The 70,917-nt window shown below is 40.9% G+C and overlaps 4 protein-coding genes across 8 annotated transcripts; 1 reads left to right on the top strand and 3 right to left on the bottom strand.

The window, feature by feature from the left end:
* Positions 1-357: 357 nt before the first annotated feature.
* LOC115778836 (bromodomain-containing protein 4B) lies at positions 358-16,007 on the top strand. Of its 2 annotated transcripts, XM_030727189.1 has the most exons (3): positions 358-1,987; positions 6,088-7,198; positions 15,403-16,007. In XM_030727189.1, exons 1-2 carry the CDS (start codon positions 866-868, stop codon positions 7,048-7,050), a joined length of 2,085 nt encoding a protein of 694 aa, XP_030583049.1. In that variant the 5' UTR covers positions 358-865; the 3' UTR covers positions 7,051-7,198; positions 15,403-16,007. The 2 variants fall into 2 exon arrangements, 1 of the variants encoding a protein (XP_030583049.1); XR_004019868.1 differs by lacking the exons at positions 358-1,987; positions 6,088-7,198 and adding an exon at positions 15,002-15,274.
* On the bottom strand, positions 11,624-21,051 carry mydgf (myeloid-derived growth factor). 2 transcript variants are annotated; one of them, XM_030727191.1, is made up of 7 exons: positions 21,032-21,051; positions 20,638-20,886; positions 18,895-18,945; positions 18,738-18,799; positions 18,179-18,260; positions 15,031-15,103; positions 11,624-13,307 (listed from the first exon to the last, which is right to left on the bottom strand). In XM_030727191.1, the coding sequence occupies exons 1-7, from the start codon at positions 21,035-21,037 to the stop codon at positions 13,228-13,230; spliced, it is 603 nt and encodes a 200-aa protein (XP_030583051.1). In that variant the 5' UTR covers positions 21,038-21,051; the 3' UTR covers positions 11,624-13,227. The 2 variants fall into 2 exon arrangements, with proteins under 2 accessions (XP_030583051.1, XP_030583050.1); XM_030727190.1 differs by lacking the exon at positions 21,032-21,051 and having other exon boundaries at positions 20,638-20,931.
* A 9,665-nt stretch (positions 21,052-30,716) lies between these two features.
* Positions 30,717-34,723, bottom strand: loxl5a (lysyl oxidase-like 5a). Its single transcript, XM_030727752.1, has 7 exons — positions 33,679-34,723; positions 32,948-33,056; positions 32,246-32,383; positions 31,662-31,818; positions 31,437-31,532; positions 31,237-31,352; positions 30,717-31,144 (listed from the first exon to the last, which is right to left on the bottom strand). Exons 1-7 carry the CDS (start codon positions 34,673-34,675, stop codon positions 31,138-31,140), a joined length of 1,620 nt encoding a protein of 539 aa, XP_030583612.1. The 5' UTR covers positions 34,676-34,723; the 3' UTR covers positions 30,717-31,137.
* Positions 34,724-40,230: 5,507 nt separating this feature from the next.
* On the bottom strand, positions 40,231-51,782 carry mibp (muscle-specific beta 1 integrin binding protein). 3 transcript variants are annotated; one of them, XM_030727324.1, is made up of 8 exons: positions 51,608-51,782; positions 42,887-42,977; positions 42,262-42,310; positions 41,814-41,994; positions 41,253-41,324; positions 41,047-41,153; positions 40,834-40,919; positions 40,231-40,533 (listed from the first exon to the last, which is right to left on the bottom strand). In XM_030727324.1, the coding sequence occupies exons 1-7, from the start codon at positions 51,631-51,633 to the stop codon at positions 40,834-40,836; spliced, it is 612 nt and encodes a 203-aa protein (XP_030583184.1). In that variant the 5' UTR covers positions 51,634-51,782; the 3' UTR covers positions 40,231-40,533. The 3 variants fall into 3 exon arrangements, with proteins under 3 accessions (XP_030583184.1, XP_030583183.1, XP_030583185.1); XM_030727323.1 differs by having other exon boundaries at positions 40,231-40,536; XM_030727325.1 differs by lacking the exon at positions 42,262-42,310 and having other exon boundaries at positions 40,231-40,536; positions 51,608-51,659.
* Positions 51,783-70,917: the final 19,135 nt, after the last annotated feature.

Genomic DNA, 70,917 nt, shown 5'->3' on the forward strand with positions numbered 1-70,917 from the left:
GTGAAGAGCTGAGCCAAGGAAGGAGTAATCAGATGAGAACAGAGGCAGGGGGAATCACGTGGGTATACATTTGCTAAAGGGGGATTAATAAGACTGGCGTCTTGATTGAACTTCAGCTGCTCTCCCTGGCAAATTGGAGGTGGGGCAAGGGGAGAAAAATAGTGACATAGAGAGGTGGGAAAGAGACGAGAGTTGTAAAGAGCAAGGATGATAGGAGGTTCTCAGATGAGTGCAGAGACTAACAGGGAGAGGAGACACAGATGAGGAGCGAAGAGGGAACTAGAGAAAGGGAGTTAGAGCAGTGAGAGGGAGTGGGAGGAAGAAAGAGCGAGGAGAGGAGGCAGTGCAGCGCAGTGCGGGGGGGAGAGAGACAGGAAGGGAGAGAGAGAGAGAGCGAGAGAGATGTAGAGACAGGAAGCCTCCGCTGCTACTGAGCCAGTGAGATGCAGGCAGGCAGAGAGAGAAGACAGAGAGAGGGGCCCTCGGCATCTCCGCGGCTGGCCCAATGAGGGGGTGAGGGGCTCAAGAGCACTACAACGAAGAGAATAGTGGGAGGGGAAGCTGAAACTGAGGGAAAAGAAGAAGGGCGATAAAATCAGAAACAGGCTTCAGCAGGAAAAGGGGAGTGGGTGAGTGGGACTAGAGCTGAGGAGGGAAAAACAGATAAAAGTTTTGGAGACAGAGTAAAAGAGGGAGAAGGAAGGGTAAAAGAGACTGAACATCAGAGCGGATAAAGCCTGTTAATGGCAAAGGTAGGAGGAGATTCATGGAAGAAGAGGAGGAAGCTCTCGGTGTCTCAGGAGTCCTCCTGTTCCCCTTTTACTTCGTCTTCATTCTGTGAGGCTGCTGGACATCATCCATCACCATGTTCTCTGACAGCGGGGCTCCAGCGTCTGGGGAGCAGAAAGGCTTCAAGTCCCACACCCCTCACTTCATCCCGTGGCTGCGCAGTAGCTTGAAGGCTCACCACAGCAGTGACCTGGGGCTCAACGGACCGTACAAATCCAACTCAGAGACCCAAAACAACCTGACCCCACTGGAGAGAGCCAAAGGCATTGGCTTTTTCTCCATCCAGAGGAAAGACCGGGCAAAAAAGGGGGAACTTCGGTGCAATGGGGTGGGGAAGGCCAGGATGCTGCCAGTTGTGCTGAGGGGTCACCACATCCTGCCAGGGAGTCTGGGGAAGCAGAGGGAGGACAGTCCTGCCAGGTGGAACCGGACTAAAGAGCTTGGCACAGACCCTAACTCACAGATCAGCCCAGGGGAGGGGCCACAGGGCCTGGCCAACAGCTCCTCCACTGCTCAGGACAACCATACCTTTGTTAGGAGCCCCAGCAGCCACCTGAGCCTGCATCAATCACAGAGTGACAGGAGTAGCAACTCAGTCAAGAAATATGGGCCACTAGTTGGACCTCCTCCTGTTCCTGCTGCTGCATTGCTCTCTGAGGAGCCAAACTTTAATGTGCCTGTTGTTATGTGTATGGAGGGTAAAGGGGGTAAGGTGTGGGACTACGCCAGCCATGCTACCTACCGTCAGAGAGACCTCCATTCATCCAGCTGGCTGAACTATGACACTCAGGGACTAATAGCGAGGCAACATGGATTCAGCTCCAACTTCAGCTACATCAATAAACACAGCAAGAGCTCCCAGAGCCAAAGAGACCTGACAGCACTGAGGGAGCCACCTGTGGAGGATATGAGCAGGCCCCTGAATGGAGTTATCTTCTCCACTGAGATTCCTCACAGAGGCCTGAGCTGTACCACAACTCTACGAGGCCCCAAGAAACCCAGACCAAGCTCAGAGCGCATCGCATTTCTGGATAAGAACCAGACGTGGGCGCAGCACAGACCAAAGAGTGAAGGGGAGGCACAGAGGAAAGAGGCAAGCTGCAAAAGGAAGGTGGTTCGAAACCAAATTAAACGAGTGGTGGACAACCTGGAGCAGGTTCTCAAAGCCCTGAGGGATGTTCATCAGGAAATGAAAGAGGTAACATGAGATGTTTTTCATGATTATGAGAAAGAATGAGATGGAAGCTTTTTCAGTGTCTCAAATCCATCCATTTCTAAACTATCGCATTTCTTTCCAGGACTGAAGAGTAAAAAAATAAAAACAAACAGTTCAATATGAGGACAGAGAAGTTACTGCGTCCTTTCACGTTAATTTAGACATTCTGGAAATGTTCATGCTTCTGCTAAAAAACCTTGAGGGCTTGTGCACTCAGGAATAACAAGCCAGTCTCCAAATGCACGTCCTCAGCAAGAATTTACCATGCATTAAAAAGTCAGCAGCAGGGTTGCATGAATGCAGCACAAAATTTCCCAACAGTTTCTCCAGATTTCCTCTGTCATCTGTCTCCACACATACGCAGCACTTGTGCTCAAGTCATGTGCACATTTTCATAAAGGTGAATGAGACACTAGTCATGCCCCATTTGTCTGCAGGATGCAGAGGTTGTTGAGATGGAGCATCCTTTCCTCCACTCTCTCTCTTCTTACGGACAGATGCTGCTCCAGGCACAGCTGGATTAAGTCTGACATGCTTTTATTTTATTTATTTTTTTTATAAACATTTATGTCTGAGTGTCTCTGCCTCATCCAGGAAAAGTGACACATAAATCTCGCCTCTTAACATTTGATCTGCCTGTGTGGGGTCACAGCTAAACCCGAGGTAGTAACCTCATCATCCTGGCTGTGAGGTTTAGCGTGACAGTATTAATAAAACCCCCATGATTGCACACAAGCAGACGCCATAATAGAAAAATCCTAAATTTTCACAACAGAGACAACAGATCAAAAGGGAGATCAGGCACCAGAGAAGACTTTGGTCACATATTTATTTCAAAGCCCTGTTTTTTATTCTGTTGCATGAGCAGCAAACCTCAGCTTTGTTTAATATTCATCACTGTTACAAAAAGAAATTAGAGGAAGCCTTTAAAGCACTTCAGTCTAAAGCTAAACAAATACTCCAGCAACACTGAAGCTCTCTCTCACACACAGGAGGAGGAAAAGATATCACAAAAGCGGGCTCACACTTGAATATGATAGCAATCCTCTGCTGAGGCGTTCTGACAGATCAAAAACTGAACTATGACTCAGAACTTCAAGCAAAACAACAGAATTGAACTTAAAGAGCTAAATGAAACTTATATAACTGAGCTTTACAACAAATGTCTCTCAGCACTCATCAGGACTGTATGCGAAGACCTGGAGGGTCAAAAAAACACTGTTTCTAATAAACACCCTTGGGAGGAGCGCATGAAAACCGGGGTCCTCTGTGCTTTTATCTCATCTGATGTGTGACATTAACAAGCAGCACCTGCCCAGAGTCACTGGATGTGCATATACACGCTGCACTTCAAAGTAATATGAAATGCCTCGCTCAAACGGCTCCAGCATTAAAAAAAAAAAAAGAGAAAGACAAATCAGGTCATCCACTGACATCAGCAAAGATATTGAACACAGTGAACAAAACAATACTTGATCCAGCACGGACTGAGGATTTATCTGTGCACATTGAGCAGGTGGCGTGATGGGTCAAACATTTTCCCCAGTGTAATTTTCTCCATCTCTCCAGCTTTCATCCTGGTTTTGGCTGTGTATATATAACAAGACTGTGTCTTTGTGCTAAACAGTCTTGTCATAAGGGTTTTGTGCGTGTATATGCGTGTGAATGCTCTGGATTCACTTGATTAAATTCATCTGAACATGTGTGATAGATATTGTGTATTATATGGTGTGATTTTTTTTTTTTTTTTAACTGAACTGGTAGGTTTCATATTTAGGCCAAATCTGATTTCTTTTACCATGCTGAGCTGCACTACTTACACTTAATTCCTTATACTATCAAACATTTTGTTAGCAGTGACTCCATTTAGAAGAAAACTTCTGTGTATTCCTGTGAAGAACTAAGTGCACCTCATGATTCAGTGGCTGTTAGAACCACCTTTAGCATCAATAACTTGAAGTAATCTTTTTCTGTATGACTTTATGAGTCTCTCACATCGCTGCAGGGGAATTTTGAACCATTCTTTTTCACAGTGTTGATTCAGTTAATTGAAATTTACAGATATTTGTTTGTGCATAAATCTCTTAAGGTCCCGCCACAACATTTCAATCAAGTTGAGGTCTGGACTTTGACGGCATTATTGCAGCTCCTTCATTCCTTTCTTTTTCAGCCATTCTGCTGTAGATTTGCTGCTGTGCTTGGGATCATCATCCTGTTGCATGACCCAATTTGGTCAAGCCTTAGCTGTCGGACAGATGTTTTCATATTTGACTCTAAAATATTTTGGTATACAAACGAGTTCATGGTTGACTCAGTGACTGCAAAGTGTCCAGGTCCCGCAGATCTTCCCTCCACCACCATGCTGACAATTGGTATGAGGTGTTTGTGCTGATATTCTGTGTTTGGTTTTCTCCAAGCCCGGTGCTGTGCATTAAGGCCAGACATGTCCACTTTGGTCTTGTATGTCCAGAGGACAGAAGTCTTGTGGTTTGTTCAGATGCAAATTTGGAAAACCTAAGCTGTGCTGGTATGTTCTTTTTAGAGAGAAGAGGCCTTCTCCAGGCAACCAAACAAGCCACACTTGTTCAGTCTTTTTCTAAATCTACTGTCACGAACTTTAACATTTAACATGCCAACTGAGGGCACTAGAATCTGAGATGTAGCTCTTGAGTTTTTTATAGTTTCTTTGAGTATTGCGAAGGCAGACCTTGGGTGAATTTTCTAATCCATTCTCGGGAAGATTGTGGTATTGTGTTAGCGCACACCTGAATGCTCAAGATCAGCAAACTGCCAAAATGTTTGCATTTTTAGAGGTGATCACACTTGCTGATGATCAGTTAACAAATAATGCATATGATTAGCGCCTGACTGCTGCTCATCCCCTTAATTCATATGGAAGCAGAAATGGTGTGCTTAGTTTTTCACATGACAGCATATCCTGGGGGATTACGGGATTAAGCTGATAACTATTTAAACACAGTTTTCCCAGTTGAAAATTGGCTGCAGATCATTGTGGAATTATGAATCTTTCCCCTCCTTCCTCCGCTTCTGTATTGCTGTCTTCTGTCCAGGCAAAAAGAATGTTTCCACTTGTCAGCTAACTGAGGAGATGATCAAGTTTAAGCCAATAGTTGTTAAATGTAATTTGTTAAATTATAGATCATAAATAATGCCAAATATTAGCTGTTTCCAGCTCCTCAATTATAAAAATTTGTGCTGCTATCTAGAGATTTGCTCTAAGGTTCTGACTCTTGGTAGTCAATTAAACAGAATCTTTGGGGGAAAAAAGAAGCAATTTGCAGATGCAAGTGTTATTTTTCTAGTGCTTTATTATCCCTGTAATATATTATATATTGCAGCACTTTTATAAAATGAGGGAGTCACGGGAATGGTGTTAAACACAGAATGGTGTTATCCTGACAGAGTTTAAGTGAAAATGCAATTCATGATTTTTTTCCATTAAACCACTCCGCCCGGTAACTGAGACTTTCTGAAAAAAGCTCAAAAAAATCTTTGAGTTCAGGCTAAGATTACTCTGATGACATCACCATGACATCATCTGTTTTCACAGGCCAAGTATTACTCAGAGTTGAACTGATCTGTATAAAAAAAACAATGGAGGGCTCTGTTCTCAATCCATCACCTCTCTTTTCATTCAGCACACACAGCTGGAACACCAACCAGGCAAAGTGGGCAACTCCCAAAAAGCTCCATGTTTTACTTTAGTCCATTTGTGTCTGGAACATTTGATTAATCTGCTAAACATTTGTTTCCCTAAACGGGATTTCACCATCAGGTCCTGCACCCTCTATCTTGAGGCGGTGGCCCTGTAGAAGTATGCTGTCTGCAAATCTAATTTTAAGACATGAATCTTTTTAGTTTACACTCCAGTCATTTGTTGTAAACGTGAATTTTATGAAACTTTAGAACTTTTTTTCAGCGTGAAGTAATTCAGACTCAGAAAATAAAAACAAACTAACAAAAAACATTGTTTAAGTTTCTCAATCACAAAAACTGGAAGACTGAGGTTACTTCATGAGAGTACTGACTGTATCTGTATCTAATAATTATGTGTTTTCTAGGTGGTGCAGCAGATCGACCATCTAACTGCATCCATTGATCTGAATGAGGAGGAGGAGGAGCAGGAAACTGGAAGAGACAGCACCAAACCTCCCAGTAACAGCAGCTACAGTTCAGGCTCGAGCTCAAGTGAGGCAACAGTAGGCATCACACATCAGAGGCTGTCAGAGCCTGAAAACCAGCCAGAAACTGTGGATTCATCTGGCACCCTGAGGGGAGATCATCATAGCAGGAGCCACTCTCCACCCAATGTGCAGCTGCCCCTGATAACCTCTGGATTTTTATCCGAGAGGAGTCGGACTCTTCACCTCACCGGTAGTCTGGGGGCCTCACCCAAACGCGCTGGGAAGCTGCCATACCCCAGTAACATTCCTTCATCCAATTCAGCCCAACTTCAAAACCTCTCCTCCCGTGACCATGCTCACTCCCCCCAAAGAAGCCTCCCTGTTCGGCCTCCGACTCCTGGTCTTTCCCCTTTAACAGTAAACTTCCATCTCCCCAGTAGCTCTGGGTCTCAGCCTCATTCCCCTGGGGCTACCTCCTCCATCAGGATCAACCCCGTCACACCTCCCTCTCCCCTGTCTTCAAAGGCTAACCCACCCCCTGCTCTTAGCCCGTCTGTCATCATACAGACCAAAGTGGGGTCTTATCAGACCACACAAAGTGATCTCCCATCTGCTGGTCCACCTTCTCCATCATCCAACCTGCCTCCGTCTGCTAGCTGCCCACCCACCAACTCAGAGACTGAAACTGTGTCCGTCGCTAACACGGAGCGGCGAGCATGCTCAGCAGGACCATCACACATACGCACCACAGCAAAACCACCCACAGCACAAGGCCACAGAGGTCGCAAGCCTCCACCTTACTCACATCACAGACTCTCTGAAAACAGAAAGAAGGTGAAGGAGCCCCGCAAAGCTCCTCCGTACCCTGAGAAAAGAAGGCTGCTCTCAACCACAGTGTGAGACAATGCAGCAGGAGAGGGGGGCTGATCGAACAGAGCCATATTCACAGCACCAGCCACAAGTCTGCGAGAGTGGAGAGTGATTTAAGGCTTGCCAAGCTGAGCTGAGACCAAGTTTCCAAGGTGACAAGGCAAAGACGCAACTTGGGGTGAGTATGTCAGAAGGAACAGCTTGGTTCTGCTAATGTCCTTTTACTCTCTCCTTCTATACAAACCTCTTGGGTATATACACTGAACATAAACAGGGCATCATAGCATCTGTCTGGGTAACTGCTCTGGTAACAAGAGCCTCTATACAGATGTTCACTTTGCACTCCAGATCTCAGACTCCCACAGATTGCACAGTTAAAGGGCAAGAGACCGAAAAGGCCTAATTAGAGAGAAATTGCAATTATTGCAAAATGACAAGGCAAAGTAAGAAATGATTACCTTAGTGCACTTCAGCCCATGCTGCCAAAGAGGTCCACTCACATGTATCAGCATCGTCTGAGGTGGATAATTGCTATCAGGAGTCATGATGGTATAACGAGAGCTCACTGTAGCTCAGGCTACTTTGGCTTGTGGTGTTAAAAACACATGTGGGGGAAGTGAGGTCAGAGATCTGTGATAGATTTAGAGACAAAAAAAAAGTCTCAGAATATGAAAAACTTAGCAAGGCCAGGTAAGAAGTGCCCAGACTCAGCGTCCCTGCACTGACTGGGTCACCAGCCTAGCGCTCGGGTGAGCGTCATGGGAGACAGGGGGCAGCTGGCCATTCATTGTACCCTTCATCGGGCCCCTGGTGTTACAAAAATCCCATCTCCTTTGCTGCCTCTGGCTTGACCGACCCAGCCACAATCTCCATCTGTTCCCCTCCAAATGTCAGGAGATGCAGAGAGAGAGAAATAGGGGGCAGGTGTGAGGGAGCAAAGAGAGAAAAACAGACACAGGAATGCCAGCCGGATTAACTACATAAACACAGCACAGCAAATCGATGGCTCGTTCATTTAGGTCAGCTTATGCTGTCCTCTCTGAAACGTTGCTTTGGGTTATTTCAACTGGCTCTTTTTTATTCCCTTTTTTTTTTTTTTTTTTTGAAAGAATAAAGCTGGGGTTATTTTATATTCTCTCTTATGACCAACAAGCCCAATAAAAAGACCAAAAGCAACAGTGTGTTAGTCTGTGTCTCAGTACTTTGACCTACTGGTTACCTGTCTGTGGCACTCAGCACCAAGGTACAAATCTTTAAAAGACATCTAGTTTTAGTCTTTGTGAAAATGCTTAGCTATTTACCCCAAACAGGTAGGCACTGCAGGTTTTTCTAATCATTTCTTAAACAGGAGTGCACAATGTTTTGTAAGGGACTATTTTCAGCTAGGGATTAATACACATTTGGTGATCCAGTGAGTGTTTCCAGCACCAGGATGGCATATGTGGGATTTACTCAGATAAATTATGCTCATAATGAATATCACACAGTGCAACTCTGTGACTCATACAATCATTTTTAGGCAAATTTTGAAATAGTTTTATTAGTAATTAGTCATTTCTATGGAGAAAATACTTGTCGATGGGATTAATTCTTTGTTAGTTTAGGAAGAAAATGTGAAATATCACCAGATCCATCCCTCAGAGGTATGTACAATGCTTACATGTTTACAATGCTTACAAGTTGCAGTGCTAACATGATGCTCAGAAAGAATCACCTCCTCACTGTACAAAGTACAGCTGAGGTCAGTGGATATCTTGTTAGTGTTACAGGTAAATGAGCGGTCCACAGGGAAAAAGCAGAAAAAAATGGCATACTTTAGTCATGTGAAAAAATATATTTTCAAGGACTCTATGTAGTCATGTGGAAAATTAAGTACACTTTTACTGCTTCCATATGAATTAAGAGGATAAGTAGCAACCAAGTGCTTCTAATCATTTGCATTTGATCAACCGATCATCAGCAGATGTTTTGGCAGTTTGCAGGTCTGGAGCATTCAGGTGTGTGTTAGCACAATGCCAAGGAGGAAATACATCAGCAATTATATTAAAAAAGCAATTCTTGCTGCCCATCAATCTGTGAAGGGTTATAAGGCCGTTTCCAAACAATCTGAAGTCCGTCACTCTACAGTGGGAAAGATTATTCACAAGTGGAAAACATTCAAGACAGCTGTCAGTCATACCAGGAATGAAAGCCCCAGCAAATCTACCCCAATGTCAGACTGTGCAATGGTCAGAGAAACTGCAGCAAACCCAAGAGCTACATTTCAGACTACAAGCCTCAGTTAGCATGTTCAAGTTCCTGACAGTACAATTAGAGAAAGACAGAACAAGTATGGCTTGTTTGGAAGAGCCTCTTCTCTCTATAAAGAGCATAGCAGCTCAGCTCAGTTTTACAAAGTTACATCTGACCAAACCACAAGACTTCTGGAACAATGTCCTTTGGAGAGACAAGACTAAAGTGGAGATGTTTGGCCATAATGTACAGCACCACATTTGGAGACAACCAAACAGCATATCATCACAAACACTGCATAGCAACTGTCATGCCAGGTGGTGGAGGGTTGATGATTTGGGCTTGTTTTACAGCCACAGGACCTGGGCACCTTGCAGTCATTGAGTCAATCATGAACTCCTCTGTATAGCAATTTATTTTAGAAGTCCAATGTGAGGCCATCTGTCCGACAGCTAAAGCTTGGCTAAAATTGGATCATGCAACAGGACAATGACCCCAAGCACAGCAGCAAATCTGTAACAGAAAGGCTGAAAAAGAAAAGAATGAAGGTGCTGCAATGTCTCAGTCAGAGTCCAGACCTCAACCTGACTAAAATGCTGTGGCGAGACTTTGTTGCTGTGCATAAACCAATGCCCGCAAACCTCAAAGAAATGAGTCAACACTGTAAAGAAGAGTGGGACAAGTTTTCTCCACAATGGTGTGGGAGACTGATAAAGTCATGCAGAAAACAATTACTTCAAGTCGCTGCTGCTAAGGGTTGTTCTCCAAGCTACTGAATCATGATGTGTACTCAGTTTTTCACAGGATTGATTAGCTTTTGGTTAAACATGTGTTTAAGCATTTTTTTCCCCTTCTTCTTAAAACAAAAGGCAAGCCATCCTCCAGAAGCCAAAAAATTCCCTTCCCTCAACCCACAACTTTTTGTCAAATAGTAATTAAAAAGGGGATTAAAGTTGAATGATAGTCATCAATATAGCATCAGAAAATTCATGCTCATGTTCATTTTCTTCTTTTTTTATTAACTACAATCACATGAATTTAGTTTTGCTCCATATTTTTCTCCTTTGAGTCTGCACAGCCTCTTGCAGTGGCTTTATGGCCCACAGTTTGAGAACCATTACAAGAACATTAAGGGAATCACCACTGATGTCTGCGCCACATTTAAATAGTCAGAGGGAGAACAGTTAGAGGAATTTCAGTCTGGACAGCAGTGAGGGGGAAAAAAAAGTTTCTGATCAAAGCTCTTTAATTGACGTCATCATAAGCTAGGCCAATTCTTTGCAGGAGAGTGTATTAATATTTTCTGATGGTTGTACTGTAAAGGGAGAAGTTGAAAGTAAACATCTCTCTGCTGCCAGATGGTAAACAGTAGTGATATGTGTTCAGGGTTTGCATGACAGCATCGAGGCAGCTCCAAGTCCCATAGACAGAGCGAAATGATGATAATCAAAGAGCTACTGTGCAACAGAGACCTATTACTCGATGGAACAACCAACTCGAGAACAAAGCGACTCATTTCCCCCCCCCACACACACACACACACCCGCAAGGCCACAAAACTAGAAATGGGAGTCTGAAAACGTCGCAGCTTTGCCATAAGATGCTTTAATTACAAATAAGAGCCTCTGTGGGAGCTTCATCGCACAGCTTGTTGTGATCTTAGTTCTGCCACACTTGAGATTTTCAGATGTTTCATAGTCATGGCTGTAAAGCACCACTAAATGTGGTGGTTTCGGCTCTGACACGATCCTTCAAACAAACTTACGCCAATATGCCGACAATCTAGATTACCGATTTTTCTCTTTGGCTTAACATAAAATGAATAAATCCCCACTGATTCTCTATCTCTATAAACCCACAAAGATCAGAGTTCTATACATTCCCATATGTGCCTCTGGATTTAGAAGATCCTCCCTGCAAAGCTTTTCTCCCCAGAAATTAAGAAGAAACAATGGAAGCTCTTTATCTCACGGAAACATTTATCCGAAGACAATATGTGTTAATTGACTGCGCTAACAGAATATATTTTAAAACAAATTTTCTTATAATGCTTATTTTAATTTAAAGTTTTGCTTGAGGATTCAGATGTCCTGTATTCTAAAGAAAAAAAAAAACTATTTATGCTGCTTATAAACTAAATTAGGAACGCATTAGTGCTGGTACTAACATTTCTGTTATTTTGGATGGGATACAATGGGGGCATAAAAATGCTTTCCACCATATTTACTGTTGCCCAGCTTTGACAGTGCGCAGAATATTTATTGCCTCTATGCTGGCACTCAAATCTTTCCTCTTTTTATGTTTACCCTTTAACAAGCTGTGGGAGCTTCAATGAGATCATGACTGACATTAACAAGACACAAACATTGAGTTATCTCCAGAAAATGTCTTTATTGAGACGCCCATCACATTTCACTGTGAATCAGAACAATCGACAAGTAGAAAAAGAAAACATGTACAAAATAAGTAACATCGTGTTTGTTTGCTCCCCCCCCCCAATTTGTCGTGTCAGGATCTGGATGTGATTATTTCCAGACGGAGCATCGACATCAGTGGTGACAAAAGAGGAAAGGGGGAAATGCTCCTGCTAAGCATTTCCTCAATTCCTCAGGATCACCTCCAGAAAGATGAGAGAAACTGAACCCAGGCCAAACAAGGCAGAGATATAACAGGTAACACAACCACAGAATCAAATCGGCAAAATCCTCAAATCTGAAATCAATCTGCAGAAGTCATCCTCTAGAGACTTGTGTGGATCTGAGAGGGCTGGATCGATGACGGGCAGATAAAGGTTCTCGCAACATAAGAGAGCAGGGAGAGTCGAGGAGGGGAGAACCTGTAATAATGAAGCCCTTCTGAAACCTGCACATTATCCTCTCTGATCCACACATGTGGCACTGAAAGATGAAAGTAAAGGGTTCAAGAAGGACTCAGATACCTGCTGGCATCTCTTTGCCTGGCATCTTATCATCCAAATGTCTGTGCATGCCCTACATTTCAGTATTCTGCAGTTAACAATGTAACTCAAAAGTTGTTGAAAAACTAAAAGTAGATAATTGTAAAAAGAAAAAAGAAATTAGAGCGTTAAAGATTTGTATCTTTTACTGCAGAATGATCAAGATTTGAAGAACTTTATAGAGATATTGTTTTAGATTTCAGATCTAAAAAGCAAGAATACACCCCAGCCTCTGATGTATCCTCTTAACGCATTTAAAATCCACTATCTGCTGCATTATGACTGTAGCTTCTGGCAAAAAAGAAAACAAACAAAAACAAAACACAAAAAGATTTAGCACAAAAAGAACTGATTGGTGATTGCTGTGGATCAAATGTGGTGCTTACATTTATCTGGAACAGATAAACAGAGAGAGAGATGAAGACAAAGTGAGGCGCTCCTCTCAGCAGCGGCTCAGAGCAGAACAAGACTGGTGAAATTGTTTATGTGCGCACAGTGACGATACTGGGGAATACTCACTTTTCTCTCGGGATTACATAAGATGGATAAATCCCTAGTCTAAATATGTTATCTATACTCAACAAAGCCCCCAGACATCCTCTATACAATCACATTCATCCCTCAGTGTATCAGAACAGAATTCTCTGTAAATCTTAGAGCATAAGAAAAATCACATCTATGGAAGCACTTTATCTCAGGGCAGAGATTTTTTTTTTGTTTTTTTTTCTAGAACAACAAAAATTTGGACGCTCAACTGATCCCTTTCTGTTTCCCCCCCCCCCTTTTGTCCCATGTAGTATAAATCCACTATGGCAAGAAAATTCCATGTAATTATTGTACCGACAGAATGTACTATCACAGCAATATCCGTTTCATCCTTCTTCAGTTTTTGGTCTTAACTCAGGAAGAAATACATCCTTCATTGATGACTGAGGGAAAAGCAGAGGCTGGAGTCAGAGCTCACTGGGATGCTCTGATTGGTCAAAGCATGACCAACGCAGAGTCTGATTTCTGACCAGTTACAGCTCGTCGTGTCGCGTCCGTCCAATGACGGTCAGTTTGGAGAGTTGAGCACTGAACTTTCCATCCTTGTGGGTGACTAGAGGTCAGAAAGGAGAACAAATGCATTAATTGCTGCCATAGCAAAAACAATCATCATTCAACTGCAAACCTGCAGATCCAGCTCAAGGATCAGATCTGTAGATTTGATGAGCTCCATCTACAGGCGAGTGGAGTAAGAATTGCTGCAAATGAGATATTTCTGCTACCTGCAGGCAATAAAGCCAGCAGCAGTGTTGCTGATCTTGTTAAAATATGCTGTTTGTGTTTAAGGATTTTATCTTTTATGTGTTCAACCTGAAAATTTTGATATTTCAGCATGTTTCAGAGATGCACTGAAAAATGCTTATCTGCTGTTTCCAAGAGTGGAAAGAAAACAAATTACATTAACTACATTAATTTTGTGTCTGTGCATTGTGAACAGAGCCACAGTGTGGCTAGTCTAGCTTACCGTTAATACACTTTATTAAATTAGAAATTGTATTTGCCTTTATTACACTAGGGAAACCATTTATAAAAGGACTTAACATATTTTCATCTAAAATGATGTCCTGGCAAATGCAGAGGGGAAGCAGCTCCAGTAAAGCAGAGGTGGGCAATTAATTTTCCCAAGGGTCCACATGAGAAACTGGGACTGTTGTGGAGAGCTGCACCTATAAGCTTATAAACAAGTAAAGTCATGTGGCTCCTTGGGAAAATTAATTGCCCACCCTTGCTCTAAAGCTTAATTATCATCAGTTATTATGCAATTTGATGAAACCATACATAAAAAGACGCGTTAAAGAACAATTTTTGGATTTAGAGGTTAAATGATTTAGCTATGTTGTAGCTTTTAGCTTATAAAAGATTGTAAAGAAAAATGACTAATTTATAGACTTCAAACAATTCAGTGTTTTCCAGCCCAAATTTCAGTTGTTATGAATCCCATCCCAACTGAGTGCCTAACCATAACCTAACCCAAATGTAGCCATAACACTAAAACACACATCTTAACCTAAAGAAAACAAACAAAAAAGGGGAGAGGGTGAAAAAATGGATGGTCCTCACATTTCCAAAATGTCCTCATTCCAGTGAGTTCAAAGTCACACTAGTCCTCAGTAAGACAGCTAGGCAAGTACACACACACACACACACAGAGCAGCTGTAATAAATCTTCAGTCGTAACACTCACTGCCTCCATGGCACAAATGTAAACAAACAAAAAAAAAAAGCAACTATCTTTCTTTGCCTGTACGTGGACATATTAACATGTCTTTATCTGCAGGTTTTATCTGCAGTTAAAGGCTACTTGTAAACACTTAGGTTTCAGGAATAATGTAATTGATGCGCTCTGCAAAGTAATGCACATACTCTGCCACTGTTAAGCAGTCTATCAAAACAAATTCCGACTGCAAGTGTTTTCCAGTGTCTGCAAGTGGCTGTAACTGTAGTGTTTAATCTGCTGGAAAAGACACAGGAAATTGCTGGTCGGCTTGACTCGTCAAATCCTACTAATCACAGTCTGGAACTGAAGCCACAGTTTGTGCAGAAACAGAATAACAAGAAATAATGCTAAAGGGACAAATGACAACCCACTCACAGCTGGAGCATATGCTTTAGAGGGAAATCAGCAGGGTACTTGCAGCGCGATGGAGAGGAAAGGAGGGAGGGAGGGAGGGAGGGATGGATGGAGGGAGGAAGGCAGACGCAGAGAAAGAGCATGGGATTGATGTGACAAGCAGAGGGAGTTGATTGAACACTTGGAAACACAATAAATTTCTCACCTGTTGATTCTCCGATGGTGAATTCTTCTGGCTTCAAAGGCACATCACTCTGTCCTCCTGCTGCTGCCTGCGACTGGAAATGCAAACAGCAGCCACGATGAAGAAGATGAGGAGGAGGAGACCATGGGAAGAGGGACAAAAAGAAACAATGAAACAGAGAGAAAACAGGATGAGAGGCGGCACAGATGACAACAGTTTTGTTTGCAACAGACGGGCCGGGACAGTAGGAGGACGTGACGGCAAGGTCAAGGAAATGTTGTGCGGGGGTGGCAGGTGTGTTTGTTTGTGTATGCAAAGTTATTTCAGTCCCATCATTTGGTGAAGTTTTTTTTTTTTTTTTTTTCCTCCCGTGTGTTCGTCTTTGGCTTGCAGGGCACGGAGCCAGAGCAGGAGGAGGAAACATGTGCTCGCACTAATGACAGAGTGTGTCAGGACTGTCCTTGCTGTGGGAAGGAGGCGTGTCAAGGTGCGCTCCACTTCACAGACGACCACATCAGACACGGCAGACCTCCGTAAAGTGGCTGAGCTCAGACCGAGCGCGGACATTAACCTTCCATGAAACATTAAGTGCACAGACTCGATTCGGAGTGTGACGTCAAGAACAAATAAAGTTTTCATGCAACTTTGACTTGCTCGGTTCATGTTAGTTTGTCAAGGGCACATTAAGGGTTTATATAGAACTGGAGGGAAGACGCTGTCAAGCAATAGCTAAGTCCAAAATACATTTATTTCAGTTCTAGTCAGGACTGTATGGTTTGGTATATTCTGCTACCGAGGTGACGAGATGGAGTGTTGTTTAATCTAAATCCTTAAGTTACGAAAATGCAGCAGCAACTTTATCGACTATGTGTCTGGTGGCACGCCTCATGGAGCGGACTCCTTTGGTTGGCTTATTGTTGCAGTAAAGCAACAGATTATGCATTCGTTTTTCATTGATTTTTAAGAAGTAGAACGGCCCAGTGCCGCCCCTTTTTGCAGAAGGCATGGTGTGCCAAAATTTTAACTTGAAGCAGTTAATCAAACATATTTGATAGGTGATAAATCACTGAACACTGCAAAACATTATCTGCTTCCAGCTTTTCAAATGTGAGAACTGGCAGCTTTTCTGTATTTTATAATCACTGAAAAATTAACCGTGAAATGCTTTAGACAGCCATTCAATCACAGCAAGAAACTTTAAGGAGTGCACTTGGGCTAAGATGGAAGTTTTTTTTAAAACACTTTTCAGATACCACGAACTAAATTAATAATAAAAATGTAAGCTGCAAGTCTTGTTAAATTTCTCTTTGAGTTTGATTAGACTAAAGTCTGAAGGCAGCTCATCTTGCTCATGAATCATTAAATGTCAGACTTACAATAAGCCTCGTTCATACGGAAACGTGACATTTACATATCCAGTCATTATCAAACTGTTTAATTAAATGCAGCCCTGATATTTTTCTCTGTTTGTCACTAGAGACAAGATAAAAGTGCAGAAGGTGACAGCTGTTACTGTCTTACCGTCCCTATGCGCTCAAGAAAAAACCTACAAGAAGCTGCAGCCTCAAATTTTATCCCAAAGGCTGATAAATGTGTTGCTGGTATAAAGGTGGATATTTTTTTTTTATTATTATTTGCAGGCTATGCAGAAATGCTCATCAACAGAGTATCGCCTTGTTTTTCTGACAACTGTGCTGATGAAGCTTTAATCTCTGCACTGAGGGGCGCCTGGAACAGAGGAAATAAAAAGCAGAAACTCTGAGTTTGTTTTTGTTTGGCCTGTCAGACTAACCACAGAACAGCGGAAAAGCCAAAGGGGTAAAGCCTGTAAGAGGACTTGATGTGTTGCACCAGCAGCATTTTAACTACACTTTACTACCAACAGTCATGCTTTCAGCGCTCCCTTAGTAAGAAAGACTGGCATTGAACCACTGGTTTTAAGTGTGAGTCATCGTTTCTTTGACTTTCTCGAATTAGAAAGAGAAGTAAGATCCAAGTAGTCCATATTATCAAACCGTGTCGAATGAGCTTACGGGGCATTCATGTGATGTAAGCAAAAATCTAAAAAAATTCGTCCCAGACTGGGAAAAAAATAAATAAATAAAATCCCCCGCCACAAGTGTCAGAAACCTTTGGCCCTATAATCAGAAACACAGTGAACATGACAGTAAAAAACTTAAATTAATGGAGCAATTCATCTTTGACAGGAGGACTGGTGCAGCGTCTGCATTAATGAGGATTGGGATGGTGTCTGGGCTCAGCCTTAGAGATAGGGTGAGGAGCTTGGTCCTTTTGGAGGCGCTCAGAATAGAGCTGCCACTCCTCCACATCAAAATGAGCCAGCTGAGGTGGCTTGGGCATGTGATCAGGATGCCTCCTAGGTAAGGTGCTTTGGGCACGTCCAACTGGGAGGAGGCTCTAGGGCAGACCCAGGACATGCTGGACCTATTATGTCTCTCGACTGGCTTGGGAACATCTCAGCGTTCCATCAGAGAAGCTAGAGGAGGCGGCGTCTGGGCGTCTCGATTTAGATCGCTGCTGGCGTAACCAGGACCTGGCAGAAAACTGGTGGATGGATGGATGGATGGATGGATGGATTTATTTTGTAATACTTTATATTAGTTGCCAAATATGTAGGGTGGCCTAGATTAGTAAGAGAGGTTATTTATTAGTTGTAACCCTGATTAAAAAAAAAAAAAAAAAAGAAAAAGCCAGCTAAACTATTTAGTTATTATACACTGGAAACAGTTAACAAGGTGTTGTTGAAAGGCACTCTGCAGTAAAATATAATGCATCTTCTTTGTCACACTCTGGGATGAATGTGAGACTCCTTCTGGACGTCCGCATGCGCTCCAATAGTTTATAACTTCAACAACTAGTCTATAAAACTCTACCCCACTGTGAACCAACTACACATGTGCCCTCGAGGTGGACTCCAAACAGATTTTTTTAAAAATGATATGGACCTTATCCACATTGTCCACAGCAAGTATAATCCTGGTCCACTGCCTTCAATATATTAAACTCAGCAGCAGAAAGAAAAATAATCCAACAATCACAAAGTTTTCAGCTTCTGGCTTGTAAGCTGACCATGCTGAGAACCAGGATAAGTCAGCAACTTAAACATATTAATGCAAACAGGGTAAAGTAACTGTTTCTTTATACTTACATATGCGTTGGCATACTCAATTTTGGTTCCCTTCAGTTCAGCTTTGAACTGAGTGAAAAACAGGTACGACTTCCCCTGAGGCCTGACGGAAATGAAAAAGAAATGTTTGCTGTCAACTTTAAGCCATTTGCATGAACTCATTTAAATTATGAGGTTAGAAGTTTGCTGTGCTGTTTCCCCTCCTCGTCCCTTCTCTGACTGCCACGATTAAGTAAAATCAATAAGGTGACTCAGCAGATACACGCAGATGGGACACATCAGCAGCGAGGGCGCTCTTAACATCGGGGGTCACCGAGCTGAAGAAGAAGAGTACCTCCGCAGGCTGCTCATTGGCCTGTGAGTGTTGTCCAGGTATTACTGCTGTTATGGGGGCCTAACTCTGGTTACACAATCACAACATGGGGGCCTGACTTCCTTATGGGGACATTTTAGGGTGAAGACATGCTTTAAGGTTAAGGTAAAGTAAGCAGAAGATATGCTGTCTCCATTAAATGAATGCAAGCTGATGCAGTGTCCTGTAAAGTCTGACTTTGCGTGTGTGTCTCTCTCTCTCTCTCACCTCCACACGGAGCAGGAAAACATTTTATTGTCATCACTCAGGCCCACACTCATCAGCCATTGCTGTTTTACAGAAAAAGGGAAGAATATTTTACCATAAAACCTGCAGTAATCAGTAATGTGAGGCTGGAGACACGCAGTGGAAGAGAGACACTCACCTCATTGGTTCCTCCTTGTGAGGCGTAAGTGAATGAGCATTCATACTCCCCCTGCAGAAAGAGAATGAAACAAGATGTTAGTGCAACATTTTATATTAACCTACTCACTTTTCCTGTAAAACAAGAAGCATTTCTTTTCACTCATATCATTCAGGTTTATACAGAAATGAAGATGATATAGATGCAATATAAGTGGACTGACTGCCAGTTAAGGAGCGTGACACCACAATAATACATTAGCTGCATATATATATTATATATATATTCACATCCTTTTCAATAATACCCAGTACACTAAGATTTAACACTTTCAAGCCAGATTTGAAAGGCTATAAGAAATGACCTTGTCTTTTTGACTTTGGAGGTTTCTTTACCCCATTGATCCAAATTCAAGGGGCACCATTTAAAGTCTGGTCTATGTGGCCTCTTACAGTTGTTCAGAATAAGCTGGGGTACTACTATGAAACCCATTTCTCTCAGTCCAAACCCTAGTGTAGCAGACATGCCTGTGGTTATGTTCTGGTGAAGCCACCCTTAAAGGTTTTTTTTTGTACCCCCTTGCAAAAAGGTATTAGAATAGTATAGTCTCATAGATGAAGAAGCCCAGTGCCTTCAGAGATGTGTCAGGAAAGGTATCCAGTGTTTTTTGGTTTGTTTTTTGTTTTTGCTGTGTTTTTAAAAAAATGTATGTGTAGCACTACCTGCTGTGGCAACCCGAAAGTATCTTTTGATTAATAAGATTAAATTGGTCCTGAAATGACATACATGAGGTAAACAGGTCTTCCTGACCTAAAATGCCAGTATCAGCTGCATGCGTTTCAGTTTTGACTTGTTTTTTTAAAAATAACTTTCAGCCTTTAACCAAGCAAATATACAAAAACAGTTTCAGAGGATTTGTATTATTGCTGCCCGTGTCACAGCTCTGTCATTGTGAGTGAGAAAATACTAAGTCAAGCTACAGCTATACAAGTCAGTTTTTCCCCGTTTAAAATAAAAACATGAAGATAATATCAGTCTATCAGTTTTAATGGTCCAAAGAATTGATTTCATTTGACTTCATTTAGAAACCTAAAAATCGGTTATTTCGCATAATAAGTTCACTCTCCTGTTTTGTGACACTTAGCATATCAGACTATCAGAAACACGTAATGATCTTCTTTGTTAGAGTCACCACTGAAGATCAGGGACACCTGCGCTTTTCCCCCTGTGACCAATAACAAGTCAAACTATCCCAGTCCTGTCTGCTCCGGATAAACATCTTTCCCTTTGCTAAATTATGAATCAAAATTGTTACAATTAATGAATTAAATCATTACTTTAATGCTCGGACACCAGTTAAAACTCTCATCCAATCAAAGGAGCCATTGTGGCTCTCTGGTAGCGACGTGTCAGCATCTCACAGGTTGAGTCGTCATCAGACAGCGACCAAGGCTGACCAACGGATTGTAGTTTTTCACTTTTGTTGCTATAACATAAAATATGACACACTGTAATTGAAGAACCAGTCCTCAGATCTCCAATAACATCTGGATAATGTTTAATTTTGTTATCACTGTGTTAACTACTGACTCCTAACTCACTCTAGAGCGGATTTCAATGGGCTGCGCGGTGAATTCGCTTTAATTCAAAATTACTGAGGTACTTTTACGCGTTTAAGATTTATTTGCAGCTTTGCGTCTCCATGGCGCGAGGGGTCGTTTTACAAACTGAGTACTAAAGGCACCCCTCGGCGCAGTCACTTACGATGCCCTCGGAGAAGGTGTGCACGACTCCTCCGGGTTTGACGTTGAACTCCACCGTCTTCGCCTGCTCGTCGGAGGCCTCCGCCGGCACACACGGTGAAGTCAGCACGAACACGAGCAGAAACGCCAAACCACCGGCGCAGGTGTTACTTTGACGGGCCATGTCTTCCTCCTCTGACGGGCAGCTGGTGAGAGCGGCGGCTCCGGTGTCCCGTCCACTGTGAATGTCGTCAAACTCGACGTCATGTACCTGCAAAATAATGCGCAACATAAACAAACGGGCTGCGAGTAACATCACCGCGCATGCCCAACAGAACATAATAATAGTAATTAAAAAATTACAATAACTGTGTTTTATAAATGGAATTGTTTAAATATTAACTGAATAAAGTTACTTTCATCGTGAAAGTGACATCGTGACAGTGCTGGCCACACGGTGGCGCCCTCTTTTAACCTATTTTATACAGTACTTTCTGTTTAAAGGGTCAAGTAGGTAAGAAATAAGAATAAAAATCATAAAGGCAATAAAATGATCGCTAAATATGAATGTATTTGATTTATATTTAACTAGGTTTCATTTAATGTGAAGGTGTAAAAATGTTTACCTATAATCCATGATACTTGTAGGAGCTACTTATAAGAATAAAAAGAAGAAGAAATATTTTATTAGAAGTAGCAGCAGCAGTAGTAATAGTAGTAGTAGTAGTATAAAACTAGTTCAAATATATATTTCTAAATCAGTGATGCAAGACAGAATTTTAAATGGTAATAAAAAATAAATAAATTAAAGAGCAGACAAATGTGCTACACTGCATGCCCCATATCAGAGTCTGTGTGTTGTTCTGATATCAGGAAAATTCGTGTTTAAACAGCGTATTGCTGTCGTTGCTGCTCCAGTGAAGCTACTTTGAACTACTTTATATACAGTAATATAAATATGTGGAGGCCAACTAAATCCGAGGGGTCTAGAGATTATTACTACTGTAGGAAGGAAAGATTATGAAAGGTTTGATACGTAGACCTGTTTTCAGTTTTCAGACTTGTTGTCTAATCCTTAAATATTACTGATATTGGATTACAATAAACTAAAGCCATATGAGAAGTTTAGGGGGAAAATCACTATTTTGTGGAGATTTTAACAACTCATCTGATGTGAAATGTGACTGTGAATACACAGGGTTTTTTTTGTTTGTTTGTTTTAGTTTGAGTTGAAGCAGAAATTAAAAGAAAATGGAAATACTAAAGTCTAGTACAAGCATCTCAAAAGGGCACTTAAATAAATATTCCTGTTTACTTTCCACCACTGTGACAGGAGGCCATGTTGGAGGTGGCAGAGTTGAAGATGGAGTGACCAAGATGGGCAAGATTAGAGATGACTATATCAGAGGGACAGCTCAGGTTCAGCAGTTTGGAGACAAAGAGGAATGAGTTTAGAGGAGGGATAGTGGATATATTGGACAAAGGATGTTAAATATGGCCAGGCAGGAGGAAAAGAGGAGGTTCTTGTTTGTTCCGAAGGAAGACATGAAGAGGGTTAGTTGACAGTGGAGGATTCCAGGGATAAGGTGAGATGGAGGACGATGATCCACTGGGGGATGGCCACTTAAGGGTGCAGCTGATAAAAGAAAACTTTAGTTCTGAATGTTTGGCCAAAGAAGTCATATTCAGGTGCAAAGAAGTGAGGGCAGAGGGCACATTTTGTCTGTCCAAACTCATGCAGCAATGAGGAGTATTAAACTGCCATCTCATTATAAACTTCCCTCTCATTCTTTCACACCTCGTTGCACAGATACTGGATGTGATAACGTCCTTCATTAAGATGAAAGCTGATAAAAGAAAACATTTCCTATAAAGCAGACTGCAGTTGCTTCCTCAGTGTGTTCAGATTTTCCACACACTTAGCAGTCTGTTTATATTACCAGTCTGGGACTTCTTTTCCTGCATGTTCTCATAATTTAAATATGTAACACAAAATGTCAACCATTTTAAAACCATCTGTAGTGTGCAAGTTATAGAGTTACAAATTTGATATAGGGCAGTACAAAGATATAATCACATCTATGAATATATTTACACACAATGACAATAATGACAAACCTGCATAATGATGACATATATGTCAGTATATGCATGTTTGGTACTCAGGGGCTCAACATGGGCTATGAAAATATCCCCCACACATTACACCACCAGCAGCAGCCTGAACAGCTGATACAAGGCAGGATGGATCCATGCATTCCAAAAAAATTGCAGTCCAATTTTGGTGAGCCTGTGTGAATTGTAGCCTCAGTATCCTGTTCTAAGCTGACAGGAGTGGCACCCAGTGTGGTCTTCTACTGCTGCAGCCCATCTGCCTTCAGAGATGCCCCTCTGCATACCTTGGTTGTAATGGGTGGTTATTTGAGTTACTTTTGCCTTCTTATCAGCTCAAAGCAGTCTCACCATTCTCCTCTGATCTCTGGCATTGACAAGGCATTTTCACCCAGAGAACTGCCGCTCATGTGGGATTTTTGTCTTTTTTGGCTCATTCTCTGTAAACCCTAGAGATGGCTGTGTGGGGAAAATCCCAGCAGATCAGCAGTTTTTGAAATATTAAGACGAGCCCGTCTGGTACCAACAACCATGCCACACTCAAAGCCACTTAAGTCACCTTTCTTCTCCATTCTGATGCTTGATTTGAACTTCAGCGGGTCATGTTGGCCATGTCTACATCCCTAAATACATTGAGTTGCCACATGATTGACTGGTTAGATATTTGTGTTAACAAGTAGCTGAATAGCGGGACCTAATGAAGTGGCCATGTAGTGTACCTTATGGTACAGCAGAAGTAAGACTAAGTACTTAAGTACACTTTCAGGTGCCTCTACAGTTAAGCCTAGAAACTTTTGCAAAGTGACACAACTATGCTTCTGCACACCACCACAAAAGATTTTAAATGAATTAAATGAGTTGCAAAATGCAAATGTTAAGATGCAAAATGAAGTGCAGAATCTCAGCTTTAATTTGAGGCGTTGACCAAAGATACCGCATCAACACTTGAGGAACTGCTGCTATTTTTTCAGGGCTCAAATGTAATTGGACAAATTAACACACAATAACAAATTAACTGTTCATTTTCAAAAAGCTGTCACGAACACAGTAAGATTATTATTATATTTTATTTTATAATGCGCACATATTAATTCCAAAATACAACAATTTGGGCAAAGATGTGTAAAGTGAATTTCAGTGGCATTGCTTTTGAGGTACTCAAGATTTCTTGAAGCACTATTTGAGACACTGTCAGAACAGCATGCTCTTATTTATGACGTGACCCTGTGATTACGCTTGACCGGCTCCAGAAACAAATGTAAACTTTGTACAGGGGCAAACCTCTTACACAGGAAACACACACACACACACACACACACACACACACACACACACACACACACACACACACACACACACACACACACACACACACACAAAACCACTGACATGCTGAAGGGTTGTTTTGCTCCTACTGTTTGTGTGTGCAAAGTCTGGAATATGAGCTTCCATCATGAGTGAAATTATCTGATGTCAACTTAATGTTCTGTTCCTCCATCCGTGGTCTGTATTTACTTGTGAGTGAATTGTTTGTCTAAAGCAAAGAGTCGAAGCTATTTGTGTGAGCTGGGGGTGAAATGACTGAATAATTTTCTCAGCTCTCCTGCTGGTATTACACAGCCGAGCGTCTGATGTCCCGAAAGAGGAAACAATGTTTACCTGGGCAGGACAAGGACTCTCTAAACCTGACCATTTACACATCATTATAGATTCAACAGCTTCCCCTGTTTGAAATAGAAGAATACTGTGTGTGATTTTCCTCCTGAAGCTGCTATGTAAATATCAAAACACTCAACAGGCTGCCTGTGTAAATGCATGCTGTTATTTATCCTGTTATTGTATTATTTTTGGGCTGGGAAGTGGGATTGAGCCGGGAGGTGGTCTGAATGAGTAGGATGAGGAGGTGGAGGGTAGAGAAGGGGGAACGAGAAGGAGGTCATGCAGCTGAAGCCTTCCATTTATTTTAGCTCTTAATGCTCATATTGTTTTATGGTTTTTACACTTGTACGTCAGACGATGTTAGCGTGTCTCCTGTTGTGTTCGCCATTTGTTCACGCGTCACCACGAGGACGCATGTTGGCTCCAGAGACATATAAAACACAAACATGCGGACATGGAGGAGCAGACATGAGACTGCTGCTGTCTCATGTAAAAGAAAATGTTATTGCACTGTGAAAAAGAGAGGCGTCAACATGTATGATATTTGCTATTGAAATATGGTTTTAGTATGCCTGTGTGTGTGTGTGTGTGTGTGTGTGTGTGTGTGTGTGCGTATGTTTATAATACCTTGTGGGGACAATTTTCCTGACATATACTACGTTGTGGGGACCAATTGCTCCTTGTGGGGACTGGAACCTTGTCCCCACAAGGGGAAACCCTGTTTTTGGGTCAGGGGTCAGAGTTAGGGCTAAGGTATGAATTGAGTTTAGGTTAGGGTTAGGGTTAGGTATGTGATGGTTAGGGTTAGGAAAAGGGTAAAGGTAAGGTTTAGGCTGTAGAAATGAATGGAAGTCAATGGAAATTCCCCACAAAGATAGCAAAACACACTTGCGTGTGTGTGTGTGAGTGTGTGTGTGTGTGTGTGTGTGTGTGTGTGTGTGTGTGTGTGTGTGTGTGTGTTAGAGAGAGAGTGGCTCTATACTGATCAGGGTTAATTTGATGCTTTTATTAGTGTTTTGAGTAGCTGCTATAGAGCTGAATCGGTGCTGTAGAGCAAAAACAACTTTCCACTTTGCTCTTTTTGGTTAAAAAAAAAAAATCAACACAGGAACATTTTTATCTGTATTTCTCTCCCAGTTTCTGTTTTAATTTTTAACTCTGAGTGATTAGTCATTGTTGTTAAAACTTGAATGTTTTAGTATTTATTTATTCATGGTGGTGATGTCTGGGTTTATGTCAACCTGAAACTGTTAATTGAACTATAGCGGATGATGACTGATGTGAATAATGGTGTTGTTTGTTACACTGTTTGCAATGAATTACCATCTGAACCTTCAATAAGGTTCTTTATTGTGTGCTTATTTTGGTATTTTCTAACTCACAGGATTTTTTTAAATTACAGTCACAGGGTTTTCACAAAGTATTGGGTGCTGAATACAAGAAAAGAATACGCTGTACAATGTAACAATGTAACAATACAGCCAAATCACAGCATAGATGAATTTTTAACATAAAGCTGCAATTATCAGCATTTTTGTATTAATAGTACATCTAGTGACTACACTCATCTGCCACTTGTGCCACTGTGTTGGGCCCTTTTACCCTCAGAACTGCTTTAATTCTTCATGGCATAGATTCAACAATCTGCTGAGATTTTGGTCCACATTGCCATGATAGCATCACACAGTTTCTGCAGCTCTGTCAGCTGCATATCCACAATGTGAATCTTCTGTCCCACCACATCCCAAAGGTGCCCTTTGGATTAAGGTCTGTTGACAGTGGAGGCCATTAGAATACAGTAAACTCACTGTCATGGTCACACTACAAGTGTGAGATGCAGTGAGTTGGTCATCTTGGAGATCACTTTCAGAGCTCTGCATGGTCAAATGCCCGTGTACATTAGCAAGCTCTTATACGCATACATAACATACAGACCATTGAGGTCTTCTAACCAAAATCTGTTTGTGGTTCCTCGCTCTAGACTAAAGACTAAAGGGGACTGTGAATTTGAGGTTTCAGCTCCTAAACTTTGGAATGCACTACCATTACACCTGAGCTCTGCGGACTCTACTGAATCTTCTAAAGAACAGCTCAAGACTCATCTGTACAAGCTTATTAACTAGTGGTTTGTGTGTGTTTTACTGTGTGTCACTGTTTTCCTTTGATTGTTGTGAAGCTTTTTATCTAGAAAGGTGCTATATAAATAAATTTAACTTACTTACTTAAAACGCTGTGGTTAAATAATTTTAATGTCATAAATGTTGCATGGACAACAGTAATAAATACTCTAGTAGACTTCAGAGTATTTAGGAGCACTGTGAGTCCTGAATTATTTTCATCATAAATGAAGTCTGTCATATGTTAATGGCATAAATATTGTTCATAATGACTTTATTTTAATTTTCATATTAAGAAGAATCATGTTAAATTCTGTGAATGATTAAAAGTTTCCCACCCTGCTGCTTTATTTTGCAACCGCGTTTCCAGAGCTCATTGCAAAGTTTTAAAGTTATTCGGACACTAGCTTAATCAAATTTTAGTGTCCAAATAACTTTAGACATTAAGTATTAAATTTACTTTCGTAGAACCAGGGAGCAGTGTGGGTCACAATGTTTGTCTCCATCTAGTGGTTGATTAGAGTCACTGCAAACCAGTTCATTCTACCTTTATCTAGACCGGGGGTTGGCACTCTTGACCCAAAACATCACTCTAGAGCCACAAAACATATTTAAGCCTTATGATATCTACTTATTTGTGCTATCTGTTAAATGTTTGTGGTTTTCAACTTTTTTTTTTAACATATTTTTTGACTAAAAAATTTCCCAACTTAAGGCCAGTAAAGTATATCTGTAACCTGTCCCAGCTGTCATAGGGGGAGGAGGCAGGGCACACCCTGGAATAAATGTTGTCATACCAAATGCTGACTTTCAATCTTGTTAGAAGTGTGAAAACACTTGTTTTTGTCTTATATGCTGTATTTGTATATGCTTGTATATTTCCCATTTCCTCCAAGATGAGTGGACCAATCTTGATTAAATTTTGCTTCAGCAGTGCCTGGGGCATCTATGTGGCATATATGTATATATTTTAGACAAATCCCACAGTCATGGATGCATTTGTACATTTGACACTTGCACAATGGAATGTCATAGTACAGAATGGAATAATGGAATGTCATAGTACAGAATGGAATAATGGAATGTCATAGTACAGAATGGAATGTCAGATTAGATTGATGTCACAAGATAATGTATCATAGCCTCATACTGTAATGATCATAGTGGATGAAACCCAGGAACATGGGGAGAACATGCAAACTGCACACCAGAGAGAGGCCAAGGAAGTAAAATACCCCTCAATCTTCCTCCAATAAGCCCTACAGAGACACAATAGTGCTTATAATTCAATTTGATGCTATATATATATATATATATATATATATATATATATATATATATATATATATATATATATATATATATATATATATATATATATATATATATATATATACATATATATATATATATATATATATCGATTAGATATATATAGATATATATTGATTAGATAACGTTATATATTAATTTAATGTTTGACATTAACATACAGAAATGTGCTGAATGTTATTTTTATCATGTCCTCAGGATACCACAGAACTCTTCATTAAGAATAAAATTAATTTATCAAAATATACAGAAGACAAAATGCTCAACTTGTTTTGTTTGCTTTTTTTTTCCTGAGTTGGTGCCATGTGATTGGCTAAGTAGATATTTGCATTAAGGAGCAGTTGAAGAGTGAGTGTTTGTTTGAAGCTGCCCCCCCCCCCCCCCCCCCCCCCCCCCCAAAAAAAAGGTCCCTTTTCATGAAGTTTAGTTTGCCAAATTAACAAGAATCTCTCCTTTGCACCTCTTATTGTTTCTAATCAGCGATGCGTATTAATATCACTCATCTTGTTTCTGTGCATGACAGCTGGACAGTATTAACATGCGGTTAAACAAGTGTGCCTAAAGAAGTGGCTGGTCATTGTAGATTACTGTGAAAAGGTTTTCTGGTAGTGAAAAATCCATTAACAAGAATGTTTTACACTGTGGTGCACAAAGCTGTGTGTAGTTATTTTGTGGAGTCCATGACAGTCTTAATACTTACTTTTAAAATGTGTTTCACTTGTCTGAACACAGGTGGACAGCATCATCATTCATGCCTGTTATCATTATGTATCAGCTGCCCAGCTGGTCACTGTGATATTTTACACTTGCTTCTAGTGCTGTTCATTTGTGATCTGATTGAAACCAAGTGGAAATAGGTTGTATGTTTTAGTATCTTTTAGTGTTTTCTTACCCACAGCCTCTGCTCTCACAGCAGTTAAAACAGTGGACAATGTACCAAGGAAAGGAGACCAATCAAGTGAATGAGGAACTAGTGCAGACAAAAACAGAGTTAAAACGGAAGTAAATATCCAACTTTGTGTACCAGCAGGACAGAAATAATACTCCAGATTATTGTTACTGTTTCTCTATTTAGTGGATGCCTAAATAGTTTACTGGCACATTTACTCTTACAGTTTTGTATGGTGATAATCAATGTTCTGCTTATATAGGCTGTTATGCTGCCCCCAAGTGACCATGAACATCTGATAATGCATTTTTCATGGGGGTGTGATGTATTGTTTCAGTGAAATGGCAAAACAAGCATAAAATAATACACATGAAACTCTAAACAAATGTGTTTCATACATGTATTTAGTTTGTGAGTGTGTACACAGAAATACTGACTTCCATTATGTGTCACTGGGGTCTAGCCTCTTGGCTCTGACACTTGTTGACTGGGAGTCTCAGACAGTCTGGGCGCATCCTCACAGACACTCAGCCCACAGTAAGCATGGTTTAGTTGTGGAGTCGCTTATGTCAGCAGTTTGCAGTCGGGTTTTCCTGCCTGTCTGTGGATCTGTGGAATTTCTCTCCTCCTTGCCATCTCCAGCCGGAGCGACCTGCAGCTCTGCCCACACCCTGCAGGCTCAGGCACGCCAGCCTGCCCTGAGCTAATAGCAGCTGGGAGTGTTAGAGGAGGTTCTGCCCTGACCCTCTGTCACACTCAGATGGTTCACCTCGAGGGCTCCCTGGCCAAAAATGGTGTGGGTGCACAGAGTCCATGTTTGGATAAGAGGATGAGTAAAATGGGTTTAAAGGCCGGTGTGATGTGGATATACAGGATGTGCTGTGGGCACGTCTCATCTCTAATAGTTTTTACATCTTTTGCATCCATGTAATCTTATCTGTATGTGCTTCAGAATTCAAACATTTATTTGATTTCCTTGGTGCCAATGAGGGTTAAAGTCTCCAAATAACAAATGGAAGTGACCTCATCAGGTCCAACAGGCTCTTACCATTCTTGTGTGAGAAACTGGAGAAGTTGGCGACAGGCTGTGACTCGATGTTGCCATAGACAAATTCTGCAAATGAGTCAGTGAATGGGACTCTAAAATACACCCCCCATGACCATGCTCCCCACCTGTTTGTATATGCATAAAAATCCTTGTTCATTCAACCTTAATGCTGCTAAAATCTTCCACTTAACTACTCCTGAGGTTCAAATGATTCCAGTGGACATGTTTGAGTTGGTCTAGCTCCCACACCGGTCCTAATGAAGAGTCCGTGCAATGAATTGTGGCTCCACAGCAAAAAAAAAAAGCCCATACAACACAGAACATTACTACTGCTTGTTTTTCCTGCTAAGTCTAACATTACAAGACTATGAGGCAACCCATTCCTGAATGGCAAACACCATCATTTAAAAAAGGAGCAAAGAGGAAGAGCTGTTTTGTGCTGGTTATTTATACATTTCCATGCACCCTCCAGACAGCGTCCCTACTAAATGCAGTGACAAAGTGTAAATAGAGTGAGACATTTGCAGACACCTCGCACGGAGCTTCTGCCAGGTGAATAAATGTTTTCCCAATCACTCACCAGCTGTGACACAACACAACAAACACGCACACTAGTGTCATTACGCTATAATTTTCTCGCTACTATTTTGAAGATGCTAATGAGCAAAGTGGAGTAATTTCAGGTATTTCTCTGAGGTGTGTTATTCCTAAAGCATTTAGGAAAAGTCCCACTCATCGCTGAAATGGCTCTCAGCTCGTGTTAACTGCTGTTAATGTCTGGCAGGATGATTTCAGGTTGTTAAATATTTGCTCAATTTATAATTAATTAGATAATTAGATTAATTTTTGAATGAAGGTATTTGCGGAACATTTGTTTTAAGAAATCCAAATAAACTTTATTATAAAATAAAAACCTTTTAAAGAGTCGAGCCTCCTTTCGGTAGAACACGAAAGACTAAAGATCTGTGCTTGAGCGGTATCCACAGAAAACGCAAACACTGCAAATATGCATGCATGAGAGCATTTGAACATTTTAAATAAGAGCAGATGTAATAGTAGAAAGGTAGAGCACCACTGATAAGCACCAAGTCAATCTTACAGAATGACTGAAGGAAGTCAAACGGCTTCTCTTAAGTCATATTAATACACAGCTAACTGCAAAGTCTCACATTGCTTAAAAATCCACTTAAAATTAATATTTATATAAATAAGTAAAGGTAAAACTGAGCCTTTCTGACTCTGGATGCAATATATCATATAACATAAATATAGATTAATTTAGAAGCTAACATTAGTTGCACGTTAAGAGCAATAAGAAGTCATTAAGTACATTTTTGCCTGTGAAATGTTCAGTCTTCAGTCAGGTCAGCTCCTGTGAAACAAAGAAAATAAACTTTGGCAATGAGCTTTCATTTTCAACTCTAATGCCACTCAAAAATATTAAGAAGATTTGCCCTGACTTACACAACAATCCTGCAGTTTCTCGCCTGGACGTAGCTTCCCGTGTACCTGATGTCGCACCTCACCTCGTTGTTGGAGAAGTCAGACTCCTCGACCAGCTGAGAGGGGTTCACTGTTACCTATATCAAACAAAAAACAGAAATGAAGGTATTTTATGGAAAATGTGAGCTCTGCTTTAGCTGATCTGATAGTATAAAACCCACCTTGAGTATGTAGTTCCCCGGTGGTACATCAGTGATGTCAATCCACTGGCAGTCGATGTTGGCGTGGTACGTGTCGTAGCATCCAGGACCAAGACCCTAAGAAAAAGTCAAACTTATACAACCTGCTTTTGTGGTGTTCTAAGTGGGTTTCATCTTTATAACAACATAACAACATAAAGAACGCTACCAAACGAACACTGCATGGATAAAATGGTGCAGACTGACTTGTGTGTGAGCAGTGCAGGCAAAGCGTCGCCGTACTCCTGGGTCACACGATGTGTCCTCTAGACAGAAACTGGCTTTGTGCCCCTCAGCAACCTTCTGTCCAGTGGAGACATCCATCAAGTCATAGTTACTAAATGCTTCCATGCTGTGGTAATGCCTAAAGAGAGCGAGAGATGGAGAGAGAGAGATATTTTCACTGCAAACGTGTTCGAGAAATCCTCATTTCTGTTGTGTTTTTCATGATATTGTGGAGAACAGGAGGAGAAGATATTCATATTGCAAGATCTTGAATCTCATGTTTGTCAGTTTTTTCTTACACTTTAGAAACTGAACAACGTAATTTCCCCCAAAACTAACCTGCCTGAGCTTCTCTGTAACAAAAATAGTGTGAGACACTCAAAAATGTGAAGCCACAAGACTTCATTATCATAACAGCCCCACTTTAAACTATAGTTTCCTAAAATTAACTTCTCCTTAAGACATGTTTTAATGTTTTGTCTGTTAGATATAAATCTTGTGCCTACACATCACTCTGCTGGAAATAGATCATGACTTTGTGTAGATATAGGCTGTTTCTGACTCACTGGTGACAGCTGTGCCATTCCCACTCATGTCTGGGTCTCACTGGGAGGAAGTCTGCTGTTCCCTGGTTCTTCACTCGCTGTGGGAACCGCAGCAGAACTCGATAATCGAGGTCACTCACACTCGAATGATACGCAGAGCTAAGGAAAAGGAGACAGGAAATGAACCGAGATTACCTGGAGCACCTTTACTGTGAGCTGAGATGACACTCGGACGACTTCATGCATGTTCTTTGCTTAACACTGTCCTCCACACATACCTCACTGCACATTTAACTCTTTTTCCTGCTCACTGACCTGCAGACATAATGATTTACTGCAGAGGTGGTTTCTGGTCTTGCCTCAGTAGTTTTGGCATTCACCTAAGAAATCCTTTGCCTTTCATTTCAGGGTTTATTTTACTTGGCAAAGTGGCTGCTCAGATCACAGGAGAGATTCTCAGGATGCAGCCAGGTTTGTGTCCAGCCATTCTGTCACTCAGCTGTAGCATCCAAATTGGATGAAAGCCAGCACAATATGTCAGGCACAAAGAAATCCTATCAAGAAATCTTTTATTATCTTAATGTATATGTGTCTGTCCTGGCAATTTTCCTGTCTGATGGCATGCATTTCTATCACACAGCAGAGAGAACCTGTATAAAAAAATGTCAGTGAAAAATGAACTTAAATTTTTGTTAAGCAGTGCAAAGACAAAAAATACAGCACCTGGAAAGACAGTTCTCCTCAGCAGCACAGCGAAGTGCATACATCTGTGCTCTTTGTATGTAAGAGGCTGCTTGGATGTAGTAAGGGTCAGGAACCAAGTCTGGAAGACCTGTAGAAAAAGAAAATTTGTAACTTTAAATGACTCATATGTGAAAACACCTAGATGCAAAAACCTGAGCATCGACTTTCTACCAATTTGTTTCAAACGGTCTAATAACAGGATGCACTGCGCCTCATAGTGTTCCATAATGAAAAGCGATGCATGTGCGGATTTGACTATGCAGACATATATCATCATCAATAACCTGCATCTATACAGATCAACATCATGTGAACATTATGCTCAATATCTACTTTCTGGGGCAGAATAATAAATGGACTACTTTGGATATTTATACTGTCATAACTTACAGAAGTAATTTCTCCATCACTGCTGGCTAATCACTAATGACTCTCTCAAAGTCTATCAATCAACCATTTAATTTTAACTTTGCTCAGAGGCTCCCACACGGGAGACATTAGTTTTGTCATAAAGGGGCTTTAACTCAGATTCTCATTAAAATGTATTAAAATGTGCATTAGATGGAATTTAAATTTGGGACTCAGCACTCCTTTCGGCGCCTAACCAATCTGATTGATTGAGCGAGATAATGATTCTTAAGGTTCAAGACGCGTATCTTCCCCTAACTACTTTTTAATACACTTTCTTTGCCTCAGCGCTTCTGTCTCACCGTTGAGGAAGAACCTGGTCCCGTAGCCAGTTCCTGGTGGAAGGCGCGCATTGACCCTGTTCCTGCGGTCTGGTGGGTAAACGTTATAGAAAACTGAGTTCCTGTGATGAATACTGTGTGGATCTCGAGGGTCACTCGCATCTGCACTGCGTGTTGCATCGGGCCTTCTCCCTGGAAACTGTGATTCCACAGCGTTGCCGTACAGCGCTGTAGGAGAAACAATTAACTCTGGTGTAACTCTGCTCAGTGAATGCGCTCTTTGCCCACTGCGCGCACTGGGAGCGTCTCTTAGATTAGTCTCCTGGGTTATACGACGTGCATTCCCAGCGTCTTCTGCCGTAGTCACCCACGTTGATGTGGCAGGTGATCGAACAGTTGAATCCATGCTCTCGGACCTGATTCTGCTACCTCGGCTGTGCGTAAAATCCGGTGAAGCGCTGGCTCGTTGTCCATCTGCGTCATTTCCAAGTGTACTCCGGCCTCCTCGTGGGACTCCGCTGCCGGAGAACTCGTGGATAGAGGTAAAAGCTGAAGCGCTGCCGTTAGATTCTCCCCGGGGTGAACGATATCCCCCAACCTCTGTGGTAGTTTGGGTACGCGGTGGAGACTGACTGCGTGCGCCAGGTCGTCCAGAGGCGAGTAAATACTGATCCGCATCGGCACCAAGAACTGACGCATCCATTTGACTGCGGTCGTTTAGTTGAGAATGACCATTGAGTTCGCTAAGTTCCCAAAATCCGGTTCTGGTGGGTCTGCTGGACGCAACCTGAGGGTCAACTTGGTTGTTTGCTGTCAGTAAGAGCTCGGTGCGTCTCCTTGTCTGTGCAGGTAAACGATACTGAGTTCCAGTGCTCAGTAAATTGTACACCTGACCGTTATTCTCCCACTGAATCCGGTGTGTCCACGGTCTAACACGTACCCGCAGATGGTGCTGACCACTGCCCAGACACACCAGAACACCAAGTAAATAAACTAACACAGACACAAACTTCTCCATGGCTCGGCGAGATGGTAACTATCTGAGCAGCTCCAAAAGTGACACAAAAACTAGGCTGACATTTGAGTTTGACACGGGAGGTAAGGGGGTGTTTGCATATACTTGACTCCGTCACGGGGTTGCGCACACAGCATCACCGCTAAAAGGGTTTGGCTTGAGAGGTCCTTGGCCTCCGTAATGTGATTTACAACGGCCTGTGTCCACCCATGAAGCTGCACTCACAGCCCTAGGCATCAGATTTATAACTTCCGCAAGTTGGTGGGCTTTAAATTGTTCTACTAAAATGTTAGTATTAGATTTGAAACTTAGTGCCACGATACCCCAAATATAAATTTTAGTATGTAATTCAATTATTTTTTAAAAGGCCAAATATTAACTTTATGATCAATCAACTAGTGAATGGCAGAGATCAAGAACCATAATGTTCCCTGAAATTACCAAATTATGCTCTTTTATGTCGAACAGAGTACAAACGGATCCGTGGTATCAGTCTTATGTTAGACGTCTACACAAGAAGGCCACACACACACACACACACTAAACTAAAAGCAGCAAACCAGAAGTCCTGTTTTATCAACCCTGCACACCCCTTCCCCAAGCTGCTGCGTCCGTACCCAACACTTCACATCCAGGATTGAAAGTTTGTGCAATACGCAGTTTTTCAATGCGAGAACGTGTTGCGCTGCACTATTTGGACTATTACAAGTTTACACATATAATCTTATATTTTTATTTTTTATTTTTTTATTTTTACTTTTTGCTGCTGGTCTGTGAGCTCTCAAAGTCTAAACACGATGACAATAAAGCTCTTCACCACACGATGGAGTTAGATCATCACAGACAGTCCACGCTCTATTTCTGCCATGACTCCACCTTTTATTTTATTTTTTTTAAATAAATGAAACCATTATTTATCAACCGACAACTGACCAATTGAAGGATTGTTATAGAAAATAGGTAGAAAAATTAATAAATCAAATTTAGAAATTATGGCCAAGCAATTTCAAATTAAATCATAAAGTAAAAATGTGAATAAAAACCAACACCAAAGAAAAACAAAGAGGTCTATTAAGACCATAAATGTAAAGCTTTGTAAATGTTAATCCCCTGTCTTTTTGTTTCGCTTTGTTTTTACAAATTTCACAGATATTTATTTATTTATTTAAAGTCTGACACGTCGCTGCCACGACTCAGCCGTCTTCTGTCCAAGTCTCGTGAGTCCTACGTGTGCCGTCACGCCACGCGCTCACCGCATTTGTACAAATGTGAACATGAAAGAGGAAGTGACTCAACAATTTTGGTCAGCATTGTTGATCTTGTTGTAATCGCACACGTTTCAAGTCGGTTAGGATTACACTGTGAACTCACTGATTAATACGCTTTTAACGGCGTGAAAATGTAAATATGGAGCTTCGGTTCCTCTTGAGCTGTGATCTGTGGCGCAGGACAGGTTTTATTTACATACACATCCCTGGTTATATGAATAATATAGGCAACAAGCATGCACCAGTCTGATCTGGTGTTTATTTTTTGCACATGTGGACTGGACGTGTGTCTAATGTTGAAATAGTAAATGATGGTATGGAAGGACTGTCCTAGATTATTCTGTGAGGTCTACATTGTAAAGATGTTGAGACCTACAATGGTAAAAACTTAATAGTAAGTCAGGAAAACATCAGCTAACATTGTAAGTGCTATCATAATATGTATGCCAAATACACTTTATGGTTTGTATTAAAATTGCAAGTATGAGTCAGATTTTTATGAAGCATCCAGCTGCCTCTCATTCTCCTCCTCATTATGAATAGGCTGTGGGTAAGAGACTCTATCTTTTGCCTTTGTTTTGCCCAGTTTATGCCAATCCATTCTGACTGCTTAGACGTGCAGATCGTGTGGTAGCCTGCAGTCCTGAAGCTATGGTAAAATCAAATGTATGTTTTTGTATGTAATTTGCGGGATGCAACTATAAACACAGTGTAAAGGCTCTGTTTGTTTGGACAGGCTGTAACCGGATTGGTGTCATTCCTTCAGTATGTCAGGCGGTCTCACCCTGTCTTGCACACTGGGCCTCTGTCTTTAATTCAGACACGTGCTTAAAAACAAATCTTTCCCAAGTCCCACACTTGGAATCTGACACCATCATGAAGTCTGGGTTTAGTTTGTTTAGAGGATAAAGAAAGAGGCTCAAACTAGAGGAATGTTTATGTCAGATTAACCAGTCAGATTAACAGAAATCACTGCCAAGTCACTGATATAAAACTTATATTCAGCACAACCTGTTAAAACCCAAGACTGAATTCAACCATTTAAAAATTTTAGACCTTCATTTATTTTCTTTAAATGCAACTTTAAAATTATAATCCACCACCTTTGCAGATGGCATGTTCTATTTTTAACTCAACTACATTTGCTTGACGTTCACTGGTAGTTTCAGATTCCAATTTTACACATTTGTAAAACATGCATTGTCTATGATTGTACCAAATGGGTTTCAACAGGGCAAATAACAAAAGCTTGCATTTTTGCACTTGTTTTTACTGCACAACAAACTTCTTAAAGTACATTTAAAAAGATCAAAGAAAACAAAATGAATATATACAAAATGCAATACCATCCCCTTAAAAGTAAATACTGCCCAGACAGAGAGCTGATCTACTGTAGAATCTACTGAAATTTTCTGAGACTCCTTTAAGCTGACAGGAAGGCAACAGTAACTCAAATAACCGTGTTACAATCAAGGTATGCAGAAGAGCATCTCAACATATCGAACCTTGAAGCAGATGGGATACAACAGCAGAAGAGCACTCAGTGTCCTGTAAGCTAAGAACAGGAAACCAAGGCTGCATAAATTTGCATGGTTTATTCAAAAGCATATTTGAAATGTGAATTTGCAAAGGACTCTTAACTATAATTAAATCCCCCCACTGACTCTGCATAAGTGAATGTCAGTAAATAGCACACTGGATGTTACAAGAGTGACTGAGAGATTTTCCATGTCGGTAATGAACTTCGTTGTCATTTGATATACAGTGAGAACAGGCATGTGATCCCAACACAAAGGTCAGAGTTACTATTGGGTAATAGTTATCTATTACCCAACTTTACAATCTTAATATATTTAATAAAGCTTTTCACAGTTTGCAGTTGAAGGTTCATCTTCACCCTGGAACAAAAAAATAAATAAGCTACAGATCAAGTTATTGTTTCCAGAACATTCAGACACATTTCAGGGTTTTATTTGAGATATATTTCAGACCTTGCATTGACAGTCTTTTTTTTTATTTAATTTTTTTTTTTTTAGCAAATACACAATGTTTTATATATTACACATACAATACTCGTACATAGTACTAAGTGCACATTTGTAACCATGTGATACAAACAGCGCAACACGACAAAGGATTCTTTTCCCAAAAAAGTCCATCAGATACAAAAACAGGAATAATGCCAAACACATACAGCTTCACAGGGTTACTCAGCAACACTGTATTTTTTGGAGAGAGCTGCTATGAAAAGCAGAAAATAGGCCCCCCCTCAGGCAGAATTGTGTGTGACCTCATATATCAGACTGCAGAAAGGCCCACACTGCTCCTGATAGATGTGTTCCAGTCACATGATCCAATCATACTGTGGAGTAATTGAGTCAGGTGGTCTCAGCAAAATGTCTAGACCGGATTTGTTTGCACTGTAAAGCAGCTTGAGATAATGTTGCCACTGTGCCACACTGGCCTGTTTATGCGCGGCGAATCGTGCACTTGTCACGTGTCATTGTGCATGTTTTGACTCCACCTAAATCCCAGGTACCACACAATGTCGTTTTGTAAATACGGGAGTGTTTTCTTTGGTTTATGCTTGTCCTGAGTGTATGCTTTCACGGCCATCACACATAGTGCTGTCATTTTTAGCACCAGGAGTCAAGGTCAGTGTACTTTAGACCACAACCACCTGTCAGAGTGTCACAACAGTAATTTTGTCACTCAATTTCCACATGCCACTCACATGGTGGATTACGTGTACCTGCAGCTGACAAACAGCTGGGGAAAGACTTATTACTGTAAAAGGTGTCAACAGAAGGTGGGTATGTCATCACAGATTTTGTGATATGAAAGGCTGCATTAGGGCAGATATAATACTGTTTAGTCTAACAGTATTATATCTGGACATGCCACAATACAAACCCACCTGGCTCAGTCAAAGGCGCTCTTGTGATAAAGCCCAGACTGTTTTAGTTAATCTAAATGCTCTTGATCAAAGTGTCACTGGGCTGCTACACTTAAAATACACCTACCTGACCTTTTCTATATTTAGCTGCAGCATAAAGCTGAAGTTCACACCATAGTATGTGTCTGGAGAAAGTATTTCCTTTGGGGAAATGGGAAATTATTCTGGCCTATTTATACATGTGAAAGCGTAGGTGACGTCAGCAGGTGCCTCATGCACTGTAAATCCTGTGCTAATAGTTTCAATCTTGTGGTTAGTCCATGATTCACTTTGGCATCTGCTTGAGCTATTTCAGAGGTGCTGGAGGACAGATAGAGCGGTTTGAAAAAGCTTTTCCTGTTTCTAAAATAGATGCAGGCAAAAATGGATCACCTTGGTTTGTGTACTGTAATTAAGGTTTCCAAAAACGACTGTGAGCTGTTGAACTTTCCCACAACTGTTGCAGGTCTACATGGGAGTGAGCTACATGAAACCCAGAATGGCCCACTTTCTTAACCTGCAAGCACTGGCAAAACAAACAGCTGGTAATCCTTATTAGTGGTCATGATCACTAATGAGACATTAACAGGCATTGGCCTTGTCAAGTTAAAAGATCTTGTAGAACCTTTAGTTTTTTTGTTTTTGGCCTTTTTTGGATAGTTAACAGTGAAGAACAAAAAAAATCCCAAAATTACCAGGACACCTATGTCCATTATGAATATATGCAAACTTCTGACAACTGGGCTGGATGATAGTGGAGATCCCTCACATAATGTATGCAAGTTCAGATTAATGTAGTTATGTAGTACATGATTTGATAAATCTCAGCAGATAAAAGCTGATTTTGTAAAACTGTGCCAAACTCTTCAAATTACATTATTTTGATGTGTATTTTTTTGTCTTCTTTTTAGTCATATGTATAAAATACAGATGAAGGTGAACCCTTGTGTCCATGGCCACCCACCAGTCTGGGGAGTCCCAAAAAGTGTGACTTAGATAAAAAGGTAAACAGTCCACATTAGGGTCTGAGCAATGGTCAATAAATTTTTTTCCCCTCTTTAAATAATGCTATACAAAACATTTAAGCCTGCTGATTTCAGAGCCATATACATTCAGAATAACAGTCTTCGATTTTATACTGCAGGCTCGTTAGTTTTGATAAACCCTAGCAGGCTTTTTAACAGCTCAGTGCAGTCATGCCTGTCAGGAATTACGATGAAAGGCAACAAGCAGGGTTGATAAAGCTACCATGTAACTCAGTATATTAACATAAAAAACAAAATTAAACACTTGCATAATGACATCTGCAGATATTTTATGTTATGATGACAGAAACAACACATTTGTATCCCAAAACCAACAAATGCATTTATTGATGACAGGAAAATGAGACTGGCACAAATGGTCCAAGTGGTTCAATGTAATGGTAAAAATGAATTATTCAAAAATCACCTTACACAGAAAAAAAAAAAAACATTGAAAAACGATTAAAAAAAAAAAAGAATGATAAGTTAACATTCATTTGTCCATTTACATAAAAAAAGAAAGAATATTACAAAAAACTGATAAAAAAAACAAAAAAAAAAAACAACAAAACCGCCCCCCAAAAAACATTGGGCTTATTTACAAATTCTGTACACACATGAAGAGGAGTCTTCCTGCTGCAAGAAACAGAAAAAAAGAAAACTGTTAGACAACAATGCACACTCTACACCTTTTTACATCTTAACGGGTATATATATATATATATATATATATATAAATGAATAAACACACACACTCATTAACTTCTTAAAAAGCAGAATGTTTTTAGCTGAACAATCAAAAGTGAATGCACCAGGCCTCATTAAATAGTAGATTTTTCAAAGTAGGACACAGATTTCAAAACTTGTGTCCAAATTCCTAAACGCCATGTCCAACCATAAACAAACAGTGGCACACTCCCTCCGCCTCCTCACCTATAAACGATTGAGCAGGGTGTTCTCAATGTCTTCATACACCTGGTTGTAGATGTCCAGTTTGGATTTCAAGCCATCCAAGTACACTGCAAACAAAAAGTCAATGAGTTGATTGGGTGTTTGAAAGCACCAACAAAAACGCTAGAAGTTGTACTCCTACTTAATAGATATCTATGGCAAAAATGTCTTCGCATAACCCAGGGTGCAACATACCAATATTCAAGCCGCTGTCCTCCATCTGTTTCCTGTGTTTCAGGTACATGGGCCACACATGACCATCGAACAGGCCAGGAGGGTCGGGGACGGTGTACTGCCTTGTACTGAAAATGATCAAATACAGTGAGAAATAAAGAAAAAAAGAAAATGCAGAAACACATGTGAAATCTAAACACTGAGTGAAATCCGTTAGTGAAACCAACCTTCTCCTTCTCTTGCACTCCTCATAGGGTATTGTGATGTAATAGCACTTGTCGAAGACATCCAGCAGGGGCCTAGAGGGGAGACAGAAAGGTGATGAAGAAAGTCACTAACAACAATGTGTGTATCTTCAAAGTTAGAGTTCAGTTATGCAACTGTTGAGATGGTCCCTTATCTACATCTGACATTCTTAACTAGTGCACTGTATACGCAGTGGCAGCTACCTCAAGGTGCAACTCTGCTGCCTCTTTCTGCTGAAGGCCTTATCTCAAACTGCAGGACCTGCCCGAGCTGGCTCGCAGGCATCACTGAACACGCTAAACCAACACGTGGCATGGCAGAAACAACACCACTCATCTGGTGTGTGTCGTCATCAACCACTTTTATGAAACCAGATAAATCTGTGGCATGAAGGTGATTAAGTGACTGGCTTCAAAATGCTATCTTCTACATCATAAACCTGCTCACAGTCCCAACAATATTTCTCATTTATGAAAAGAGATATAACCTTGATAAGCTGTTCTCCTTCATTTAAAAGATATGATAACCTGTCATAAACCTACGGGTAGTTGTAGAGAAGGAAGCCCTCTACGATCAGGATGTGGATCTGCTCATCAGGGTCGGCCAAATCAGAAGCAGAAGCAGAAGACAGAGAGACGCCGTGAGATCGGGCGAACTTCACTGGGTTCTCAATCCAGCCTTTTATCGTGTTGGTCATGGCCTCCATGTCCAATGCCGTGATCACTATAAAGAAATAGTTATGGAGAGAAAAGATGATGGAAAAAAAAAAAGATAGCATGGTTAGGACAAACACAGGTAAATAGTGTAATTTATTGGATATATGCTCTTGCTCTTTGCAAGCTACTGAAGGTTGTTACAAACTAAATAATAGTGATGTGCATGTTTTTGGTTATGTGTGTAATTATGTAATGTGGAGGTAAAGTACATAAAATGGACAGCTATGTGAATATAAGATTAATGAGTCACTGGCAGTCTTCGGTGAAGTCTTACCATCCCACTGTTTAAAGCCGTCCTCCCCGACTTCTATCTGATCGGGTTTCTGAAATAACAGTGACCAATAAAACACCGCTGCAACCTCACAGCCCTGAACACTTGCAGATCCCACTCACATGCCAGAGTCATTAAGGCCAAACAAGTGAGTACAGAGGGCACACAGCAAGGGGCATGCAGAAAACAAAGCAAGATGTTTACACACGAATACAGCTGTGACCAAACCAGGGGAAAAGGTGGAAAGCAAAAGATATTGTATAATGTGGAGGTGCTTATAGAGATATAAAAGAAAGAAAGAAAATAAATAAGGAAAATGTACATAAGGTCCACAAATGGAGAAATTTAATGATGTAGGTAAGAGAAAACAAGACAAAAGCAGTGATGACGACAACCAGGCAAAGAAACTACTCCACATCTAATGTGGACAACAAAAAGTGGGGGGATGGGGTATCGCTCATGGAAGCGCTCTATTTGTTGACATGCAAATCGTGCAGTGTCCGAAGAGGAGAGGGCAGCAGGAGGGAAAAGAGAAAAAAAAATAAAAATAAAAGAACACACACACACACACACACAACAAAAAAAACCACTAAAATAAATCCTCAACAACCCATTCACTAACACTCACCTTGAAAAAGTCGTCTTGATGCACAACACAGCAGTTGGGCAAAGCCTTGATCAAGTTTTTTGTCAGAGTGGTTTTACCACCATTAGTGACCCTGTAAACAAAAGGGAGAAGGTGATAAAAATGCCAGTTGTCACCAAGACCGTGCAAACTTGGTTTAAAATAAATGACCTTAAGATCATAAAGTTTTGTAGCAGCCACTGTTACACACACATACATATATATGTTTGAATGTATGTGTGTGTTAAAGTAATAGTAAATTTTGTAAATTATTTATGTGTATTAAAAGTCCCACTGTCGTAGGAAGCAAATGGTGTGTCTATGTGTCTATATGAAAACTGAGAGAACACAATTCAATTGGGTCATTTCCTATTTTGAATAAGATACATAAGTAAGAATGATAACAATAACTATAACTAGAAAAAGCATTTCCTGAAGAAAATGCACTGTGAATGCTGCATGCTGAAAGATTGGAGCTGAAATGCCAAGAAAGGCTTCAAACAGCTGGAACCTTATTTGCTGAATGAGCTTCAATGAACTGCTGAATACCTGAACTGCTGAACTGTTGAATACCTGAACTGCTGAACTGCTGAATTGCTGAACTGCTGAATTGCTGAACTGCTGAATACCTGAACTGCTGAATTGCTGAACTGCTGAAATGCTGAACTGCTGCATTGCTGAAACCGCTGAACTGCTGAATTGCTGAACTTCTGAATACCTGAACGGCTGAACTGTTGAATACCTGAACTGCTGAACTGCTGAACTGCTGAATTGCTGAACTGCTGAATACCTGAACTGCTGAATTGCTGAACTGCTGAATTGCTGAACTGCTGAATTGCTGAACCGCTGAATTGCTGAACCGCTGAATTGCTGAACTGCTGAATTGCTGAACTGCTGAATTGCTGATCTGCTGAATTGCTAAACTGCTGAATTGCTGAATTGCTGAACTGCTGAATTGCTGAATTGCTGAACTGCTGAATTGCTGAATTGCTGAACTGCTGAACAGGTGTTAAAACTGCTGAACAGCTGTTAATAATGCTGAACAGCTGTTAAACTGCTGAACAGCTCTTAAAGTGCTGAACGACTGTTTTAAACCTGAAAAGGCTGTTAAAGTGCTGAACGACTGTTTAAAACCTGAAAAGGCTGTTAAAAGTGCTGAACGACTGTTTAAAACCTGAAAAGAGGCTGTTAAAAGTGCTGACGACTGTTTAAACCTGAAAAGGGCTGTTAAAAAAGTGCTGAACGACTGTTTTAAACCTGAAAAGGCTGTTAAAAAAAAAGTGCTGAACGACTGTTAAAAACTGAAAGGCTGTTAAAAGTGCTTGAACGACTGTTTAAACCTGAAAAGGCTGTTAAAAAGTGCATTGAAACGACGTTTAAAACCTGAAAAGGCTGTTAAAACAGTGCGGAACGACTGTTTGAAAACCTGAAAAAGTGCTGGTTAAAAGTGCTGAACGACTGTTTAAACCTGAAAAGGCTGTTAAAAGTGCTGAACGACTGTTAAAAAAACTGAAAAGGCTGTTAAAAGTGCTGAACGACTGTTAACCTGAAAAGGCTGTAAAAGTGCTGAAACGAACTGTTTTAAACCATGAAAGGCTTGTTAAAATGTGCCGGAACGACTGGTATAAAATAATAAAACCTGAAAGGCTGTTAAAAGTGCTAAACGAACTGTTTATAAACCTGAAAAGGTCTGTTAAAAGTGCTGAACGACTGGTTTAAACCTGAAAAGGCTGTTAAAGTGCGGAACGACATTTTAAACCTGAAAGAGGCTGTTAAAAGTGCTGAACGACTGTTTAAACCTGAAAAGGCTGTTAAAAGTGCTGAACGACTGTTTTAAACCTGAAAGGGGGTTAAAAGTGCTGAACGACTGTTTAAACCTGAAAAGGCTGTTAAAAGTGCTGAACGACTGTTTAAACCTGAAAAGGCTGTTAAAAGTGCTGAACGACTGTTTAAACCTGAAAGGCTGTTAAAAGTGCTGAACGACTGTTTAACCTGAAAAGGCTGTTAAAAGTGCTGAACGACTGTTTAAACCTGAAAAGGCTGTTAAAAGTTCTGAACGACTGTTTTAAACCTGAAAAGGCTGTTAAAGTGCTGAACGACTGTTTAAACCTGAAAAGGCTGTAAAAGTGCTGGAACGACTGTTTAAACCTGAAAAGGCTGTTAAAAGTGCTGAACGACTGTTTAAACCTGAAAAGGCTGTTAAAAGTGCTGAACGACTGTTTAAACCTGTAAAGGCTGTTAAAAGTGCTGAACGACTGTTTTAAACCTGAAAAGGCTGTTAAAGTGCTGAACGACTGTTAAACGTAATGTCATAAAGTAATAACATAAATCTGCAGAAGAAGCTAAGCATTTTGATACCAGAATGGTTTCTGTAGCATAAACGGTGCTGAAGTTATGAAAGACCAAAAAACAGCTCAACTTTGAACAGCTTGCATGCAGAGGAATAATCCACCAATCAGTTTAAAGTATTATGAGCCAATCAGAATGCTGCTACACATTTAGTTCTGCCAACTCAAAACAGCTGTGTAACTGTTTAACTGCAGGCACTTTGTGGCAAAGCCCTGTTGAATTTGTCTTGGCGCACCTCCCGAACAAATGCTTATAAATCAAAAACCGTAACCCCTATCAAAATAATTTTTAAACTGTGAGCGTCACAAGGACCTGCTCTAAACAGCGGTGTAATTTTTATTTTCCTGGGTTGAAAAATGTGGTCATGGGAGCAGTTTAAAAAAAGGGTCTTTTCTGGTTTTGAGAAAATCACCTCCCGAAAATTTCTATAGAGGCGGATGGAGGAGTTGGAGGGTGCTCCCTCTGCTTGAAGCCTCACAGTTTAAAAAGTTTACATTTCTCAGGGCTAAGAGACACATTGTTTGAAAGTAGAGAAGCAGCTCTACGTTTTGATCATAAAATCATGGCTGTAGAGTGAAGAGTGTGGACACAGCGGCAGTTTAGAGAGATATTTTTCAGCTGAAGAATTTCAAGTCTCCCACTCTAACCTTTGGAATGCGCACTCTAGACGACCACATACACAACCATTATAAACGCTAAAAAGAGCAAAAAACCTTCTTGTGCTTAAACTGTAACTGTTTAAAAACCATAAAAGATATTAATACAAAAAGTAATAGCTGAATAGCTGAGAGTCATGGCTTTATTTTAAAGTTTAAATGGTGTCTCTAGTTTAAGGTATGCTGAAGTTCTTAGCTTTTAAAGGCTGAAAGGGTTTTAAAAGGTTTTTAAGCTTTCCCCATTCATTTGAATGGGGCCAAAAATATTAGAAAAATATTAATATTAAATTAATGGCAGAAGATTTGAACCTGAAAAGTAATAGCAGCGATCTCCTGAAGAAGCCGCACGTTTTGATACCAGAACGGTTTCTGTAGCTTAAACGGTTTTTGAGATTGAAGCGGTCAAAAAACGTACGGAAGAATAATATATAATAATAATAATAACTAGAAAAGGCATTTCCTGAAGAAAATGCACTGTGAATGCTGCATGCTGAAAGATTGGAGCTGAAATGCCAAGAAAGGCTTCAAACAGCTGGAACTTTATTTGCTGAATGAGCTTCAATGAACTGCTGAATACCTGAACTGCTGAACTGTTGAATACCTGAACTGCTGAACTGCTGAATTGCTGAACTGCTGAATACCTGAACGGCTGAATTGCTGAACTGCTGAATTGCTGAATTGCTGAACTGCTGCATTGCTGAACCGCTGAATTGCTGAACTGCTGAATTGCTGAACTTCTGAATACCTGAACTGCTGAACTGTTGAATACCTGAACTGCTGAACTGCTGAATTGCTGAACTGCTGAATTGCTGAACTGCTGAATACCTGAACTGCTGAATTGCTGAACTGCTGAATTGCTGAATACCTGAATTGCTGAACTGCTGCATTGCTGAACCGCTGAATTGCTGAACTGCTGAATTGCTGAACTGCTGAATTGCTGAACTGCTGAATTGCTGATCTGCTGAATTGCTGAACTGCTGAATTGCTGAATTGCTGAACTGCTGAATTGCTGAATTGCTGAACTGCTGAACAGGTGTTAAAAATGTTGAACAGGTGTTAAACTGCTGAACAGCTGTTAATAATGCTGAACAGCTGTTAATAACGCTGAACAGCTGTTAAACTGCTGTACAGCTCTTAAAGTGCTGAACGACTGTTTTAAACCTGAAAAGGCTGTTAAAGTGCTGAACGACTGTTTAAACCTGAAAAGGCTGTTAAAAGTGCTGAACGACTGTTTTAGACCTGAAAAGGCTGTTAAAAGTGCTGAACGACTGTTTAAACCTGAAAAGGATGTTAAAAGTGCTGAACGACTGTTTAAACCTGAAAAGGCTGTTAAAAGTGCTGAATGACTGTTTAAACCTGAAAAGGCTGTTAAAAGTGCTGAACGACTGTTTAAACCTGAAAAGGCTGTTAAAAGTGCTGAACGACTGTTTAAACCTGAAAAGGCTGTTAAAAGTGCTGAACGACTGTTTAAACCTGAAAAGGCTGTTAAAAGTGCTGAACGACTGTTTTAAACCTGACAAGGCTGTTAAAAGTGCTGAACGACTGTTTTAAACCTGAAAAGGATGTTAAAAGTGCTGAACGACTGTTTAAACCTGAAAAGGCTGTTAAAAGTGCTGAACGGCTGTTAAACGTAATGTCATAAAGCAATAACATAAATCTGCAGAAGAAGCTGAGCATTTTGATACCAGAATGGTTTCTATAGCATAAACGGTGCTGAAGTTATGAAAGACCAAAAAACAGCTCAACTTTGAACAGCTTGCATGCAGAGGAATAATCCACCAATCAGTTTAAAGTATTATGAGCCAATCAGAATGCTGCTACACATTTAGTTCTGCCAACTCAAAACAGCTGTGTAACTGTTTAACTGCAGGCACTTTGTGGCAAAGCCCTGTTGAATTTGTCTTGGCGCACCTCCCGAACAAATGCTTATAAATCAAAAACCGTAACTCCTATCAAAATAATTTTTAAACTGTGAGCGTCACAAGGACCTGCTCTAAACAGCGGTGTAATTTTTATTTTCCTGGGTTGAAAAATGTGGTCATGGGAGCAGTTTAAATAAAGGGTCTTTTCTGGTTTTGAGAAAATCACCTCCCGAAAATTACTATAGAGGCGGATGGAGGAGTTGAAGGGTGCTCCCTCTGCTTGAAGCCTCACAGTTTAAAAAGTTTACATTTCTCAGGGCTAAGAGACACATTGTTTGAAAGTAGAGAAGCAGCTCTACGTTTTGATCATAAAATCATGGCTGTAGAGTGAAGAGTGTGGACACAGCGGCAGTTTAGAGAGATATTTTTCAGCTGAAGAATTTCAAGTCTCCCACTCTAACCTTTGGAATGCGCACTCTAGACGACCACATACACAACCATTATAAACGCTAAAAAGAGCAAAAAACCTTCTTGTGCTTAAACTGTAACTGTTTAAAAACCATAAAAGATATTAATACAAAAAGTAATAGCTGAATAGCTGAGAGTCATGGCTTTATTTTAAAGTTTAAATGGTGTCTCTAGCTTAAGGTATGCTGAAGTTCTTAGCTTTTAAAGTCTGAAAGGGTTTTAAAAGGTTTTTAAGCTTTCCCCATTCATTTGAATGGGGCCAAAAAAATTAGAAAAATATTAATATTAAATTAATGGCAGAAGATTTGAACCTGAAAAGTAATAGCAGCGATCTCCTGAAGAAGCCGCACGTTTTGATACCAGAACGGTTTCTGTAGCTTAAACGGTTTTTGAGATCGAAGCGGTCAAAAAACGTACGGAAGAATAATAAATAATAATAAAGAATACAACAACAATACTGTGAATGCTTTGCAGCATTCACAGTAACTAGAAAAAGCATTTCCTGAAGAAAATGCACTGTGAATGCTGCATGCTGAAAGATTGGAGCTGAAATGCCAAGAAAGGCTTCAAACAGCTGGAACCTTATTTGCTGAATGAGCTTCAATGACCTGCTGAACACCTGAACTGCTGAACTGTTGAATACCTGAACTGCTGAACTGCTGAATTGCTGAACTGCTGAATTGCTGAACTGCTGAATACCTGAACTGCTGAATTGCTGAACTGCTGAATTGCTGAACTGCTGCATTGCTGAACCGCTGAATTGCTGAACTGCTGAATTGCTGAACTTCTGAATACCTGAACTGCTGAACTGTTGAATACCTGAACTGCTGAACTGCTGAATTGCTGAACTGCTGAATTGCTGAACTGCTGAATACCTGAACTGCTGAATTGCTGAACTGCTGAATTGCTGAATACCTGAATTGCTGAACTGCTGCATTGCTGAACCGCTGAATTGCTGAACTGCTGAATTGATGAACTGCTGAATTGCTGATCTGCTGAATTGCTGAACTGCTGAATTGCTGAATTGCTGAACTGCTGAATTGCTGAATTGCTGAACTGCTGAATTGCTGAACTGCTGAACAGGTGTTAAAAATGTTGAACAGGTGTTAAAACTGCTGAACAGCTGTTAATAATGCTGAACAGCTGTTAAACTGCTGAACAGCTCTTAAAGTGCTGAACGACTGTTTTAAACCTGAAAAGGCTGTTAAAGTGCTGAACGACTGTTTAAACCTGAAAAGGCTGTTAAAAGTGCTGAACGACTGTTTTAGACCTGAAAAGGCTGTTAAAAGTGCTGAACGACTGTTTAAAACCTGAAAAGGCTGTTAAAAGTGCTGACCGACTGTTTAAACCTGAAAAGGCTGTTAAAAGTGCTGAACGACTGTTTAAACCTGAAAAGGCTGTTAAAAGTGCTGAACGACTGTTTAAACCTGAAAAGGCTGTTAAAAGTGCTAAACGACAGTTTTAAACCTGAAAAGGCTGTTAAAAGTGCTAAACGACTGTTTAAACCTGAAAAGGCTGTTAAAAGTGCTGAACGACTGTTTAAACCTGAAAAGGCTGTTAAAAGTGATGAACGACTGTTTAAACCTGAGCAGGCTGTTAAAAGTGCTGAACGACTGTTTAAACCTGAAAAGGCTGTTAAAGTGCTGAACGGCTGTTAAACGTAATGTCATAAAGCAATAACATAAATCTGCAGAAGAAGCTGAGCATTTTGATACCAGAATGGTTTCTGTAGAATAAACGGTGCTGAAGTTATGAAAGACCAAAAAACAGCTCAACTTTGAACAGCTTGCATGCAGAGGAATAATCCACCAATCAGTTTAAAGTATTATGAGCCAATCAGAATGCTGCTACACATTTAGTTCTGCCAACTCAAAACAGCTGTGTAACTGTTAAACTGCAGGCACTTTGTGGCAAAGCCCTGTTGAATTTGTCTTGGCGCACCTCCCGAACAAATGCTTATAAATCAAAAACCGTAACTGCTATCAAAATAATTTTTAAACTGTGAGCGTCACAAGGACCTGCTCTAAACACCAGTGTAATTTTTATTTTCCTGGGTTGAAAAATGTGGTCATGGGAGCAGTTTAAAAAAAGGGTCTTTTCTGGTTTTGAGAAAATCACCTCCCGAAAATTACTATAGAGGCGGATGGAGGAGTTGGAGGGTGCTCCCTCTGCTTGAAGCCTCACAGTTTAAAAAGTTTACATTTCTCAGGGCTAAGAGACACATTGTTTGAAAGTAGAGAAGCAGCTCTACGTTTTGATCATAAAATCATGGCTGTAGAGTGAAGAGTGTGGACACAGCGGCAGTTTAGAGAGATATTTTTCAGCTGAAGAATTTCAAGTCTCCCACTCTAACCTTTGGAATGCGCACTCTAGACCACCACATACACAACCATTATAAACGGTAAAAAGAGCAAAAAACCTTCTTGTGCTTAAACTGTAACTGTTTAAAAACCATAAAAGATATTAATACAAAAAGTAATAGCTGAATAGCTGAGAGTCATGGCTTTATTTTAAAGTTTAAATGGTGTCTCTAGCTTAAGGTATGCTGAAGTTCTTAGCTTTTAAAGGCTGAAAGGGTTTTAAAAGGTTTTTAAGCTTTCCCCATTCATTTGAATGGGGCCAAAAAAATTAGAAAAATATTAATATTAAATTAATGGCAGAAGATTTGAACCTGAAAAGTAATAGCAGCGATCTCCTGAAGAAGCCGCACGTTTTGATACCAGAACGGTTTCTGTAGCTTAAACGGTTTTTGAGAGCGAAGCGGTCAAAAAACGTACGGAAGAATAATAAATAATAAAGAATACAACAACAATACTGTGAATGCTTTGCAGCATTCACAGTAATAATAATAATAATAATAATAAAGAATACAACAACAATACTGTGAATGCTTTGCAGCATTCACAGTAATGATAACAACAAAAATAATAATAGTTTACAACTGTTGTGACACCATTAGATATCCCTCCATTTTTGCACTGATCTCGCGGTGAATTTTCAAAAGTCCCGCTCGATTTATAACAACAAACCCACCGGACCGGATGTAAAACTTTGAACAGGTTTGTGGCGGGCAGCTGACAAACACGCGGCCAAAAATGAGAACAGCTACCAATCTGAGGCAAATAATCATGATTACGAAAACACAACTTCAACTAAAGCCTAAGTTTCACAAAAAAAAGGAACGAAAAAAAGAGAAACAAAAAAACTGCAGGGACAATAACGAGCTGCACCACTCTATGCTGTGAGCGCATCGCTGCAGTGGAACTCGAACATCTATCAGTCTGTTTAGTCGACAAACGTCACCATTTTACAGGTTAACCGATATAATTAAATGTTCAAACTGTTGACAAAAACCTGGCGGCTAAATAAAAAGAGCTCGACAAACATACCCGCCAATTCCTATAATGCACTTCATCTCCCCGCTTCTTCTGGACAAGTCCTACTCAGCTTGAAGAAACAGTCGAAAATAACTTTCGCCAGGAGCAAAAATCCAAAATTTTTAAAAAACACTACACGCTCCAAAAACTTCCACAAATCCTCCGCTTATGCTCTGATCGTGTATCTCTGTAGTACTGTGGGTGGGAGGCGCTCCGCTTTATACCAACTCGCGTTCTTCTACGTCACGACGGTCGTGGGCGTGGTCCGTTCTCGCGGTCATATGTGCTCGTGACTTTTTTCCCCCCTCGTGCTACGTGCCGTCAGAGCAGTTCTGTGTGTACCTTTTCAGCAGCCAATCAGCAGCGCGCAAAGGGCCCAAACCATCCACCGGCCAATCACATCCCGGCAAACTTTCACCCATTTCCTTATTATTCCGTACCTGCTGGTTAACATATGAGAGCCAGATGGTGGGCCGGTCGCGCTCTTCTATTCAGTATTTTAATCCAGCTGATGAAACAATGAGCTGTGGAAAACTACCATTGATGGTGTCATATTGAGACGTAAAAATAACACTGCTATTTTACAGTAACTGATGGGCTTAAGTATTAAAACTATACAACAGTTGGGGGGGGGGGGGGGGGGGGGATAATAATAATTAGCAAATATTTAAACTAAGTTGTGGCAGTTCAAAGGAAAAACATGAAATAGTCTTTTAACACTAATCTTTCACAAGATATTCTTTCATCCATCACTTAATTGACCTGATTTAAGATAATAATAATAATAAACCATAATAATTTTTAAAAAAATGGCAAAATGGTTGCTTTTAGAAAAACAGAGCCTGTGGTTCACCTCACTGTAGGGGCAGCTATTAAAGTTTTTCCTTTCATTTGTCACTCTTCAGTGAAACTTTCATGATTTGCCGAGACTGTAGTTTGGAGCACTGCTATAAATCTTAGTTAAATTAAGAGCGTCCTGAGTAGGTTATTTGAGTCTTTAAAATGAGGAGTGGTAGATGTATTTCTCTTTCTCTCAATAAATCTAAGGAAATTTACATGCTAACATATCCATTCAAAGGTCCTGCTGGGAATTTATTGCATATTTATCAAAGGTAATACAGCAATCAAATAATTAGTTGCAGAAGTACCTCTTTCATACTTTAATATATAGCTATTTAGTTTCAGTAGTAGTTTATTTGCTACTAAAATTGATTGGTGGTGTAAAATAATGTATCATCCTAGTGACTGTGAGCATTAATGTGTGAAGTTTGTCAGGAGTGTGAGGGCAGTGTGAGCTCCGCCGTGAGCTGCTGAGAAGGACCTACATTTAAAAGGTGCTCTGGTTGCTCTGGATGCTCTGGTTTCTGCCGCAAATGTTCTTGCTGGGGTAGTGTCATAAATGAGGAAAGAGTCAAAAGGGTGAATATTTTGAGAGAACACTTGGCAATTATAATGGAACATCCTGGCTGTAAATCACAACCTTTGTAAAATGCTTTTTATGACCTTGCTGCTTGTGTTTGTGTCCATGTGCATGTTAAGGGTCAACAGTCAGGACTCAGGAGTTGTCAACATCATAAAGGTGTGATGGTGAGCCTTCTGGCTATGTTGAAATTACATGACTTCATAGATCCAAAAAAAAGCAAGAATGATGTTTGTGAGTATCTTCAGCCTTCACCAGCTTCAGGCCACCCTTGAAAGTGGGAACACTGAAAATGCAGTGCAGCCTGGTTTGTGTAACTTTACACTAGCAGTTATGACAAAGGAAACTAAAGCTTACACCAGGAGCTATGGACATACTGATTGCACTGTACACTCCAGATAGTTCAGGACAGCTTTTCACTTTTAATAAACTACTTTGAAATTACTGTTATATTGCCTCTGAATTTAAGGACAAGTTTATTTGTTGCTTTCAAAAGAAACAGCAAAACATATGGATATATAGCATTGACAGTGGTTTAATTAAGTATTTCAATAAATGTAACAATTATTGTTTGCACACACTTTGGTGTGTGCGAACAGTTTCACCAAAGGGTGGGTTTTTTAACATACAGTATTTCAAAATGCACTTTTTGAATCACTGCAGGGGGGCAGATCATAGACTGTGTGAAGACATATAGATATATAAGTATGGTCTAGACCAGGGGTGGGCAAACTACGGCCCGCGGGCCGTATGCGGCCCGTTAAGCTTTTTAATCCGGCCCCCCGAATTTGAATCAATTATAATGGTAAACCTTGTTAATGTTTTACTCTCCCTGCAATTGTGGCGTTTATCGCTAGATGGGATACTCTGACACACTGACCTTTGTTGAGGTGCGCTCTTACGCTGCATTCAAGTGGTGTCAGAAGACCCGTCTTGCCGAGTTGTTTTTCCCAGTGGGAAAGTGATTTTTACGATCATTCCGACACCGCATGAATGCATCATTATTCAGCGTTTTCCCTCTTTGACAGCTCAACCCTTCTGCAATGATGAGCGGAGCTAAAAAAAGAAAAGTGGACAGAGAATGTCGAGTGTTTAATAAGGAGTGGAGAACTCAGCACCGTCAGTTCATCGCGTTCTTAGAGGAAACTGATGCAGAGCACCATGACCTACTTTATCACTCCCGTGTCCGCTGGTTAAGCTTGGGAAAAGTGCTTCAACGAGTGTGGGACCTCAAAGAGGAGATCGGTGCATTTTTGGAGCTACTGGGGAAGGCCGACGAATTTCCTGAGCTGAGCAACAAGAACTGGCTTTGTGACTTTGCGTTTGCTGTGGATATATTTTCACACATGAATGAGCTGAACGTGAACATACAGGGGAAGGATCGGTTTGTGCATGACCTGTACACAAGCGTGAAAGCCTTCAAAGCCAAACTGGCTTTATTTTCCAAGCAAATCCTAAATGAGTCATTCACTCATTTCCCCACACTAGCTACACTGAAAGAGGAGGCTGGCGCAAAAGTTAAGAAATACAGCGAGACACTGGATGCGCTCCACAAAGAATTCTGCCGTCGCTTTGTTGATTTTGAGAAAATTAACAAGTCACTTCAGTTGGTGGCCTGTCCCCTGTCACAAGACCCAGAAACAGCACCAGAAGCGATGCAGCTGGAACTGATAGACCTTCAGGCTGATGCTGTCTTGAAAGAGAAGTTCAACTCTCTTAAACTGAATGACTTTTATGCGTCACTTAATGAAGTGGTGTTTCCAAACCTCCGGAGGACGGCACAGAAGATTCTGGCATTGTTAGGCTCGACTTATGTGTGTGAACAGACGTTCAGCGTCATGAACTTCAACAAAGCCAGCCACAGATCCAATTTGACTGACCAACTCTTTTCAGATCCATCCTGAGAATCGCCACAACAAAACTGACTCCAGACTTTGATGCGCTTGTTAAAAAGGGACACCAACAACACTGTTCCCACTGAAATCAAAAGTAAGTTTCTCTGCTCTTAAACATGCATTTACGTGTTACATGTCATTTCTGTTAAGGTGTGCTCATAAGTGGTGTGCAGGTGCACTGCCTTCTCAATATAAACAATGCACACCAGATATATTTAACATGGCCACATACTGGCATGTTGTCACTGTTCCGATCTGCATGTCCAACCATTTTTGAAATGTTGAGGAGGAGAGTGATGATAATATCCTGAAGGATATCAAAACTTTAAATGCTTCAAAATGGTAACTGTTAGAATTTTTTTTTTTAAACTGTATTTTGTTAATGGGATTTTCAGTGTTTTAAGAGTCATTTCAATAAAGAAATACTGTGGGACTTGGAAGAGATATTTTGTTTTATTGCTTTTGTTAATTTTCTATTAAAATTAAAGCACGTTTTCTACATATCCCATGTTATTCTTTCTCTTATGAGGTGAATTACTAAAACACTCCATCCATCTGCTCCTGGTCCGGCCCTTCTGTCAAATTTTAGAACCCTCTGTGGCCCACGAGTCAAAACGTTTGCCCACCCCTGGTCTAGACCAATTGGGAACATCACACTGATAGAAAAATCACTCATCCCAGGTCTGAGATGGGAATTAAGAGATTGTTTCATGTTGCTACACCAGTGTTTGAGTTGCTCTGGAAAACCCATGTTGTAGGTTGTTAACCGGTTAGTAGTGGTGGGTGGATCAATCCAAATATCGATAATATCGATACTAACGTTGGTAATGATATTGATCAATACCAGTGTAATGAGATTGATACTTTAGCTTCAGTTTCTCTCCTGTATGCAGTGCTGCAAAGATGCGAGCTGACTGTCCGTTTAAGTGCCGCTCCTGTCACAGCACAGAGCAGGCACACTTTGCTCCTCCTCTACCCGCAGTGTTTTGACGTTATACCATCATGTGAAATGTAACATATTTTACTAGCGGCCTCAAACTCCCGGTTCACAGGCCACTTCCAGCCCCCCCCCCCTAATTGCTGCCCACGATTGGCTGTCAAAAATATAAGACAATTTGGCCCTTTAAGTTAGTTTTTTTGACATTTTGCTTTCCCCTCCACCTCTGAGATTGGCAACTCTGAGTGAATGTTAGCTTCAAGTCAGATTTAGAACAACTTGAAGTTTCAAACTCATGATATTTATTAGAGTAAGACGTAGGATATATGAGGGTATGCTCACTGGCTAATGATGTCTCATTGTCACTGGTAGCATCCCTCGATCTCACAGTCAGAGCCGCCCCTCATGTCCTTTTTCAAAGCACCACGATGGCAATGACATAAACCAAAGCCAAATTTGAGGCTTCAGAACAACCTTTAAACTGCTGTGTTTCATCAGACTGTTTATATTTAATATATATATATATATTTTTTTTCTTTTTTTGCATTTTTGGCCACAGCAGCTTTTATTGGCAGTGGAAAGAGACAGGAAATGATAGGGAAAGATACAGGGGAAGACACGTGGGCAAATTGGGGACGGGCTGGGACTTGAACCTACACTGTAATGCGGTATGTGGTCGCCGGCTTCACCACTAAGCCACCCAGGTGCCCTTCCTCAGACTGTTTGTGTCCATCTGCATCACAGAGTTTTAAAGATTGGATGCATCTCTTCCAGGATTTCAGTGCTCCTATCCACAGGGAACAACCAAGATGCCTTTGAGTAACTTGATTGATCTCATATGCCCTGCCTCAACCTGAAGAATCTTCACATCTTACTTTATTTTGTTTATGATCTATCTATGATCCATCTGTGATCCATCTGTGATCCGTCTATGATCCATCTGTGATCCATCTGTGATCCATCTATGATCCATCTATGATCCATCTATGATTCATCTGTTTCACTCTTCAGCTTAAACATAATTTTATGAAGCTCTTTCAGGACTCAATAGAGGGCAGTAGAACACTAAAGCAGGACATATATGCAATAAAGAGGCCTTGGTATTGTGTTCTCTCTCTCTCTTATATTGTGTCTCACTTACCTTCAAACTCAGCAATGGTATTTACAGTCTCCTTGTTTATCAGTGATTTTCTGGAGAAATAAAAATCTTTTCTGCTATACTGAGGCAATTATGAGCAACTGCGCAACAGAAGTCAGAGGTAAGGGGACATGTATTCAAGCTTATGCTATAAACTCACATCATCTTCTTCAACTTGGATGCCACAAGGCCAAAATGGAATTAGCTAAAATACCATAAAGACAATAGTAATGTCTGTCAGCAACAAAAGAAAGAAGCCCATTAACCACAGGTGCTTTCCAGTGGACATATCACACACACACACACACACACACACACACACACACACACACACACACACACACACACACACACACACACACACACACACACACTCGATCAGTCTGTCTCTCTCAGACACACCCACACATTAGTGATTATGTTTAAAATGTAAGTGATCACAGTGCTTCAGTTCTTTACAAAAACACAAACTACTCTCAGAGCTTCATCTTTTGGGCTTTGCGCTCAGCACAGTCATTGAAAACACTGCTCAAATTTAAAGTCCTGGTGGGATGCTCATCCTTCTTTGTTCTCTCCTTCTTCTATTGAGCACCTTTTGTCAGGATGCAGGGGTTTTGTTGTGGTGGCGCACTCTTTCTTCTCATTTTCCAGGGGCAGGTCCTGTGGTGTTTTTCTACCTCCTTGAGGCAGACCCTGACGTTGGAGCTGGGCAATCCTACACACCCGTTTCCTGTTATGCAGCGATTAGCTGTACATTTAAGGTCCAGGTGAAACCCTTGGTCTTTGCCAGAGTGTCTTTCTACCATGGTGGTAACGAGCTCCTGCCAAACCACGATGGTCACATTTTGTATCTCTGATCTAATATTTATGTCTCTATGTAACCCCAGGAAGCTCCGACTCGCCTCTGCTTGCCTGCCCTCTTGGACCAGCTCATGTGCCACCTCGTATGGGCCACCCTCCAGGTCCACTCTGTAATCCTGACTGCTGGTTGTGACACCTTTCTTTTGCTTTAGCTTACAGAACATAATTTATAATGCTGCTGTGCCAGCTAACTACTGTATGAGATAGGCCCTACTTGTTGAACAGTCAACAGGTTCACAGGCATTTCCCACAAATGTCAGAACACAAGGTCTGGAAATTTAAGTAATCTATTTCCCAGCAGCACCTTTTTTTAAATCAATGAAGAATAAAATGATTCAGCAAATATTTGCAGCTAAAATTCAATTCATAAGGAAAAGCTATATTTCACTGAAAAATTTAGGCATTGGTTCAGAAGATACAAAAAAGTGATTTAAGCATGATGGTGTGGTGTTTAGCACTGCTGCCTCACAGCAAGAAGGCCTGGGTTTAATTCCACCTTGGCCTGGGTCTTTCTGTGTGGAGTTTGCATATTCTCCCCATGTCTGTGTGAGTCCAAAGACATGCAGTTACTGAAGTGAGGTTAACTGGTGATTTTAAATTGCCCATAGGTGTGAATGGTGTTAGCCCTGTGACAGGCTGGCGAAGACACCTGGAGTAGGCTCCAGCCCCCCATGACCCTGAACAGGATAAGCAGAAGATAATGGGTGGACTTAAACTTATACTGGAACTCTTATAATCTCTCAAGCTTTCATTTTTTTTTTTACTGAAAATATGCATGCTGGTTGATGGGGAAGGAGGAGCTTTTATTATTTTCTGGGTCCCATGTGCTGGTCTTAATGTTACACCTTTGAGAAGGACTTCACTCTTAAAATGGTAAAATTACAAAATGCTGGGATATTGTTTTATTTATTTATGTAGTCCTCTCACAGTCCAAAGACACACATATTAGATTAACTGGTCAATCTCAGTTGGCCAGAGGTTTTAGTTAGAATGTTAATGGTTGTCTAATGATAGACTGGTGACCTGTCCAGGGTGTACTTTGCCCCATGATAGCTGGGAAAGGCTACAGAACCCCCAGCATGGATGGATGGATTCATACATAGGACTATGTGTTACAGTCCCAAAATGTCAGCACACACATGATTTGGGTGTCTGGTTGATTTAGTTTTCCAGCTATTGGGCAGAAATGTCGAACTTAGGACACATCTTCAGCTGTGCTGGTATTTCAGCCTTTTAAACAGAATATATTCTCAGCTGAGGCAGAGCCAACACAGACTGATCAGATCCGGGTGTGTGTCCCATGTCCAGTAGATGGTTCCACTGATGTTAAGTGGGTGGCCCAGGGGGTGTTCTTCCAGCCAGTGACTGTTTTGCTCAATGGTCTCTGACAGTCTTTTGAAGGCCTTCCTACCTACCTGCCCTCTAATCCCCAGTTCTTTCTGGAGCTTTGCTGTGGAGTTTGATACAAATCATCTAGCCCACCTCAACTTGGTGTACAGGTGCTGGTCATAAAATTTGAATATCATGAAAAAGTTGATTTATTTCAGTAATTCCATTCAAAAAGTGAAACTTGTATATTATATTCATTTATTACACACAGACTGATAACAGCCAGCCTCTTTAGCAATGAACTTTTGTGTCTTGCCCTCCTTGTGCAAGGTGCCAATGGCTGTCTTTTGGACAAGTGTCAAATCAGCAGTCTTCCCCATGATTGTGTAGCCTACAGTACTAGACTGAGAGACCATTTAAAGGCCTTTGCAGGTGTTTTGAGTTAATTAGCTGATTAGAGTGTGGCACCAGGTGTCTGCAATATTGAACCTTTTCACAATATTCTAATTTTCTGAGATACTGAATTTGGGGTTTTCATTAGTAGTCAGTTATAATCATCAAAATTAAAAGAAATAAACATTTGAAATATATCAGTCTGTGTGTAATGAATGAATATACAAGTTTCACTTTTTGAATGGAATTACTGAAATAAATCAACTTTTTCATGATATTCTAATTTTATCCAGTCCCTGTCCTGCATCCACTGACACTGTTTGCAAGCTTCTTGTGCTTGTGAGCCTCTTCAACAGTTTCTTCCTAAGAGCCTGTCAATTTAATGATGAAGACACACAGCTGAGAATCAAACCACTGGACTAGGTCTGGTCTAAGGTTGGTGTTGGCAGTCAATGAAGGAAAGGAAAGTTTTCTTTCCAGGCCAGCAAGCATTTTCTAGTCCTTTGCCATGACAAAAGGGCCTGATCCTGGTTTGTTTTTTGGAGTAGCCAGCAAGTGTAATGCTTTTCAAACTTGCTCATTATTAACCCAGTATGGTTATACTTAGTATCTGCTACAGTAGCTTTGCATAATCCAGAGCACAAAATAATCATTAAACCCATACACGTTTTACAAGTTAAAGCTTTTACAGATATGTTCTCACTCCTATAGCAAGCATTTTAGCAATGTTATGTAGCATTTAAAGCTTCTGTACAGTTAATACTGAAGCAATTGGATGTAGGAATAAAGTGCTTGTGTGAATGGGTGAATGAGACATGCTGTATGAGGCGCTTTGAGTGCTCATGTAGGGTAGAAAAGCGTTATATGAGAACCAGTCCATTTACCAAATGACATCATTCATAAAAAGCCACAGGAAGGATTCTGGTTTATAGTTTCCAAACTGCAGGATGTACTTTCCCTGCACTGCCCTAGTGCCTGAGGCATCCCCTCCTCTCTGACGGATCACAGTCAGATAGGGTTGCCACCTTTCACAAATGAAAATAAGGGACGCCCACCATGGCTTCTCAGGGCCATGACCAACATGGCAGTGGCCCAACTCACATTTTATGTTGTGGGTTTTTTTGTAAATGGGTTATCAAGAAAGCAATTAGTCATACATACATAAAATTAAATACTTTTTTTTTTTTTTAGCAATGAAGACTATTGCGAAAAGATTGCTGCATGTAAGGTGCTGCTAAATAGATACAAATCATAATATTCATGCCAAAATCCCTGTAATGTTTTATGAATTTTTAAAATTAACGTGCAAATTCCATTTGCATGTTAATTTTAAAAAATCATTTTTAGGTGGGACATGATTTTGTGAAGTCTCAAAAATCAGAGGTTTACTGTTAATCTATTAGCATGATATGTTCTTTTAATGGCCATATATATGTATACTAATACAACTGTATGTTCAATTAATGAGCATTCAGACTCAACACCCTGAGCAATCAATCAAACCGAACTAGTCTACTAAAGCACAATGGGAAACTGAATCAATAATAACATAATGTTCTATATATCAGTGTCCGGTGTTGCTCTCATGATCCATGCTGTCTTATGCCAGACAGCCCGCTGTGCGCCTCTGAACATACTCGCCGACAAATGTTACAGTTTGCCTTAAACTCATCCCCTCTGACGCAGTTCAGTCATGGACGTGCGTCTTCCCACTCACGTATCTTTGCATACGTTTTCGTTTCCGTGGACGTGGTGGAGTGTCGGGTGTAGTAGCGGACATTTTGAAAAGGTTCGGGTGGCGTCTGTCGCTAGGAAACGGTGACAGCAGCGCCAGCGGGCAACACCGGTCCGTGGCAGGCCGGGAGGTCCTAAGAGGACATTTTTGCTGGCCTTATTTCCTGTATTGTTACATTTAGTGTTGATGTGGGTGTGACAGAGATGAGTATGGGACATTTTTGAAAATACGGAACAAATCGCGTCCCGTATTGGATCAATACAGGACGCAACATTTAATAGCCAAATAAAGGACGATTCTGATTCCGTATTTTACGGGACGGGTGGCAACCCTACTCAGTCAGAGCATCTACGGCAGGAGGGCCTCCTTCATTCAGACTTGCTGTGAGGAGGGATCAGTGTGGTCCTTTGTGGAACAGCACTGAAATCAAACAGCAATGAAAAAAGCATAATCATTTTGACACAAACGCATTAAGTGTAAGGTAAGAGTCACACCATCTTTGATAGCCTGACTTTAAAACAACTATTAATAGAAAGCTATGAAAAATCTTACAGAATTACAGAGCAGGAAGCAGGAGAAAGGTGAGGATGCAGAAAAAAAAGTTTTTAAGATCATTCTAAAACAAAACAAAACAAAACAAACAAAAAAAAAACCCACGGTAAACTAAATAAAGGCTAAGAAAGGTCTCAGCGTCACCTTTTGGTTTTTAGTCCTAATTTGGGCATAAATGTCAAAACATTGCAAGCTCACTCCTGGCCCATATCTATGGGCCTGAAAACTGCTAATAACGTCCATTTAATGGACTGATAACATTCGAAGCGGGTGCCGTCTTTACTATATGGGAAAGATGAATAAATTAGTGCAAAAAGAACAACAACCACACACACAAAAAACAAAACAAAACAAACTCTGCCCGACAGGGCTGCATAGCAACCGTTGCTATGCACTTCTGTCAACACTATGTGGGGGCGGGGACAATGGAATAGACCGTTCTCTTGACGTGTGACGGCACACGCTTTGATACTTTGAAACGCTATGTGCCTTTGATGTCATCAGATCAGCCCAAGAAAGCGTAATTATTCCCTCGTTTACCGTTTCAACTCATTTCTCCTTTCAGAAGAAAAAGCAACACAAGCTTCAACTCCAAGAGAACATTACAATAGTGGAAATGAAGGGAGAGGATTCGAAAAATTTAGAAAAACAGCGCATGAAGGAAGCATTGGCAGAACAAGTTCGTCCTGTGGTCGAACAATTATTTGACGATTTAAAGCCAGAGCAATGGCGAGGCTTGCAATCAGGAAACCCTGACGTAGCCACAAAATATATTTTGGCAGAGTTCATTGTCAGCATCATAGAAATCGTGTCCAGCCACATCCGGAGCACACTGCAAAATACAAACATTGCTGTGTCAGAGGCAAATGTGAGTTTTGAAGTGACCAACATTCTCCCTCAGATTTTTGCAGAAGCTTTGGAAGTTGATTTTGTAAGACACACACCCAGCATAGACAGCCTGGCTAGCTTAGTTGCTAAAGAGGTTATGCTGAGCATTCAAGCTGAACTAAATTCTTCCAGCAGTTCAAGCGCTCAGGGATTATGTAGTCATGTGGTTCCTCCTAAAAGGCTAAACAACATGATCCTTCTTGCTTCCAGAATGATTAAAGCTTTCATCCGCAAGTTGGACTATCTCTGTCGGTGTCGAGGGCAGAGCCAGATAGAAATAATAGAGGAACAGGACAAGAAATTAAAGGAAATACACGTGGAGGAAGACATAATAGGCTCCCAGGACAGTTTAAATACTACAGCTTTGAAAACTGTCCAGTATACAATGAATAAGGCTACTGCTGAATTAACAAAGCCCCTTTTGGATCCTAAAGAACCACAACATAAAAAGGTGCAGTCGGATGCAATTGAAGAGTCTGAGAAACTTTCAGTGGAACTCACTAAGTTTTTAAAGAAATGCCATCCATTGCTGCAAAAAGCAGGAATCAAAATTAAAACATTTTTTGCAAAGCACTTTGCAAAAATAACGATTCTTCGCATTGCAGCTAAACTCAGGGACAAATTCTGGGGGAAAGGCAGAACTGACAGCAGTGAGTCAGTGGAGAAGCTTGTTGAAAGTGTTGACTCTCTGCTTCAAACTGAGAAAAATCAAAGTTGTGCTCTTGAAACTATAACATCTATTTCAATGGGCAGATCTTTGCAGTTCACAAAGCTGCTTACAGACCTCCTTTTTGACCATGCGTCACACTCTGATCAACAACTAGATGTGGAGTGGACAAAAACCTGTGTTGTCGAAGTTCGATCAAGAGTGGCCAATTTCTTTGCGCTGATGAGATGGTGGTTAATCACACAGATTGAGCCATACAGTCAGCAGGTGATAGATTTAATAATATCTGCCATAAGGCCAAGGACACAACCATCAGGACCGGACATTGACAATCAAAGGACACAACATAAGTGCACGTCAATACCAAAAGTTCATGGTCAAAGGACTCAACCAAGAGAGAGCGTGTCCGCACCAGACTTTCATGTTCAATTTCACACCGAAATGAGCAAAGCCTTCATTGGCCAGGTACTTCATAAGCTACTTACCTGTGCAACCAAGAAGGCAAACATCCATTGCGTGTATGTTTCCATAAAGTACCACAACTGGCTCCTGGAAGAAGTATGGGCCAAACTCCAGGATACAGAACACATCACTCCAAAAAAACTCAAAAACATTGAAAAGTACATTCTGGAGGAACTCTGCAACTATTGTGGGAGTGTAGAACATGTTCTGGCCTTTATGGAGGTAGAGAACAAGGACATTATAAAAATCATTGCCGCCATTTTGGTTCAACATCTCACTAAACCAAAAAAGAAGCAGAGTGCCATTGTCAGGTTTTTCTCCATGCTGGGCAAAGCCATCACCAAACCATTTAGAAGTTAAAAGTATTTTAACAGTAATTTGACAGTATTCATTTAACAGTAACAACAGCAAGAAGAGAGAAATAGGATTCACATCTATCAATAAGAACCTTCCCACCCCCACCCCAACCAGTCGCAGCAGATGGCTGCTCCTCCCTGAGCCTGGTTCTGCCGGAGATTTCTGCCTGTCAAGAGGGAGTTTTTCCTCCCCACTGTTGCCAAATGCTTGCTCATAGGGGATCGTCTGATTGTTCGGGTTTTCTTTCATGCATTGTAGGGTCTTTACACTCCAAATGCATGCTGTTATTTGGTCCTATACCAGTCAAAGGTTTGGACATACTAAAACTTGTGTGTGTGTAAATATATAAATAAATAAATAATAAAAAAATATCTTTGTATTGTCTGGTTTTAGTTTCCTTCGGAGGTTGAAGTCAGAGAATCATAAAGCTAAATAATATTGAACTTTGTTTTCTTTTAAAAATGAATAAAGTTCTCAGGGTTTCTATGTTGTTAAGCTGTACACTGTAAAAAAAAAAGTCTGTATAAATGACAGTGGAAAACTGTGAAATGGCAACAGTAATAGACCTAAGAAAAAGCAGCTGGTTAAATGGAGAACAAACTTTTGCTCCTTTTTGTGTTTTAATTTTAAGTCTTTAATTCAAAATAAGCTGTTAAAAGAAGCATAACACATTTGAACATCAAGGAATACAGCTGAATACACTTGAAGTATTCTTATAAACATCCTCTGCCACTAATAATTCCTTTCAATTTCTACTAAACTACCACATCTAGCCTTTTTTAACAATGACTCGTATGAAATAGTTTGTCCTCTAATGTATGCCTTCAGAGTTTCCCAAAGTGTTGAGTCGTTGACCTCCTTGTTATCGTTAGTCTCCAGGAAATGAGAAATATGTGTGAGAATGCATTTAATAAAGGCTGTGTCAGTGAATAAATGTTGGTTAAAACGCCAACTGTATGTTTGTTTTGGGAAAGACAAATTAAGGCAGACGATAACCAGACTGTGATCTGAGATTACTATACTGTGATATTTAGTGTTGATAACATTAGAAATGAATCTGGAGTCTAAGAGGAAATAGTCAATCCGCGTATATGATTTGTGTACATGAGAGTAAAAAGAATAGTCACAATCGAATGGATGTTGTAGCCTCCAAATATCTACTATACCCTTTGACTTCATCAGATTATTGATAGCTTGGACAGCAAGATAGTTGGTCAAGATAACAGTTGAAATCCCCTCCTACCACTATGTAATGTGATGAATCATCTGTTAGTAAGTCAAACACCTTACGAAAAAAGGCAGGATTGTCTATGTTTGGCCCATAAATGTTTAGAAATATAATGGGAAGAGAGTTAATGTGTCCTCTTACAATAAGAAACCTGCCATTAGGATCAATTATTAATGAGGGAAAATGAAAGGGCACAGATTTTCGAAACAGAATGGCCACACCCCTTGCTTTGGACGTGAAAGGTGAGTGATACGCCTGAGAGGTCCAATTTCTTATGCTGGATGGCAGTAATGTGTGTTTCTTGCAGGAAAATGATGTCGGCCTTTAGTGATTTTAAAGGTGCAAAAACTTTGCCACATTTAATTGGGTGACCGAGGCCACGAGCATTCCAGGAGACCAGAGATAGAGAATCTAAGACCTTACTCATTTGTGACATCTGAACAAAAGCCAGAAGTTAAACAGTACATGGACAGGGGCAGTTTCATAATGACAGTTATTAATGTTTATGATTTGTCTGGCAGCAAACACAACAAAAAACGCAAAACAAAAATTAAAAGAAAACCTAATAACTGTGAACATGACCTGTAAACTATGTTTCCCCAAACGAAGCAAAGGTCCCCACATTCTTACTTAGGGTTGTAGGCTGCAAAAGAGGAGAAAAGAAAAAGAAAAAAAAAAAAAAAAAGAAGAAAAAAGAAAAACAACTACTTGGCAGCCCCTCACTGGCGTATAATACAAAAGCAGAATGTATAGACCCTTTCACTGTTTGTAAACAATGATGACGTAGGTAGCAAAACGGAAATACGGCGGAGTTCATTAGCGTTTCAATCTACGAGAAGGGATTCGGACATTGCGGACTCGGGATTTTATTTCAAGACCAGTCAAGATCACAGCTGTAGAAATATCACTAAATTGCCAGAATATTGTCCAATTTATTTGTTAACATCCTTGCATTTATTGGATACAAAACGTACTGATTCAAATCCAACAAAGATTGCGCTCCTCTGCCTCTCAAAGGAGCAGCCTCGCAGACCCCGCCCCGGCTAGGTCGCTGCTATTATCGTCGCTTGCGCCTGCATCATTTCACCGCAGTTTGCAATCTGCCACAGAGCATGGGCAGTTTCATTCACAGTGTGCACGTTTGATCTCACTATGGTCATGTGTGCGCTTGATTTCTTGGGCTACAGAAATTAAAAAGACAACCGGTATGAACGCAAGAAGTAAGAGGGAAAATGAAGATCAAAGGTTAATTTCAGGCTTCCTATTCAACAAAAAAATCCCAGCATGAAAGGTAAATACCAACCTTAATGTATTTTGATACACAAACTAAAAATTTAATGCAAGTTTTATGGCTGTAACGATCCTTGGAGTAACTCAATTCGATTATTAAAATTCCTGGACAGAAATTTGTTGACACAAAGTGTTGTGTCTTTACTCCCACATAGTGACATGAACATATGATCCAACACGGAGGTAGATTGAACATGACTTTACTTAACTTCACGATAGACTCACAGAGAACATATCACTGCGCTGGCAGATAACCTATAGGTGAACTCAGTAACAAGGGGAGTGGTTCCACTGAAGTAAATAGATCCACTTTATATACTACACTCCTCCCCTTGTAGATTAATGCTACATAACTAAAGTAACATACAACATTGCCCATGCATTTGACACAATCTGTTATTCAGTTGACATATGTTGAAACTTTTTTTTTTTTTTAGATTGTGTCCATAAGTCACATTAGTAACTCACAAATCCAATCTTTTCGGTGGTGCCCTAAGTCGTTCAGGGTTACGTCTCAGAACTTGTGGAGTGCTCTCTGTAGGGGGCACTTCCTCTGTAACTGCGGGTGTTACTATACTGTGGTCGAAGTCGGTCCCAGGATCAGTTGGATGTGTCGGTCGCTCCGGCATCCGTGGTTGAGCAGTCAACAGCTGATCCACATGACGTCTCCATGTATGCTCGCCAGTGTCCACCTCGTACATCAGAGGACCGCACCTAGTGACTATCTTTCCAGGCGTCCACTTATCCCCGCGGTAGTCACGAGCCAGTACCTGCTGTCCTACATCGAAGCTTCTTGCCGTTTCACTTGAAAAACTGCTGAACTGTTTATTCTGCACTTCTCCTCTCAGGTTCGGCTTTAGAAGGTCAATGCGAGATCTCAGCTGTCTGTTCATAAACAGCATTGCAGGTGTCTGATTGGTTGTTGCATGGATAGAATTTCGGTACACCAGGAGGAAATTGTCAATTTTGTGTTGAAGAGAGATATCTTCTTTTGTCATTGCCTTTAAAAACTTTTTGAATGTTTGTACGAACCGTTCTGCTAACCCGTTTGTTGCTGGATGGTGAGGTGCTGACTTGAACTGCTTGATACCATTCCTTTTTATGAAATCCTGAAACTCCTCAGAAGTATACTGTGGGCCATTGTCACTCACAATTTGCTCAGGCAGGCCATTCCTGGCGAAGATGGTTCTCAGGATGGAAATAGTCTTTTCGGACGTTGTTGATTTCATTTGAACTACTTCTGGCCATTTTGAGTGAGCGTCCACAGCTATGAGAAACATAGAGTTCATGAACGGGCCAGCAAAATTAATGTGCACTCTCTGCCAGGGTGTAGACGGCCATTCCCACGGGTGTAGGGGAGCCTTTGGTGGTGCGTTTTGAATGCTCTGGCATCCTAGGCAGGTTTTGGTGATGTCCTCAATTTGTTTATCAATCCCTGGCCACCATACATAGCTACGGGCCAGGCTTTTCATCTTCACCATACCTACGTGACCCTCATGTAGACTGTCCAACACTCTGGTGCGAAGCTTGGGGGGCACTACCACACGTGATCCACACATTAATGTTCCCTGGCAAACTGACAGCTGATCACGTCTTGCCGAGAACTCAGGAAAACATGTATTCCCATGGCCCGGCCAGCCTTGTACTGTGATGTCATACACCTGGGACAGTGTTGGGTCATTCCGCGTTTCTTTTCGTATCATGGCATTTGTAACTGGCAGCTGGTCTATCAGTGTTGTGTGGAACATTTCCGCCGGGTTCCCTTTAGATGGAATTTCTTCCACATGTGTTGACAGTGGGAGGCGTGACAACCCATCAGCATTGCAATGTTGTTTAGTCCCCTTGAACTCAATGTCATACGAGTGTGCTCCTAAGAACAGGGCCCATTGCTGTAGTCGTGCGGCTGACATCACTGGGACTCCTTTCCGTGGATTGAATATTGACACTAGGGGCTGATGATCAGTCACTAAGGTAAACCTTCGGCCATAGAGGTACTGGTGGAACTTTTTGATACCCCATACAAGGCTAAGGGCTTCCCTGTCTATCTGTGCATAATTGCGTTCGGCACTTGAAAGGGACCTTGAGGCGTATGCAACTGGGCGTTCAAGTCCATTAACCATTGTGTGCGATAAGACAGCACCAATGCCGTAAGGGGACGCGTCACATGCTAGACGGATGGGTCTGGATGGATCATAGTGGGTAAGTAGCTCATCAGATGTTATTAGTCTTTTTGTTTCTGCAAATGCCTTTTTGCATTTTTCAGACCAACGCCATTCCGCTCCTGTCTGCAGAAGCGCATTTAGTGGATACAGCACTGAAGCAAGGTTTGGTAGGAACTTGTAGTAGTTGACGAGACCCAGGTATGATCTCAGTTGCGACACATTTTCAGGTGTAGGTGCTTTCAGCACTGCCTCAATTTTCTCTTGTGACTTATGTAAGCCGTGCTTGTCGATGACATGTCCACAGTATGAGATTTCACTTTTGAAAAACTCACATTTCTCTCTCTTTGCGCGTAGACCGTACTCATTCAGCCTGGTGAGTACTTTGCTCAGGTTCTGGAAGTGATCATCATCATTTTTTCCCGTTATGATAATATCATCCAGGTAGCATTGTGTTCCAGGAATATCCTGGAGCACTTGATCCATGGCTCTTTGCCAGATGGCTGGAGCTGAAGCAACACCAAACACAAGTCGATTGTATTGGTAAAGGCCTTTATGAGTGTTGATGGTTAGGAACTTTTTGCTTGACTCCTCCACTTCCATCTGGAGATAGGCCTGTGACAAGTCGATCTTTGAAAACCTCTCCCCACAGCCAATGATGAGAAGATGTCTTCGATGCATGGAAGGGGGTACTGTACTGTGCGCAGCACCGGATTAATGCTCACCTTGAAGTCCCCACATATACGCACTTCACATTTACCCTTCTTCATCACTGGAACAATGGGCGTAGCCCAATCACTCCAGTCAACCTTTGAAAGAATGCCGGATGCCTCCAAATTCTGCAGTTCGGCGTCTATCTTGGGACGTAGGGCGTACGGGACTGGGCGCGCTTTGTGAAATTTCGGGTTGGCATCTTTTTGAAGTTCAATTTTGGCCTTTAGGTGTTTAAGTTTACCAATGCCTTTCTTAAACACGTGTGCATTAGCCTCCAACAACTGTGACAGTCTCTGGTCAGAGCTGGGGATGGAGCTCTTGGGGTTTGTCGAGATATTTAGGGCTTTTATTGCATGCCAGTCAAGCTGAATTCTTCTTAGCCATTCACGTCCTAGTAAAGCTGGGCCTGTGGTTTTCAGGACATAGAGCTCTAACTTGTGTGTTTGATCACCATAGGCCACATCCACTTTAGGTTTTCCTTTGGGTGACACCTTTTCACCTGTGTACGTTTTTAACATCACTGATGTCTTTTTCAGTGGTAAGTGAGAAAACAGCCTGTCATAGTCGGTCTCAGAGATAACTGACAAGGCTGAACCCGTGTCCAGTTCCATTTTAAGTTTCACTCCAGACACTGTTGTCGTGACCCATATTATTTTCCGGTCTTTTTCAGTTATGCTATGCAGCTCTAAGCATGATAAATCATCTTCCTCACTGCTGTTTGTGTTGTCTGAATGTTCTGTTACTTTGTGCATTTCATTTGCTTTGACCTTTGATTTAGGTTTAAAACCTTTGTTCTTTCCAGGTTTTTTCTTTTGGGTATTAGTTTGGTCTGTTTTGCATGCTCTTTCTATGTGGCCTTGTTTATGGCATTTCCTACATGTCTTTTCCTTGAACCAGCATTCGTTTGCATGGTGAGAGGATTTACCACACCTGTAGCATTTTTGCTTTTTCCCATTCAGAGACATTTGATGCACTTCGTTTTTTTAAGGGTTTTCTTCTGTAGCTCTGATGCACCTTTAGCTGCTGTTTCCATTGAGATAGCGAGTTCTAGTGCTTTCTTCAAATCTAGCTCTTTTTCTGACAATAGCCTTTTTTGTGTGCTTGTACAATGAATGCCACATACAAATCGATCTCTTAAGGCATCGTTAAGTCCATCTTTAAAGTCACAATGCTGCGAGAGTTTGCGCAGTTCGGCCATATACTCAGATATGCTTTCATCCTGTGTTTGGTTCCGTTTATGAAACCTGAATCTTTCTGCTATCACTAGTGGTGCGGGGTTTAAGTGCTTCTGCAACGT

This window comes from Archocentrus centrarchus, chromosome 4 (genome assembly GCF_007364275.1).
Source record: "Archocentrus centrarchus isolate MPI-CPG fArcCen1 chromosome 4, fArcCen1, whole genome shotgun sequence".
Taxonomy (NCBI): Eukaryota; Metazoa; Chordata; class Actinopteri; order Cichliformes; family Cichlidae; genus Archocentrus; species Archocentrus centrarchus.

What these genes read in the sequence shown, in the direction of transcription:
- loxl5a (XM_030727752.1), bottom strand. Translation starts at nt 34,675, where the DNA reads ATGGAGAAGTTTGTGTCTGTGTTAGTTTATTTACTTGGTGTTCTGGTG. An exon ending in GACCAGGTTCTTCCTCAACG is followed by an intron (nt 33,057 to 33,678) that starts GTGAGACAGAAG and finishes CTTTTTCTACAG; the next exon opens with GTCTTCCAGACTTGGTTCCT. An exon ending in GAGGAGAACTGTCTTTCCAG is followed by an intron (nt 32,384 to 32,947) that starts GTGCTGTATTTT and finishes CCTTTTCCTTAG; the next exon opens with CTCTGCGTATCATTCGAGTG.
- LOC115778836 (XM_030727189.1), top strand. Translation starts at nt 866, where the DNA reads ATGTTCTCTGACAGCGGGGCTCCAGCGTCTGGGGAGCAGAAAGGCTTC. An exon ending in TTCATCAGGAAATGAAAGAG is followed by an intron (nt 1,988 to 6,087) that starts GTAACATGAGAT and finishes TGTGTTTTCTAG; the next exon opens with GTGGTGCAGCAGATCGACCA.
- mydgf (XM_030727190.1), bottom strand. Translation starts at nt 20,931, where the DNA reads ATGTTACTCGCAGCCCGTTTGTTTATGTTGCGCATTATTTTGCAGGTA. An exon ending in CACAAGGAGGAACCAATGAG is followed by an intron (nt 18,800 to 18,894) that starts GTGAGTGTCTCT and finishes TCTGTAAAACAG; the next exon opens with CAATGGCTGATGAGTGTGGG. An exon ending in TTGAGTATGCCAACGCATAT is followed by an intron (nt 15,104 to 18,178) that starts GTAAGTATAAAG and finishes TTGCATTTCCAG; the next exon opens with TCGCAGGCAGCAGCAGGAGG.
- mibp (XM_030727324.1), bottom strand. Translation starts at nt 51,633, where the DNA reads ATGAAGTGCATTATAGGAATTGGCGG. An exon ending in TGCATTATAGGAATTGGCGG is followed by an intron (nt 42,978 to 51,607) that starts GTATGTTTGTCG and finishes TTTTGTTTACAG; the next exon opens with GGTCACTAATGGTGGTAAAA. An exon ending in TTCCTTCTCTACAACTACCC is followed by an intron (nt 41,325 to 41,813) that starts GTAGGTTTATGA and finishes TCTCCCCTCTAG; the next exon opens with GCCCCTGCTGGATGTCTTCG.